The sequence below is a fragment of the Rhipicephalus microplus genome, chromosome 1, assembly GCF_043290135.1.
Source record: "Rhipicephalus microplus isolate Deutch F79 chromosome 1, USDA_Rmic, whole genome shotgun sequence".
Lineage (NCBI taxonomy): Eukaryota > Metazoa > Arthropoda > Arachnida > Ixodida > Ixodidae > Rhipicephalus > Rhipicephalus microplus.
In genome coordinates this window covers 78,193,431-78,265,519 of record NC_134700.1, presented here as the reverse complement: position 1 = coordinate 78,265,519, position 72,089 = coordinate 78,193,431, and positions in this window count along the sequence as shown.

Below are 72,089 nucleotides of genomic sequence, written 5' to 3'. Positions count from 1 at the left end.
TATAGCCGTGCCCCTAGTGAGAGAGGCTGTCTCGGCATACCGGGTTAAGTAGTCTGTCGCCACTAATATCCATCGGTTGCCCACTGATGACGTAGGAAATGGACCAAGTAGATTCATTCCTACTTGTTCAAACGGAGATTCAGGTGGTTCGATTCGTTGGAGAAATCTTGCAGGTTTCAATGGAGCGTTTTGCGTCTCTGGCAATCTCTACATGTCCTTACATAATGCTGTACAGCATTTAGTAACTTTGGCCAGTAGTACTTGGTGCGGATGCGAGCCAATGTTCTACTCACTCCAAGGTGTCCTGCTGCTGGGTCATCGTGGCAGGCTTCCAGGATTTCAATTCGCAAGGCCGAAAGAACGATGAGTAGGAATTTCTCCCTGCTGTGCTCGAAGTTTCTCTTGTATAAAAACGTTGCTTCTCATCAGGTACGAGGACAATCCCCGGACGAAAATTCGAGGAAAACGCACGGGTTGCCCTTCCAGATGCTTGATCAGTTTGAGCAACTCCACGTCAGATCGTTGATATTCAGTCATGTCTGCGGTGCTGACGGCTCCAAGAAACGGAAAGTCATCTCCATCTTCCACAGGTGCAGATTCCATTGGTGCGCTTGACAGGCAATCAGCAACGCTCTGCTTGCGACCTGAGTTGTATACGACTGTTATGTCGTATTCTTGCAACTTGAGGCTCCATCTAGCAAGTCGCCCAGAAGGGTCCTTTAGGCCTGCGAGCCATCACAGCGAGTGATGGTCGCTCACTGCTGGAAATAATCTACCATATAAGTACGGTCGGAATGACGCAAGGTAGACGCAGTATTCCAACTACCCGCGCTAGTTCGTGGGCCCCCCAAGAGACCAGCAGCCCGATAATGAAACAAGAAAAGGCCGTGAAGGCGCGCCTCCTCAGCACGGGATTTCGATAAAAAAGAAGTGGTGCACCACTCGAGGGCTTCTCGGAGATTGATCCCCTCTTGCTGATTGCCTGTTAGAAACGCTGCTACATTTTCCTTTATTTTTCGGGCACAGGTTAGCCCCAATAAACAGTTATTCGTACACCATTTGGATTGTACGTAACGATTCTGGTGGAGGAGCCGGGTAATGATCCCAAACCCCGGAGGAAGCAGCCCGAAACGACGAGCAGTCGAACCAACTGAGCTCACGCCAGTTCATCAGCGTTTCAGCCGTCGTCTACGTGGTGAGCCGCCGGAATTTCCCCTGCCACCAGAGCCTAGAGTGTCTCCGGTGAGAGTACCGAAATGTCGTCTCCAACCGCTGCCGCACACGTCGTTTCATCTCCAGTCGCTGCCACGCACGTCGTTGTCGATGAGCCACGGACGCCCGACCCTTTTCATGGCAATCCTCATAAAGACGCCGAGGATTGGCTGGAGGGTTTTGAGCGCGTCGCCAACTGCAACGAATGGACCGAAGAACGGAAGCTCCGCCGCGCTTATTTCGCGTTGCAGGACAGCCCACGAACGTGGTTCGAAAACCATGAAGGTGTCATTCAGTCGTGGGATGATTTTCGACGGGAGCTACTGGCCACATACCCGAGTACAGACCACAAAGAAAGAGCTGAAGCTGCCTTGCAAGCAAGAAACCAGCGCAACAATGAAAGCGTCGCAATGTATGTAGAAGAAATGTGCTGGTTATTTCGCCGGTCTGATCAAAATATGAGCGAGGACAAGAAACTTCGGCACCTGATGCGTGGGGTGAAGCAGGAGATTTTTGCTGGTTTGCTCCGATGCCCCCCGCGGAACATCGCTGAATTTCGCACCGAGGCGACAGCGGTTGAAAAGACTCTGCAACATCGAGCGAGGCACTACAATCGAGATGTTAACGTTGCATCCGTAGACGCGTTGTCAGCAGTCTTCGGGTATGGCATTGACGTATTTCGAGAGCTCATTCGATTGGTGGTTCGAGAAGAGCTCCAGAAGCTAAACAGCAACCCCACAACGTTCTCATCATTAATGGAAGTTGTTCGGGAGGAGGTGAGACAGGCAGTCCGTAAGCAGCAGCCACAAGCCCAGCCTGTTCAAGCGTCGGTTCCGATGCAGCCCGCAGTCTCGTACGCTGAGGTGCTGAGAGGCACCCCTGTACCTCATTTCGTCACCCCTGGACCTCCTTTCGCCGCCCCAGGACCTTATTTCGCCGCAGCAAGCACGCATCTGCCGAAACCTCGATTCACGCCGTCCACAGCCGAAACGAGGATCCGAAAAGCTGATATATGGCGCACTCCTGATCGAATTCCGCTTTGTTATCACTGCGGCGAAGCTGGCCATCTTTACCGGATGTGTGAATATCGCCGAGCAGGACTTCGGGGTTTTCTCGTAAACGCTGCCTGTCCACGGAACAGGGAGCGACCTTCTGAAATCGAGGAGTACTTATCAACGCGTCAAGGTGCTCACTCCTCGCAGCAGAATCAGTCTCGGTCGACAGCGCCACTGAAGTATCGGTCATCAAGTCCGCGCCCATCTTCAAACTCTCTGAGGCGACTTCCTCAAAGCCCGCTTCGGGAAAACTAGAATCGGCGACCTGAGGAGGCGCGCGCCGTCACGGCCTTTTCTTGTTTCATCATCGGGCTGCTGGTCTCTTGAGGGGCCACGAACTAGCGCGCGTAGTTTGAATACTGCGTCTACCTTGCGTCAATATCGTCAAATTAGACAATGACAAAGGAAGGTCGCTAAGCAAGTTGTTCATTTCCTGCTGGAAGAACGCGGGCGCTGAAACGGCACCAAACGGAAACCTCGTAATTGAAACAAGCCTCTCACTGTGTTGATAGTAACTAGCGACTGCGCATCGAGCTTTATTTCCTGGTAAGCATCCTTCAAATCCAATTTCGTGAACTTATTTCTGCCACACAGTTTGGCGAACAGCTCTTCGATCCTGGGAATCCGATAACATTCAGTCACTGTGACGGGGTTGATAGTGACCTTAAAAATCACCACACACGCGTAGTCTACCATTTTGCTTCACCTCTGGAACTACTGGCGCGGCCCACTTAGACGTCTTCACAGGGCGTAGGATGTCTTTGCCCTGTAACCGCTGCAACTCTTCGACATACCTGTCAACAAGCGCGAACGGCACTGGTCGCGCCTTGAAAAATTTCGATCTGGCTCCTTCTTGCAGTGATATCGTGGCCAAAACTCTCTTCATTATAACAAGGTTGTCTGAAAAGACGTCACTGAATTGTGCGACCAGGCCTTCAACGGTGCTGATTGTTTTCACGTCTAACGGCTTCAAGATGGTAATACCAAACGCTTCCATCCATGTCCGAAAAGTGTCGTGCACGCTCCGCTCACAACTAATAACAGCAAAGTTGCCTCCTGCGTGCCCACATTTACTGTAACTGACATTTTCCCCCAATACTGCCGACAGCTCAAATAACTTTCGAGCCGCACGTCAGTATGCTCCAACGGCTCCCCTGGGAACACAGCGTTAAATTTCGCGTCGCTTATTATCGAAACACTGGCACCGGTGTCAAGTTCCATCACTAGCAGCACGTTATTGACACGAGCTTCAATTTTCACGGGTTCTGGTCCGGTGGCACGAAGAGACCACAATGTGTTTTTCTCACCTTGTCCCGGCTCTGTTTCGGGAAGGTCGTTCATATTCAGTTCAGTTCAGTTCAGTTCAGTTCATTAGCTTAAAGGCCCCCCTTTCTAGGAGGGGCATTACATAAGAGGTGGGGTTTTATTTAGGTTAACAATAAGCAGTAAGAGTTGTTTTAGCATTGAAGATTATCAATAACACGGTCTTGAAAGGCAGATGATGAGGCGATGTTGGCGATGTCCCGGGGGAGGCCGTTCCAGTCCGTGGCTGCTCGAAAAAAGAACGAGGCAGAAAAAGCAGTGGTGCGCGAAGATGGGCAGAAAACCTGAAATGGATGACTGGTTCGATGAGATATGCGTGCTGCGGCTACTATATAAGGTGGCTGATTGAGGGAAGAATGAAATAATTTGTGATAAAGCACGAGAGTTGCAGTGCGGCGGCGCAAAGAAAGGAGTGGCAGTCCAGATTTCGCTTTCAAAGATGAAATACTGATATCGTATGAGTAAGATAAGTGAATGAATCTGGCAGCACGGTTTTGTACCGCTTCTAATGCTTTGATTAAATACGCTTGATGTGGGCTCCATATGGCAGATGCATATTCTAATTTTGGTCTGATTAAAGATTTGTACGCAAGTAATTTTACATGTAGGGGGGCTAGGCGGAGATGGCGTTTGAGAAAACAAAGTGCTTTACTAGATGCTGAAACTACATTAGCGATGTGTGTATGCCATGATAAATCATAAGACAAGGTTATTCCAAGATATTTATAAGACGGTACTGATTCAATTGCGGTGTTAACGATGGAATAGTGGAACCGATATGGGCTATGGAGACGAGAAAAAGACACGAGTTTACATTTAGAAGGATTAAGGGTCATTAACCATGTGTTACACCAATTAAGCACGTTGTTAAGGTTGGTTTGGAGATACAGGTGATCATGCTGGTTACTGATAGTGTGATAAATGGCACAGTCGTCCGCGAACATGCGAATGCGGCAGGATACATGGTCGGGCAAGTCGTTAATATATATTAGGAAAAGAAGGGGACCAAGGACAGATCCTCGGGGAACGCCTGATGTGACTGGGAGAGAGTTAGATAGGTGGCCATTAACAAAGACTGACTGAGAACGGTTAGTGAGAAACTGTTCAATCCAACGAAGAATGTTAGGGTCTAGGTGCAGGGGTGAAAGTTTTAGCAAAAGGCGGCGGTGAGGAACTTTATCGAACGCTTTCGCATAGTCTAGAAAAATTACATCAGTCTGCATGTTACGGTCTAGGTTAGTGTGCAAGTCGTGAAGAAATAGCGCTAATTGTGTTTCGCAGGAGTGACCTTTACGAAATCCATGTTGTGATCGATGAAAAAAATTACATGAGTCCAAGAAACTTGCGATGTGAGAGTAAATGACGTGTGCCATGATTTTACAGGGTACACTAGTTAATGAAATGGAGCGGTAGTTCAAGGGTGAGTCTCTGTTACCTGATTTGTACACTGGAACGACCTTCCCCGTTTTCCAGTCATCTGGAATAATTCCTGAGGCGAGTGACTGTGAAAAAATCAAAGATAAATAGGCGGCACAAATTGATTTACCATTCTTCAGTAGCTTAGAATTATTTGAGTCCATACCGGCTGATGATGAAAGCTTCATGTTATCGATTACGGACGCAATGCCTTCTTCGAAAAATGAGATAGTTGGCATGAATGCTTCGATGTTAACTGATGGTGACTGTGAAGGTGCGTCAAGTTCTTGAGTAAAGACAGATGCGAATGCGGTGTTAAATATTTCCCCACATTCATGGTCTGTCACTGGTTCATGCGCGTCGTTAGTCAGTGTGATGTCGTGAGTCTGCTTTGGATTTAAAAGTTGCCAAAATTTTCTGGGGTTGCTGGTTAGTAGCTTTGGTAAGTCATCGTGATAAAATGTATGCTTGGCGTTCCGGATCTCAACTAGATATGATTTTTCCACTTCGAAGTATTTATCCCAGTCACTCCACGTGTCACGGCGTTTGGCCGAACGGAAGAGCCGTTTCTTTTTATTTTCCAGCCGTTTTAAACGCACAGAAAACCATGGCTTATTGTGATTAGTATGAAAGGTAACCCTCGGAATGAACATATTAGTGAGCACACTTAATTTATTTTTGAATATTGACCAGTTTTCATGTACTGTGCGAGTGGGAAACACTGATTTGTTCTCAGAAAAAAAAGCTGTTAAGGTCTTCAGTTATTGCATCGTATAGTTTCCCCGGTCGTAAAGGCATATTGTTTTTGCGGATGTGTACTTTGGAGCAGAACTGAATGAAAATAGGGCATGTATGATTTTATGGTCGCTGATTTCTGGGAGATAACTGATAGATGAAAGGTTCTCAAAACTGTTAGTTAGTATTAGGTCTAGGATGTTTGCTGTTTCTTGCGTAACACGTGTTGGTTCCGAGACTAACTGACTAAGGTTAAAATTTAAACATACGTCAATGAAGTTTTTAGCCTCTGCATGACATAATAATGAGGACATGCCTAGGTTATGCCATTTGATGTTCGGGTAATTGAAGTCACCAAAGAGAAGGATGCGAGCATTGGGGTAAGTGGCAACAAGTTGCCTTAGGCTATTGTTTAGGTGCCTACAGAAGTCTGGATTAGTATGCGGTGGCCTATAACAAACGCCAAGAAGTACTGTTAGGGGAGGAGCGTGACAAATGAGCCATAATGATTCAATGTCGGACGTTACGTGCACAACGAAACATAATATACCTTGGTGAATTGCGACCAGAACACCACCCCCTCGAGTACACTTTCGGTCGCTACGATACACGTGGAATTCGGGTAAGTCAGTCAGAATTTCAGCGTCCGAAATGTTATCGTTGAGCCAAGTTTCAGTTAGTACCAGTATATTGCTTCCGGATGACAAAAAAATGTTCGATAAGAGTTCGTGCTTTGGAAGGAAACTGCAGATGTTAGTAAATATCACGGAAAATGAGAGTGGTTTGGCAAGTGCCGGGCGCTGTCGGTTTGTAGGTACATGGTGACAGGGCGACTGCTATGTGATTTCTTTAACTGTTCTAGACAATTTATCAAAAATATAACGTTTCGGACCGATGTGCAGGGTTTTATACCGCAAGGAGAACTTAGCAGATTTAGCCTTGGCAAATGCTATTAATAGTTTTCGCGCGTGTCGAACGGAGAGCGAAAAGTCCTCTCCAATGCTAAAGTTAGTATTTCTTAATTTCCGGCCATTTGATAGGATCAAGTCCTTTGTTTTGTAACATGCGAATTTTACGATTATGGGGCGATTTCTACCGAACGAATGGCGACCAAGGCGATGAGCTCTTTCGAAGTCATGAGGTCCTACGGTTATTCCTAGATTATTATGGCAGAAATCGATAATTATTTTTTCGGAATCGTTCCATGTCTCGCTGTCAGTAGGGTCGGAGATGCCATAAAAGATGAGATTATTTCGACATGATCGATTTTCCGCGTCGTCTAGGCGGTCTTCTAACTCCTCGATCTTGCGAGACATGCTGCTTGTGTCTGCCCGCATCTTTTCGATGTCGTTTCGGATAGGAATAAGGGCCTGGTAGTGTGCTTCTAGGTCGGTCATTCGTTTGCATAAATCCGTTAATGTTCTATCAGTAGTGTTTAGCTGACATTTGAGGCTCTGTACTTCAGTAATTACTTTGGATTGGCCTGCAGCTATTTTCTGAAGTTCTGTCAACACGGCATCGTTTCCGCCAGGGCCAGGGTTAGTTTCCACATCTCCTGACAACATCAACAAGGAATGAATAACGGAAACACATTCGGCGGCAATGGCGAGACAGCACCGTGGGCTCGGTAACTGCACCAAGACGTAATTGCTAGTTTTTTTTGCAAACAGCGCGTACGATTTACTAACCTGCATCGCAAAGATTAGCGGGTTAGATGGCTGCGTTGAGGTGCAGTCACAGAGCCCACCTCTGTGCACAGAGCGGGAGCTCGTTCCATTCCTTCCTTTATTCGCAGCTGTCTTGCAAACCTATGCGAGGTGGCCCTTCTGACCGCACTTGAAGCAGGTAGCATTGCGGTGTCGGCAGCGCGTCGTCTGGTGTCTGCCACTGCACTGGCCGCACATTACCTCCGTGATCTTCCTTTTCGGCTGCTCTACGAAGTTTGCTGACATGTACCATATCTGCAGAAACGGATGGGGCGCCAAGCATGTGGGAGTCTCTTCTAGCGGTTTCTGTCGCCATGACAAAATTTTTCGTCGTTTCCAGGTTTAAATCTACACTTTTCAAAAGGCGAGTCTGCATTCCGGCATAGTTGGTTCCGCAGACAACCTGGTCACACATCATTCGCTTGCGCACTGCGCCAAAGTTGCAATCGTCTACTAGCTTGTTAAGTGCAGCTTTGTAGTCACCGACGGCTTCGCCTGCGTGCCTTTTTTTAGAAAAAAACTTGAAACTTGCAACCACTTTGGAAACTTTGGCCTTGAAATGTGCGCCGAGGGCCGCGAAGATAGCTGCAAGTGTCACATCACTTAATTTTGTAGGCGACAGCTGATTCCGTGGCAACGAGTACGTTGATGCTCCACAGCTTGTCAGGAATACCGCATTCTTTTTTCCTCAGCCACATCGTTCGCCGCAAAGTAAGGCAAAACACGCTCGTGATATTCGGGCCATTCACTTGTGCTTACGTTGAACACTTCCAGTCTGCCAACAGACAACATTCTGGTTGATTCCAGGCGCAGGTGTTTTCTGCCGCGTCCAACGTGCAGATTTTATCTCTCGTCACCAGTTGTCATGTTCTCCCGAGGCAGCACACAGACGAGGCTCAGTTCCAATGCTGACTGACTTAAGCGGCCAGCAGCACGTTTATTTCAATGATCATAAAAGCTACAAAAGGCGCCATCCTGTGGCGCTACGTGAAACTGCTTAGGCTGACGGCAGCAACATAACAATGCCCTTGCCACTTCTTTCCAATTTTAAATTGGCCCTACAACAGTTCTTCAAATAATCCTCGAGTGATGTCTCATTGCCTCACAAATCGCTTGCTGCAAAAATTTTCTGAATACAACTGTTAGGGTTTAACGTCCTAAAACCACCGTACCAAAGCGATGACCCAGAACCACAGGCCTCAAGCGTTCTCGCCTTCTGTGAAACTGCAGTCGCCGCAGCTTGGACTTCGTTATGCAACCTGCAGGTCAACAGTCAAGCTCCATAACCACTAAACCACAGCGGCATTGCTCTCACATGCTCACAGACTTTTGTGAAAATACCAGCAGTGAAACCCACCCCAATGCAGCAGTGCATAATGGGAAATCGTTTTGGATGACGCCTGTGATCTGCCAGCAATTTTGTCCAGGATACGGACTCGGTAACTATGGCCGCACAACATATTTGCCTGAGGCCCCACTGAAACATTTAAGAACATTTCGACCCATATACTGTTACTGTGCCCAGTCTAAACTGGGATATCGAGCGGGGGATGTCAGCAGTTTGAGTGTCTGCATATCTCTGCGTTTCTGGTGAAGGAGTCGGTTTGCAAAATGCATGGTTGAACCCACACCAACTTGCTCAACTATCAGTGTTACTGAAGGAGAGCGCAGCGGACAACAGGAAACAGCAGAGGCCATTGAACCTTTCAGGTGGCATGAACGCTCCTTTTCTATGGAGCTGTGAGGAGGTTTATTAGCCGTTAAAGACAGCGACGAGACAGCGTGAAGAACCGTCCAGCGATCGGCACAGCAACGAACCGAAGCACGAGCCGAGAGAGCCGGGCGTTGGCGATGCTGCTCGCTGCAGGCACATCTTCTTGTTCACAATCACCCCCGTTGAAAAAGGAGCCATCCTGGCGACTTAAGGAGTTTCAGGCAAAGGCTCATGGTATGGTTTCAGTCGGGAAACATGGACGATGTCACGTGCACGCCGGCGCATGTCGTCCGATCGGGAAACTGGTTCAATTAGGAAATTAACCGGAGAGGTTTTCTCCAAAACGGTGTAAGGCCCCTCGTACCGGGGGACAAGTTTCGAGGAGAGTCCCGGTGTTTGGTAAGGGATGGCAAGCCACACAAGAGACCCTGGGGCATAGCTGGGTTCCGGAAGAGAGGTGCTATGGGCTTCTTTCTGGCGTTGTTGCTCTTCCGAGGTGAACGCACGGGCGAGCTGGCGGCACTCTTCGGCTTGTCTAGCAGCATCGGAGATAGGTGGACACTCGCAAGCATCAGGATGGTAAGGAAGTAGGGTATCAATTGTATGGGAAGGCTCACGTCCGTAAAGAAGAAAGAAAGGTGAGAATCCCGTGGTGGTTTGTATTGCGGTGTTATATGCGAACGTGACGTATGGGAGAACACGGTCCCAGTCGCTATGATCAGATGCCACGTACATTGAGAGCATATCACCTAGCCTGCGGCTGAACCGTTCTGTAAGTCCGTTAGTCTGCGGGTGGTATGCTGTCGTTTTCCGATGAATGACGTGGCATTCCGAAAGCAGAGTTTCGACGACCTCGGAAAGGAAAGCGCGGCCTCTGTCACTAAGGAGCTCTCGAGGTGCACCATGTCGAAGGATAAAGCGTTGCAAAATGAAAGAGGCGACATCCTGAGCTGTAGCGCTCGGCAAAGCGGCTGTTTCGACGTAGCGTGTCAGGTGGTCAACCGCCACTATAATCCACCGATTACCATCTGGTGTCAATGGAAGGGGACCGTAGAGGTCAACGCCGACGCGATCAAATGGCTTGGCAGGGCATGGAAGTGGCTGCAATGCGCCAGTCGCACGTGGAAGTGTTGATTTACGTCGCTGGCAGTCAGGACAGCACTGCACGAATTTACGTACAAAATTGTACATGCCGCGCCAGTAATAGCGATGGCGAAGGCGTTCATATGTTTTGAACACTCCGGCGTGGCCACATTGCGGATCGTCGTGAAGGGAGGCGCATACTTGCGATCGTAAAGTGCGTGGAATGACCAGCAACCACCGGCGGCCATCGGGAGCGTAGTTGCGTCGATGAAGAAGTTGATCACGGATGGCGAAATGGAAAGCTTGACGTCGGAGGGATCGAGATACTGGAAGGTTGGGCGTGCCAGATAAATATTCAATAAGAGAGGCGATCCACGGGTCACGACGTTGTTCGGTGGAAATCGAGTCGAGATTTAGCGATGACAAGATCTGGAGGCAAGTGTTTCCGCACGTCTGATCTGGTGGTAAAGGTGAGCGGGACAGGGCATCAGCGTCAGAGTGTTTGCGTCCGCAGCGGTATACGACGCGAATGTCATACTCCTGGATGCGGAGTGCCCATCGCGCAAGGCGGCCAAAAGGGTCTTTCAACGTGGAGAGCCAGCAAAGCGCGTGGTGATCAGTTACTAGATCGAACGGGCGCCCGTATAGGTACGGCCGGAACTTTCCAAGCGCCCACACCAGAGCCAAACACTCTTTTTCTGTCACGCTGTAATTAGTTTCGGCTTTCGTCAGAGTGCGGCTAGCGTAGGCTACAACGTATTCTGAATAGCCGGGCTTTCGTTGAGCGAGGACCACGCCTAGCCCGACGCCGCTGGCGTCGGTGTGCACTTCGGTAGGAGCCGTCGGGTCGAAGTGGCGAAGAATAGGTGGGGAAGTGAGCAGACGGCGCAGAGTAGTGAAGGCAACGTCACATGCAGGGGACCAGGAGGTGAGGTTCACGTCACCGCGAAGAAGCTGGGTTAACGGTGACATGATAGATGCAAAATTGCGAACAAAGCGCCGGAAATAGGAGCATAGGCCTATAAAACTGTGAAGTACTTTCATGGTCGTCGGCTTGGGAAATTCTGCGACTGCTCGAAGTTTTGCTGGGTCTGGTAATACGCCGTGCTTGGACACGATGTGGCCTAGGATGAAGAGCTCGCGTGCAGCGAAGCGGCATTTTTTCAGGTTAAGCTGCAGACCAGCGTTGGTCAGACAACTCAAAACGTGCCTGAGGCGAAGGAGGTGCATAGGAAAGTCATGGGAGAAAACCACGACATCGTCGAGGTAACAGAGGCACATATTCTATCTGAGGCCACGTAGCGCATTATCCATAAGACGTTCAAACGTGGCAGGCGCGTTACAAAGCCCAAAGGGCATGACGTTAAATTCATATAGTCCGTCTGGTGTAATAAATGCCGTCTTTTGGCGATCGGCTTTTGCCATTGGGACCTGCCAGTAGCCAGACCGCAAATCTAGCGACGAGAAAAATTCCGCTCCGTGAAGGGTGTCAATGGCGTCATCAATGCGCGGCAAAGGATAGACGTCCTTGCGGGTTATCTTATTCAAACGACGATAGTCCACGCAAAATCGGATAGATACATCTTTCTTACGCACCAGGACGACGGGAGACGCCCAGGGACTGTGAGATGGTCGAATGACGTCTCTACGAAGCATATCTTCGACTTGATCGTTGATGACGCGGCGCTCTTCAGCGGAGACACGGTATGGTCTTTGACGCAGTGGCTGGTGTAGGCCGGTGTCAACATTATGTTTGACTTGTGATGTGTGGCCCAGTTGAGGTTGCGACACATCGAACGAACTCCTGAACTCATGCAGAAGATCCAGCAGGTCGGCATGTTCGGTGGGAGTGAAAGTGTCGGCGATGGCGCTGGAAAACGTATCATTGGACGACTCCCCGAGTGCCGACAGTGCTTTTGGGTGGTCGCAGTAGTTGTCCGGGACATCAAACAAAAACGAAGGGTCGAGATCCTGCACGCGGCCGAGACATTCCCCCGCAAGCAATGTGACAGGTGTGGAAAGCGGATTGCTTACGAACATGTTGCTTCTTCCGGCGGCAAGGTCAATTGTTGCGAAAGGCAGCGACAAAGCTCGACGACATTTGAAGATATCGGAAGGCATAAAAAGAACTGTAGCGTCAGTGTAGGCGTTGCATGAAACGGGAACAAGGGCGAAATTTCCAGGCGGAATATCGGTATCTTCATGAACGAGCAACTTCGGCGGCTGATGAGGAGCGTCCAGTAATGGGACATCACACAAGGGTGAAAACTCAACTTCGGCGCGTGCGCAGTCTATGACGGCATTATGACGGGATAGGAAGTCCCACCCGAGGATGACTTCATGCGAACAGACAGGAAGAACAATAAACTCCACGATGTAAAGAATGCCTTCGATGGAGACTCTTGCAGTGCAGGCTGCGAGAGGCGTTACTTGCTGTGCGCTTGCGGTGTGAAGCGACAGTGCCGAAAGCGGCGTCGTTACTTTGCGTAATAAACGGCAGAGATTAGCGGCAATAACAGAAACAGCGGCGCCAGTGTCCACAAGGGCGAAAGTACTATAACCTTCAACAGTTACTGCGACCACGTTAGCAGGAGAGGAGCGAGGGCTTAGACAGTTCGAAAACGGCGCAGTTCTTGCCTCTTGAACTGCGTTGCTTAGTTTTCCTGGTGGGAGGGTCCGGGCCGGCGACGCATGGGGGAGGGCGATCGCCGACGAGGAGAGGGTGCGCGTTGCGGCTGGAAGTCAAGGTGATCAGTAGGCGCATAGCGAGGTGGCGAGACCGGCCCGTATTGGACGAAGGGTTGGCTGCCGGGATGCGACGACCGGGCATAGTTGCCGAACGTCTGAGGTCGACGGCGGCAGTAGCGAGCAACGTGTCCGGGAGTGAAGCAAGCGTAGCAAATCGGTCGGTTATCGGGCGTCCTCCAGGGATTGGCGACTGGTGCTGCCGCCCAAGGTGCAGTATAAGCAGCCGGGTGTCCGGGCTGTGAGCGCGTGGTGTAGGGTGGTTGCGAGAGCCTACGTACAGCGTCTGCATATGTGAGCGGCGTGGCTACGGGCTGCATCTCTTGTGAAAAGGCTACAGGAGGAGCCACAGGCTGCGTTGCATGGATTAGGGGCGCGGCCACAGGCTGAACGGCTGGCGGATAGGCGACAGGAGCGCCTACCAGCTATGCGACACCCGGGCAGTGACCACGGCTAGATAGAGGTGGCTCGCCTCGTAGTGCGCAAGGGAAACAGCTTGTGCAACCTCTTCCGATATAGCAGTGCGAAGCGGGGTGGGTAGACGGGTGGTGGTCTCGTGAGTAAAGGACACTAGAGAAAGTTGGCGGGCGACTTCCTCACGGACGAAGGCTCGGACTTGCTGAAGCAATGGTGAATTGTCGGGCATGGAGTCGAAACTGGACAGCGACTCACCACCAGGCTGAGGCTGCCTTGTCAGAGTGCGTTGCTTCTTCAACTCGTCGTAGCTCTGACACAAGCTGACGACTTCAGAAACTGTGCTTGGATTCCTTGCCAAGAGGATTTGGAATGCGCCGTCGTCGATGCCCTTCAAGATGTTTTTGACCTTGTCAGATTCGGGCATGGTGTCATTCACACGTCGACAAAGGTCGACGACGTCCTCAATATAGCTGGTAAAGGTCTCGCCAGTCTGCTGAGAGCGGACGCGCAAGCGCTGTTCTGCCCTCTGCTTGCGGACAGCCGGCCGACCGAACACTTCAGCACATGACGTCTTGAAGACGCTCTATGTGGGAATGTTGTGTTTGTGGTTATTGAACCACAATTCGGCGACGCCAGTGAGATAAAATATCACGTGGCCCAGCTTGTCGGCTTCATCCCACTTATTGTTGGCGCTCACCAGTTCGTAGTGCTCGAGCCAGTCTTCGACGTCGGTCCCATCCGCACCGCTGAAGACCTTCGGCTCCCGTAGCGTAGGATGGCCAGGGCAGTTGAACTGGAGCGAAGGCGTCGATGTAGTGGCGTTGGCAGTCATGACAGGTGGTAGCGTGCGGCTTCGCAGCTCCAGGGTGTAGCAACGGGGATTAACAGCACCTCCACCAAATGTGACGAGGTTTATTAGCCGTTAAAGACAGCGACGAGACAGCGTGAAGAACCGTCCAGCGATCGGCACAGCAACGAACCGAAGCACGAGCCGAGAGAGCCGGGCGTTGGCGATGCTGCTCGCTGCAGGCACATCTTCTTCTTCACAGTGCCTCATTGTCACAAGCGACTCCAGTTCTGGCCCCGCACCACTTCGTCCACTGAAGGTCACCCGCGTGTTCGAGAAGACTACTTCAGGCACCTAACCACTCAGCGCTGGCGTGTCTTCCCTGCACCTGTGCTGTAAAGGGGGCTCGTGTGTTTTTTGGAGAAAATAAAAAATGAGCACAAGGGGTGTGCATACGTCCCGAAGAAATTTTGAGTCGGCTGACGTTGAACCATCAAGAAGCGGGGTCGTCGGTGTTACAAGTTTCACTTAAGCGATGAGCATCAACTGCCCTGAGCAACGTATTTAGAAGGCTGCAACATTGGGCACACTCGTCGCCTGCATCAACTCCTTTACGTGAACCACAAGCTGGACTGGTCCGTATGAAACTTTTTCTTGTGATTTTTTCAACTGTTTTTTTATTATACCCAACTTTTCAGTAATTGTAGTTGTGTGCGCTGCGTCGCATGTAACAGTTCAAAAGCACGAGCATTATCTTTTTCTCGTAATTTTTCTTTGTATCTTCTTTAGTTTCATCATGTTACTTTAATAACATTCCGCGTTGTGTTTACTTGTACCTGCTGTAGCATTCTTTTAGAACATAATTTCTTTGTATCTGTGCTTTTTTCATCGTGCTTGTTTGTTTCTCCTTTTGGTTCATTTGTGTTAGTTCTTGCCAGTTGACCTTGCTTCAAGAAAATGTTTGATTTTAATAACATTCCCGTGCCTGCTCTATGAGTGCGTCGGTCGGGTCCACACATCACTACATGTGCAACCGCGCACGGGTCAACCAGCCTGAAAATAAATTTGAAATGTACCACTTGGAGCCCGTCATGTGTCGCAGGCCGAAGTGTAAAGCAGAAGCCTGCAAGTCTGCCGCACTCCGATGTTGAGATCGGTGGGGCCTCACCAGAAGTGTGTAACACTCATAAACAAGTTTGTGTAGTTTAAATCACCTTCTTTGTTTTACTACACTTATTTTGTCCTCAAATTGTGTTGAGGCAATTCTTGGAAGGTTTCTGCCCACAGTCGTACAATAAGAAAGACAGGTTAGTATTTGAAAGTACCCCGGCAAATCATGAAAGTTGGCAGATATGCAATGCAAGTCCAGCAAGCATGTTTGGTATGGACGCTGAACTAAATTCACCGAGAAACCTCTTAGTTCATACTTTACACTTAAAAACACTTTGATATCTGGACTACAACAAATATTCAAAAGCATTAAAGACGTGCAGCAGAAATGCACACAGCTCGTGGAGGTAACCTGCACGGTGTGCATAAGCCATTCTGCACGGTGTGCATATAGCTCATGCTATAAAACGTTTGGAAGCTTGACTTTCAATGGATTTTCTAGGTGTTTTTTTCCTTCACCTCTATGTCCACTTTGAAGGACCAGGACAATGATCTCTCAAAGGGGGAGGGGATAATCTGCGCATGCATTGGACTCTCATGGCAATTGGGTTTCACTGCACAAAATTCCTGCATGCAGCACCGCTTCCCATAGGCACCACCTGAGCCTGCCAGAATCTGGTGAAATACTTCAAATGTACTGTTCAGATTGCATGAGCGCATGTAGTCAAGTACATTCTGGAAGTTTTGCAAGCTCAAGGACCACAAACAGTGCTGCAATGTATTATTGCATATGTATAAAAGCATAACGTGAGAAACACCAAAACTGATGTCAGGCACCATCATATTATGCTCCCCCCCCCCATACAACAATGAGTCTATATCTTGTCCTGGCCCTAGGATAAACAAAAATGCTAGAATAGTTTGTATGTTATAAACGCCAAGGCTTCACGCAGGCCAATGATATATGCCTACCAATCACTTGCATAGCCAGCTGGGAGTTTCAACCCCACCCACTCCCCAAAATTTTCATCGTGTATGTGCATACAGCAAAAGCTCATTGATTCGAACTGATGGCCTGATTCCGGCGCAACCCACTACATTATTATGGGCGCAAAGTGCCAATCGTTCGAATGCATCGGTATCTACAACGGCTTATGCGAACAGCGGGACCCTGGTTATCATAGCTCCACGCAAAAGTCGGCCCGCAGTGATCACAGTGTGTTGTGAAACTAAACGAAGTCAAGTTTACTAGAGATTCAAAACAACGAAACAGCAGCATTTCTCAGCACACTGGAATTCCGACACTGCCCCGAAGCGCTTGGGCAAGCTGCAAACAATGTTCATAGATTTGCAACACAAGAAACACAAGGGAATCCATATCAGTGTTTACATTTATTTTAATGTCTTAGGACTGTTATTAAAAACTGTATTTTGAAAAATAATTAGCGTTATATATTGCAAATGCATGTCACTGCTTGTTACGAAAAAATGTGTTCGCTGATAGGGCTCCATATACTACATTTACGAACCACCCATTACAAACGTGTTTAGTTCTTAGCGAAACACGGGTGAATAATTGACGTGAAAAAACTATTGCTATATACTTTCTTTTCTTCTGGGGGCCCCAACTTTGGAGTTAACGCGACCTCTTGCTGGGTTCACTTTCGAGCACCATGTACAATCGGCGTCAAATGATATGCAAACAGCGGAGCGCGTGGCACAAGCCTTATCAATAGCATAGTGCGCGCCGTCCACTAGTAGTCAATGACACAGACAGGCCCGAACATCCGGTGTGGCAGCACTGCACGATCCCTTTATAGTGCAATATTTCTGCTTGTGTTCCAGGTACGGTATTTGAAAGGAACAAAATTTACAAAATACAGATTAAACTACTGCAGCCGAAAGCGAGTATTGTAGCACAGTTTGTCATCACGCAGTCAATCATCCCGAAATGCCTGCAAAATTCTATTTATAGTAGACAAAGGTCAGTTCATAATGCTGGCAATTTCACGCTATTTCGTTTCGTTCTGGTAAAGCGAAACAATTTGTGCACGCTCTTCCGAAAAAAAAAAAAAAACACTCGGCATTTGCAGTTGAAATGAAGCCTTTTCGGGTCGTTCTCTGAAAGAAGGGTGTAGGTGAAGCAGCGTTGGCGAACGAGATACGACAGTCATTTGAAAATCAACCGCAAACCGATTATATATATCTTTTTTTGTCGTGCCAGGACACCGATTGCACTGTGACGCTGAAGTAAAAGCAAAAAATTTTGAGTGATACGATCAGAAGCCCTTGGCACGCCCATGATTTTCACCATTGTCACTATATGAGAACTAGAGCAGAATTGGAGATAACGCACTCTAGGTGCATCGCACAGTGCTGCCAAACCGGATGTGCATGCCTGTCAATGGTGATCAACGTTTCTAGACTAGGTAAGTTGCAAAACTGAGCGATGTCGCGCGGCGCCGCTGCTGCCAGCGACAAATGTGGCGCTGCTGTCGCATCCGGATTCACTCACTGCATGCTCGCTCACAGAACACCTAGCTCACTCGTGTCACTCCCGTAACCTCCATCGCCTGTGCATGTTGCAGTGCGTCGATATCTGTGGAGGCTTCTTTCAGCGTGAACAGTTTAGTGCTTCAGCGCGCCCTGTTCTGCTTTGTATGTGTTGCGTGTTTTCATCATGCCCGGATGTTGCGGTCTCGCCTGTAGAGTAGCTACAGGAAATAAGAGACACCACGACATTTCTTTTGTGCCCACGTGTACCTGAGCAGCGAGAGGTATGACACCACGCTATTCTTCGTGCGGATAAGAAACTGCCCAGCACCTCACGTGTGTGTGATATGCACTTTCATTAGAAGGACATCCTAAAGACTTTCACTCACGTCATATGGTAAGAAGGTACAAATCGCAAGAGGCAAGTGGGACCTCGTCGAAGGATGCGTTCCACGAATATTCCCGAATTTGCCCACTTACATTTATCGCGGGGCCCGCGACAAAGAAGCGAAAGCTGCCCGATGATGATGATGATATATGGTGTTTTTTGGCGCAAGGGCCATTTGATGGCCAAAGAGCGCCAGTTCATGAGACAGGAATGTGGACAACGGTTGTGATTAGCGGCTGTATAAGGGCCATAAAATTCCTCGCAGTAAAGCGGGTAAAAACATACAAGTAATAAAATCATGACCATGCCGTGAAAGGTGTGTGTGGTGTGAATAGGTGACAAAAGTTGGTGATAATGAAAAACGATGGTGGACATGTATGGCATTAGCACAAGTACCTCACACGTTAGTACCCTTGCGTGCAAGGGCCGTGAGGCAAGTGCTTTCCTGTGTAGCCACCGCAGCAAAAACCTCTCTAGAGAGGTCGTGCTACGGTATGCCCGGGTATATGATATGAAAATTATGAATTTCCTTTAAAAACGCTAATAATGATTTGTGACTAAAAAGCGGTTCCCTACCGACGAACATTGCAGGGTGTAAAGGTATATGTTGTCGGTAGGATAGTGGGAAGTGTTGTCTTCTTAGAGTGTCTAAATGTTTACATTGAATTAAAACGTGAAGAACTGTTAATGCCTCACCACATTTATCACACAATGGTGGATCACCACCGGACAAAAGATGTGTGTGTGTCGTGTATATGTGTCCTATCCTGAGTCTTGTTAGTGTTACCTCTGTTAGACGTGATTTTGATACTGGTGGCCAATGGCCAAGGTGTGGCTTGATAACGTGTAGTTTGTTTTGTGTGTGTGTATCCCACTTGCTCTGCCAGTAGTCCCTGAGTTTTCGTTTGAGAGACGGCTTAAGATCAAGGGCCGGGATTGATGTCGGTGTAATGGCGGTGCTTTCGTGGGCGGATGCAGCAAGCTGATCCGCCATCACGTTGCCTTGAATCTCACGGTGCCCTGGCACCCAGCACACAACATGTCTGTTGAGTGTGCAGAGGGTGCATAAAATGGAGTAAAGTGAAACGAGGACAGGATTTTTTTGTTTTTTAAGACTGTGCAGAGCCGTTACCACACTGAGGGAGTCTGTATAAATTACTGCTTTTTGTATTTGTGATTGTTTGATGTGTTTAGCTGCCACAAGTATCGTGTAAGCTTCCGCTGTGAAGATACTTGTGCCTGGATGTAGAGGGCCAGCATCCGAAAAGGAAGGGCCAACAGCAGCGTAGGACACAGAGGAGTTAGACTTAGAGGCATCTGTAAAAAACTCAGGATGTGTGTATTTGTGTTGAAGTTCCAAGAAGTATGTTCGGATATGGGCAATAGGCGCATGTTTTGTAACTTATAGAAACGACACATCGCAGTCTATAGTCTGCCATTGCCAGGGTGGCGGATATGCTACAGGAGCCATTAAAGTGTGTTCTAGTGAGACTCCAGTTTCCTCAGCTAGACTTTTCAGGCGAACTGAGAAGGGCTGCCTCATCGAAGGCCTGTTTTGAAACAGAATGGAGCTCGACAAATCATTAATAGTGGAGTATGAGGGGTGCTTCTTATCTGCTTTCACCTTAAGGAAATAAACAAAGGACTTATAAGTTCTCTGCAGATGAAGCGACCACTCATTTGACTCAAAATAAAGGCTTTCTACGGGGCTGGTGCGAAAAGCACCCGTAGAAAGGCGGATGCCCAAATGGTGCACGGGGTCCAGCATCTTCAAAGCACTTTGAGTTGCAGACTGATAAACAATGGCCCCATAATCTAAGCGGGTGCGAATAAGGCTTCTATACAGGTTCATGAGGCATTTCCTGTCACTACCCCACGTAGTACGTGACAACACTTTTATAACATTCATGGCTTTTAAACATTTTGTTTTTAAATACTTTATGTGGGGTACGAAGGTCAACTTGTTGTCCAAGATTAAGCCTAAGAATTTATGCTCGGCTTTGACGGACAGTTGTTGCCCGTTCGGTTGAATGTCGGGTTCCGAGTGCATGCCTCTCTTTCGAGAGAACAAGACACACGTGCTTTTTTGTGGGTTAAGTCGAAATCCGTTTTCATCTGCCCATTTGGAGACCTTATTTAAACCAAGCTGAACCTGCCGCTCACACATGGCCAAGTTGCATGACTTGAAGCCAAGCTGAACGTCGTCGACATATGTACAATAGAACATATTGCGAAGAATGGACAAGTGCAAAGAATTCATTTTGATAATAAAAAGTGTGCAACTAAGCACGCCTCCTTGTGGCACGCCTGTTTCCTGGACAAATGTTTGGGAGAGCACACTGCCCAGACGGACACGGAATGTCCGGTTTGACAGGTAACTTTCGATTATATGAAACATTCTTCCGCGCACACCAAGGTGGGAGAGGTCTCGTAGAATTCCGTAACGCCATGTAGTATCATAAGCCTTTTCGATATCGAGGAACACAGAGAGAAAATATTGTTTATGGACGAACGCGTCTCTGATCTGCGCCTCGATACGAACAAGGTGGTCTGTGGTGGATCTACTTTCTCGAAACCCGCACTGAAATGGGTCGAGCAAATTATTTGTTTCAAGAAAATGTACAAGTCGGCAGTTTATCATTTTTTCGAAGACTTTGCACAAGCAGCTTGTAAGTGCTATAGGCCTATAACTCGAGGGTAAAGAAGGGTCCTTGCCCTCTTTCAAAATGGGAATAACAATAGCCTCTTCCAGGAGGTAGGAATAGTGCCAGAAGACCAAATAGCATTGTACAAACAAAGTAAGGTTTTTCGGGCTTCGTTTGGTAGGTTTTTTAACATTTCATACATCACACGGTCAGAACCTGAGCAGAAGTACTGCAGGAGTTTAGAGATGTTCGGAGCTCCACTAGACTGAAAGCTTGGTTATATGTCTCGTATCTAGTGGATTTGTGTTCGAGTTTCTGCTTTTCTAATCTTGTTCTGTATTTTTGGAAAGTGTTAGTATAGTGGGACGAGCTGGATACCCGTTCAAAATGTGCCCCGAGAAAGTTTGCCTGATCTTCCAAGGTATCACCTTGAGTGTTTACGAGTGGAAGTGTGTGTACTTGTTTCCCTGCTATCCTACCGACCATGTTCCAGACTTTGGCCTCTTGTGTGTAAGAATTGATCCCTGACAAAAACTTCTGCCAGCTTTCTCTTCTGGCCTGCCGACGCGTTCTCCTAGCTTGAGACTTTATTTTCTTGAAGGTGTCAAGATTTTCGGCTGTCGGTGAGTTCCGAAGCAGCCTCCAAGCTCTGTTTTGCTGTTTGCGCGCGTTTCGGCATTCAGAGTTCCACCATGGCACACGCCGTTTTCCAGGGTGTCCATTTGTTTGTGGGATGCATTTTGTTGCAGCATCAATTAAAAACGCTGTGAAAAAGTTGACAGCAACATCAATGTTCAAAGTACATATGTCATTCCAACCTAGACGAGCGATGGTATAAAACTGTTCCCAGTCGGCTCTGTTTATGAGCCACTTGGGGACACGTGGTGGAGACTCAGTTACTGTATTTGTGCTCAAAACTACGGGGAAGTGGTCACTTCCGTACAGATTACTGACGACTTTCCACTGGAGTAGAGACACAAGAGATGGAGATACTATGCTTAGGTCTATGGAGGAATAGGTGTTATTGGCGAGATTATAATAGGTTGGTTCTTTTCGATTTAGGAGACACGCGCTCGACGAGAGAAGAAACTGTTCGATCAGTCGACCTCGCGCGTCATACCGAGAGTCACCCCATAGCCTGCTATGTGCATCAAAGTCTCCAAGGAGAACATAAGGTTCCGGAAGTTGATCAATTAAGGAGTGTAAATCACGTTTTTGCAGCTGATAGCTAGGAGGAATGTAAATAGTGCAGATAGTGATCAGTTTATCAAAAAAAAAAAGCGCTCGAACAGCCACTGCCTCAAGGGATGTTTGTATTTGTAAGTGTGTGCATGCAGTTCCTTGTTTCACTGTGATGGCAACACCTCCGGATGATGTCATGGCATCATCACGGTCCTTTCGAAAAATAACGTGTTTACGAAGAAAATTTGTGTGTTTTGAATTAAGGTGTGTTTCTTGTACACACAGCACTTTTGGTGAGTGTTCGTGTAAGAGTTCTTGGATGTCGTCAAGGTTTCTGAGAAGGCCCCTGACGTTCCATTGTATAATTTGAGTGTTCATGGTGAATGTAAAATAATGCTGTGTGTACGAAAAGCGAGTGACTGTTTAGACGGGGGAGTTTGAGTTCACTTAACAGGGCCACCACCAGGCCCTGTTATTTGCTTTTTTGTTTTCTTGGCGCGCTCCAAGGAGCCACGCCGCTCTTTCGGCACCAAGGGTACCGATGTATCCATTGCCTCCTTGGAGGCACTGGATGCCCGCACATGCGGGCTGTTAGTTCGGATTACGGGCCTCGCCTGGTGAGGGGAGGCCTTGAGACCCGAGGACTCTGGAGTCTCCGGTCTCTGTTTGGGAGTAGGCGGTGTAGCCTGGGCTACAGCCGCCTTGGGGGCAGGTGCCACAACCACCGGCTCGGTATGTGCGGGCCGAAGGAGTGGTGAGGGCTGGTGCGGCGGTGCCCCCTGACGCGCCGCATCAGCATATGTTGCGCCGTAAAATGGCGACACTCTTCGTCTTGCTTCTTTGAATGTGATGTTTTCTTTGACTTTAAGAGTGATTATTTCTTTTTCTTTCTTCCAGTTAGGACACGAACGCGAATACGCGGCGTGTTCCCCGTCACAATTCACGCAGTGAGGCGTAGTAACACAGTTATCAGATGGGTGGCCGTGGCTACCACATCTTGCACAAGTTTCCTTACCCCGGCAGTTCTGCGAGCCATGACCAAATCGTTGACATTTGAAACACCGTCTTGGATTGGGAATGTAGGGACAGACAGATAGTTTGATGTAGCCTGTGTGTACAGATGAAGGCAGTGTGCTAGATGCGAAGGTGAGTAATAAATGTTTGGTAGGTATTTCTTTGTTTTCTCGTCTGATGACGATTCGTTTCACATCTGTGACATTTTGCTCTTTCCACCCTTCAAGCAGTTCCTGTTCAGACATTTCAAGAAGGTCTGCTTCTGAAACAACTCCGCGTGAGGTGTTCATTGATCTATGAGGTGAAACAAATACTGGGATATTACCAAATGCTACGAGACTGCCAATTTTTTCATAGTGGTGTTTTTCAGGCAGCTCAAGGAGAAGGTCTCCGCTAGCCATTTTTGTAACCTTGTATCCTGGGCCAAAGACCTCAGTCAGAGATTTAGCAACAAGAAATGGAGATATGGCTCTGGCTTGTTTTGTTGGGTTTTCGCTGTGCACAACATGGAATTTGGGAAAACATTGTCTGGGCTGGCTGAAAATTGAGATGTCATCGGTGCGTCCCCTCTTAGGTGGAGGACTATCTAGTAGACGGGGAAATGCAGGTGTTCCCATAGTAGTGTACTTTTTTTTTCGGCAGCAATGGCGACCACCCACCATGGAGTCCAACCAGGGGACGCTGAAGCACTTAATAGCACAAGGCTGCAGACGCCAGCCGTACATTGCCACTATAACCAAATATAACTACTCAAGGTTGAGTAATTACACAAGGTTAATCTTGCCGCCAGGAAAAATCGGAAGTAAATGGAAGAGAGAAGAAGACAGGATAGATTTAAAGACGAGAAAAGACTAAGATGTAGGAAGAGAGAGATAGGAAAAGGCGACTGCCGATTTCCCCTGGGTGGGTCAGCCCAGTGGTGCCGTCTACGTGAAGCCGGGGCCAAAGGGGTGTGTTGCCTCTGCCGGGGGGCCTTAAAGGTCCAATCACCCAGCATTGGCTCAACCCCCAGGATCCCCTTTTCCCCGGACACGGCAAAGCCACGCACGGCTAGGCGTGGGAGGGAGCCGAAACTCCCTCGTTAGCTCGGGTCCGTGGTGTCGCTACACACCAAACGCCTACTTGCGCAGGCGCCCCTGCGGGGCAAGCTGCCCGATTGGAGTGGGGTATTTTCCAGAATATAATCGACAAAAAAAAAAGACAATCTCCGACTACTGAGCTTGAAGACAGTGAAATAAGTCCCGACATACCGTCAAGTAGTGGCGTCATTTCGCTTCAAGACATAGAAAACGCTTGTTTGCATGCTGGCGGAAAGTTGTTGAGAATGGCGAGAAACACCACAAGACGTCTTGTCTTGTGGTGTTTCTTGGGCTCAAAGAAAAAAAAGAGCGCTATTTGTGGATAAATGCGATGTCGTCGCAGAAGACATGACAGTCACCATTAGCAGCCGTCACCATCTCTTAGCCAAGTCGCCTGGCAATGCAGATACCATCACCCAATGGGCCGAACTTCTGGAGGACATAGAAAAGCTGCAACTGTGTTCATGTTGTCCCAATGCGTCAGCAGGCAGACTCGTGAGTAATGACTACGAAGTGCTCACCGATACGCCAATGTGCGTTCTCTGCTCGAAGCTTTAGCTGCAGCTGTGTTAACAGGTTTCGTTAGAGGAACTCCAGAAGAAGCAGAGGGAAGACATGCTCAAGAAAGTGGCCGCACGCGTTGCTTTTCGACGGTCTAAGTTGCTAAAGAATGTGACGGACATGAAAAAAAAGCTGACTACATAACCAGACAAAAGCCACGAGATTGTGCCACATGATTGTAATTTATTTTCAAGCCTGAAAAACACAGCCACAAAAGAGGATGCCAGACATTGTAATTGGGTTTTTCGCGTCTAAAAATCCATTGCGAACGTACTCCAACTAGCAACTAACCGACAGACTCGTGTGTTATGCTATATATATCAAGCATTGTTTATTGCGGGCAGTTCAGAAAACCATAATTATACTGTATTTGCCCTACACCACTAAATATTACGCAGTATAAAGTTTCTGCAGCAGCACAACAAATCTCGATAATATACTGTTTGAAAAGCTCTTTCAGAATGGTCACCACGGCGTCTTGCTACGACGACTACGCGTTTTCGTCTGCTAGCGGAAGGTTGTTGCGCCGACAGTGCCACCAAACCGGAAGCTGTCCCGGCGCCGTGGGACGAGTAGTGAAACGCGGGGAGTTTTGCAACTTACCTAGTGTAGAAACATTGATGGTGATGACTGAACGGCCAACACTATACTGTTTCTAATGCTTAAAAAACGCGCTCCGCTGTTCGGGCACAGAACACGTACCTGTTTAGAGAACGGAAACTGTACCTTTGAACTGTTGCATCAAAATAACATGCCAATACTTAGCGGTGGCGTACTGTACTGCAATACTGTGAGTCGAGATGGCTCTGGTAGTACTATCATCATCAATAAACAGACGCATTTTTTTCGCTGTAGGGGGGGGGGGGGGGAGAGTCTGCGGCTGGTTCGCGCTGCTCGCTTCCTCTGTTTTTTTTTTCGTTGCTGAATCGCGCTTCGCGTCTGTAATGATCGCCAGGTGACCTAGCTGGCCTGGAATGGCAAAAACAACGTCAATCAATTAAGGTTCGCATCGTTTCTTGCGAGTGTCCAAGCCGGTACAATCAATCTATACGGTCGGGTCCGAACAAAAGAAGTCACTCATACATATCGAAAGCTTTGAACTTATGTGTAAAAACTCTTGAAATCTAACAAGCATATGCGTATAACTGAACATCGAGATCACTGAATGAACGTTGCTCTCATTGTGTTGCGGCGCTCGAGTTTAATAGCGTGGCTTCAGGACAAGGGCCCGATTCTGCCGTCAGATGCGGCGTTTGCCCTGTAGTGCTGATCTTGAAAAAGTGAATGCATGACGTGGAATCGGGAAGGAAACTTGCATATTGCCGATAGATAGCTCGCGCAGTGAGATCAATGTAGATTTGTTAAATAAGCAATCGCGGATGCGTGCATTTCTGAATTTTTTTCGCTCTACAATGCTACATTGAGTACTTCAGCATTTTAACAAGTCAAAATAAACAGAACGAGAAAGAGTGTGTCGGTCAACAGAGGCTCGAAATATTTACAGCGAAACGAAACAGTCCGTGACACATCCGAACGTACCGCGAGCGGTTACCTGCCGTCGCAACCGTTGGCCGCCGCAAACTTTGAAATGAGGATAATGATGTCAATAGGCTGCTGCTGACCTCGTGTCAGCTGGAGCAAAAACAAATACAAAGAATTGATGACGCAGCACTTGTTTAAGAAAAACTACTTGCTAGAAGAACAAGTTGTTTTTTATGTGTAGCGGTACGCAAAGATGTAGTATTTGATCATTTAAATATTAAAACTTGGCCCCCACGAGGGCGCCTCTACATTGATTGATTTGTGAGGTTTAACGTCCCAAAACCACCATTTGATTATGAGAGACGCCGTAGTAGAGGGCTCCGGAAATTTTGACCACCTGGGGTTCTTTAACGTGCACCCAAATCTGAGTACACGGGCCTACAACATTTCCGCCTCCATCGGTAATGCAGCCGCCACAGCCGGGATTTGATCCCGCGACCTGCGGGTCAGCAGCCGAGTACCTTAGCCACTAGACCACCGTGGCGGGGCGAGGGCGCCTCTACAAGAAAGTGCAATAGCGCGAGTGGCGAGAAAAATTAGTAGATCAACTCTGGGTGTTTGAAGCGAAAACGTGCCGCGGTTGATTTTTTCGCCCCCTACAGGTGAGCACTTGAACTTGAGAGTTTCCAGGGCCTGGTTCGGGTTTAATTTGACGCCGATAGTACGCCCAGCATCTTGAAGAAAACCCCTGCAATCACGATGCGAATATAATGCCGGCAGAGAGGCGGAACACAACGACAATTTTAAGTACAGATAATCATGCTTACACTCAGAGAAGGGCAGACGCGTTCAGGCGCACTAATAGCCGCCTTGCGCCATGGTTTCCTGAAGAACTTCGCCATTGTAACCGTGCCCTTCCAGACTGGGGAGATGCCAGATGCAGGGGCAACACTATGGTGGTTAGAAGTAGAGGTGTCAGCATCGTCCCGGCCACGCAATGAAAGGAGGCATGTTGGTATTTCATTTCACCGCGGTGAGGCGCGCAAGTCGCCACCGTGATTGGTCGAGAGCGCTCACCAGCCGTTAGCGCGGCACTTTTAGTCGCTTGCTCGTGTGTTCGCAAGTTGCAACGCCTGCGCTTTGCCTATTTGGACTTGTTCGGGATCAATACGTGCCAATGTGACCATGCCACAGTGATGGGTAAACAGCAAAAACACTGCTTTGCACCTGGATGCAATGCGGGATATGTCTCGGCTCGCAAACAAGGCAAGAAAGCGTCTCTCTTTTCTGCTCCCGCCGACGATGAACGGCGCAATGCTTGAGAGCGTGCGATTCCTCGCGCTGACAAACCACTGGAAAAGAACTGCGTTGTGTGCGAAGCTCATTTCAACTGAAGATTCATCATCCGTAGCTAAAAGCACATTATCAACGGGTTCTTAGCAACTTGGGAAAAAGCTGTACCTAAGGAGGGTGGGTTCCGGAGTTGATCAACTGCCAAACGACTCCGCATCACTCTAGCCAGCACCCTTTTCATCCGGCACTATGTCACGAAAACCTTGGGCTATAAATGCTTGATTTATCTGCCAAGACGCGCTTGAAATCTTTTTTGGAATTCTGAAGCATATGTCTGGCTCGAATGATCACCCTTCGTCGACACAATTATCGATCTCTGTGAATTGTCCCAGTTTTTACAGTTTGGAACAGTCACCCTCCAGTGGAAACATACCTTCTGGAGTTCTGAGTAGTCTTCTATGTCCGGGCATTCACAGTAATTCAATAAAATTGTAGAATAAGCTGAATGAGCTGCTAGCTGTGGAGCACCTCAATGAGGTTCATGAAATTATTGTTGCTTCTGAAGCCCTTCCTGACTACACAAATCTCATTGGACGCAAAAGTGACTCCCGGATCACGTATTACGTCAGCGGCTATGTGGCCCGGAAGATGGTGAAAAAGACGAAGTGCAACGAATGTAGCAGGTAGCTGCTTCACTCAGAATTCCAGCGTGCTTCCAGCAGAATCATGCTTTCTGTACCCTTCCGAGTCCTTAGCAGACCTGGTGAAAGCTATGGAAGATGCACTCACTTATTGCTTCAGTTTCAACAAATTGAAAAGTGACAGCATAACAGACCTTATCTCTTGCCTGTTTGTGAAGAGGTGAAATATGGTCGGCTGTGAACTTCACAAACAGGAAGTGACAAATCAGATAATTACGTTCTTTACACTGACCAGAATGCATTTTCACGTTGCTGGGGATGATGATGATGATGATGATGATGTGTGGTGTTTTATGGCGCAAGGGCCAATTGATGGCCAAAGAGCGCCATTTCAATGAGTATAGAGATGCGGACAATGATATGTTGCGTGGCTGTATAGGGGCCTTAAAATTCCTCGCGATAATGCGGGTAAAAACATAAGTATTAAAGACATGACAGTGGCGTGATATGCATATTAAAAAGGGTGACAAAGGTTTTGATAATAAAAACATGTAAAAATATTTGGCACTAGCACACTTGTCTCATCAGTGCCCTTGTGTCCAAGGGCTGCGAGGCAAGTGCTTTTAAATGTAATCACAGCAGCAGCGACCTCTCTCGAGAGGTCACGCTACGCAATGCCTGGGTATAATACATGGTAAAAATTAACATCTCTTAAAAAAGCTAACAATGATTTATGGGTGAAAAGTGGTTCCCTACCGACAAACATTGCAGGGTGTAAAGGTATATGTTGTCGGTAGGGTAATGGGAAGTGTTGTCTTCTTAGAGTGTCTAAATCTTTACATTGGATTAAAACGTGAAGAACTGTTAAAACCTCACCACATTTATCACACAATGGTGGATCACCACCGGATAAAAGATGTGTGTGTGTCGTGTATGTGTGCCCTATCCTGAGTCTTGTTAGTGTTACCTCTGTTAGACGTGATTTTGATACTGGTGGCCAATGGCCAAGGTGTGGCTTGATAACGTGTAGTTTGTTTTGTGTGCGTGTATCCCACTTGCTCTGCCAGTAGTCCCTGAGGTTTAGTTTGAGAGACGGCTTAAGATCAAGGGCCGGGATTGATATGGATGTAATGGCGGTGCTCTTATGGACGGATGCAGCGAGCTGATCCGCCCTCACGTTGCCTTGGATCTCACGGTGCCCTGGCACCCAGCACACTACAACATGTTGTTTGTGTGTGTAGAGTGTGCACAAATTGGAGTAAAGTGAGACAAGGACTGGGTTTTTTGTTTTTGAAGACTGTGCAGAGCCGTTACCACACTGAGGGAGTCTGTATAAATTACTGCTTTTTGTATTTGTAATTGTTTGATGTGTTTAGCTGCCACCAGTATCGCGTAAGCTTCCGCTGTGAATATACTTGTGCGTGGATGTAGAGGGCCAGCATCCAAAAAGGATGGGCCGACAGCAGCGTAGGACACAGAGGAGTTAGTCTTGGAGGCATCTGTGAAGAACTCAGGACATGTGTATTTGTGTTGAAGTTCGAGAAAGTATGTTCGGATATGGGCAATAGGTGCATGCTTTGTAACCTCTAGGAAAGACACATCGCAGTCTATAGTCTGCCACTGCCACGGTGGCGGGTATGCTACAGGAGCCATTAAACTATGTTCAAGTGACACTTCAGTTTCTTCAGCTAGACACTTAAGGCGAATTGAGAAGGGCTGCCTCATCGAAGGCCTGTTTTGAAACAGTGTTGAGCTCGACAAATCATTAATTGTAGAGTATGAGGGGTGCTTCTTGTCTGCTTTCACCTTAAGGAAATAAACAAAGGACATGTAAGTTCTCTGCAGATGAAGCGACCACTCATTAGACTCAACGTAAAGGCTTTCTACGGGGCTGGTGCGAAAAGCACCCGTAGAAAGGCGGATGCCCAAATGGTGCACGGGGTCAAGCATCTTCAAGGCACTTTGAGTGGCAGACTGATAGACAACGGCCCCATAATCTAAGCGGGTACGAATAAGGCTTCTATAGAGGTTCATGAGGCATTGCCTATCACTACCCCACGTAGTACGTGACAACACTTTTATAACATTCATGGCTTTTAAACATTTTGTTTTTAAATACTTGATGTGCGATACGAAGGTCAACTTGTTGTCCAAGATTAAGCCTAAGAATTTATGCTCGGCTTTGACGGACAGACGTTGCCCGTTCAGTCGAATGTCAGGTTCAGAGTGCATGCCTCTCTTTCGAGAGAACAAGACACACGTGCTTTTTTGTGGGTTAAGTCGAAATCCGTTTTCGTCTGCCCATTTGGAGACCTTATTTAAACCCATCTGAACCTGCCGCTCACACATGGCTAAGTTGCATGACTTGAAGCCAAGCTGAACGTCGTCGACATATGTACAATAGAACATCATGCGGGGAATGGACAAGTGCAAAGAATTCATTTTGATGATAAAAAGTGTGCAACTAAGCACACCACCTTGTGGCACGCCTGTTTCCTGGACAAATGTTTGGGAGAGCACACTGCCTAGACGGACACGGAATGTCCGGTTTGACAGGTAACTTTCAATTATATGAAACATTCTTCCGCGCACACCAAGGTGGGACAGGTCTCTTAGAATTCCGAAACGCCATGTTGTATCATACGCCTTTTCGATATCGAGGAACACAGAGAGAAAATATTGTCTATGGACGAAGGCGTCTCTTATCTGTGCCTCGATACGAACGAGGTGGTCTGTGGTGGATCTACTTTCTCGAAACCCGCACTGAAATGGGTCGAGCAAATTGTTTGTTTCAAGAATATGTAGAAGTCGGCAGTTTATCATTTTTTCGAATACTTTGGACAAGGAGCTTGTAAGTGCAATAGGCCTATAACTTGAAGCTAAAGAAGGGTCCTTGCCCTCTTTCAAAATGGGAATAATAATCGCCTCTTTCCAGGAGGTAGGGATAGTGCCAGAAAACCAGATAGCATTGTATAAACAAAGTAAGGTTTTTCGTGTTTCGGCTGGTAGGTTTTTTAACATTTCATACACCACACGGTCAGAACCTGGGGCAGAAGTACTGCAGGAGTTTAGAGATGTTCGGAGCTCAGCTAGGCTGAAAGCTTGGTTATATGCCTCGTATCTAGTGGATTTGTGTTCTAGTTTCTGCTTTTCTATTCTTGTTCTGTATTTTTGGAAAGTGTCAGTATAGTGGGACGAGCTGGATACCCGTTCAAAGTGTGCACCGAGGAAATTTGCCTGATCTTCCAAGGTATCACCCTGAGTGTTTACGAGTGGAAGTGTGTGTACTTGTTTTCCTGCTATCCTACCGACCATGTTCCAGACTTTAGCCTCCTGTGTGTATGAAGTGATCCCTGACAAAAACTTCTGCCAGCTTTCTCTTCTGGCCTGCCGACGCGTTCTCCTGCCTTGAGACTTTATTTTATTAAAGCTCTCAAGGTTTTCCGCTGTCGGCGAGTTGCGCAGCAACCTCCATGCCCTGTTCTGTTCCTTTCGCGCATTACGACACTCTGTGTTCCACCATGGGACGTGTCGCTTGCCGGGCTGTCCAGATGTTTGTGGGATGCATTTGGCTGCTGTGTTAATAAGGAGAGCTGTGAAGTACTGCACAGCTTCATCTATGCTTAGCGTACATATGTCAGTCCAAGATAAGTGAGCTTTGTTATGAAACTGTTCCCAGTCGGCTTTGTGTATAAGCCATTTGGGAACTCGTGGAGGATATTCGTATGATGTTTGTGTACTCAAAACGACAGGAAAATGGTCGCTTCCGTAGGGATTATTTAGAACTTTCCATTGGAGTAATGGCACAAGTGATGGAGATGCGATGCTGATATCTATGGAAGAGTAGGTTTTGTTGGCAAGGTTATAATATGTTGCCTGTTTCCTATTCAACAGACAGGCGCCGGAGGAAAAAAGGAACTGTTCAATGAGACGACCTCGTGCGTCGCAGCGAGAATCACCCCATAGACTGCTATGAGCATTCAGGTCACCAAGGACCAGATAAGGTTCGGGTAGTTGGTCTATTAAGGACTCGAATTCTCGTTTTCCAAGACGGTGTTGTGGGGGTATGTACAGAGAGCAGATGGTGACGAGCTTGTTGAAAAGAACTGCCCGAACAGCCACTGCCTCTAGTGTTGTTTGCAGTGGTAAATGTGTGCATGCTACTTTTTGATTAACAATAATGGCTACACCGCCGGATGATGCCGCAGCATCATCTCTGTCCTTTCGGAAGAGAACATACCGACGCAAAAAATTCGTGTTTTTAGATTTTAAATGAGTTTCCTGTACACACAGCACTTTCGGCGAATGTTTGCAAAAGAGCTCTTGAACATCATCGAGGTTTCTGAGGAGTCCTCTGACGTTCCAATGTATTATTTGTGTTGCCATATTGGAGGTAACGTAGTGCTGTGTGTAAGGAGCAATGGGTGTGTCTGCTTCTTAAGCTAAGCGTTAAGACTCAAAGAACAGGGCCGTCGCCGGGCCCCGTTATTGGCTTTTTATTTCGTTTGGCGCGCTCCAGGGAGCTACGCCGATCTTTCTGCACCAGGGGTGCCGTGGTGTCCATTGCCTCCTCAGAGGCACTGGATGCCCGCATTTGCGAGCTGATGTTTTGGGCTTGGGACCTCGCCTGGTGAGACGAGGCCTTCATATCGGCCGACCCTGGGGTCTCCTTCACCTCGGGGGGCGAAACCTTCGGTCCTCTCGGGCTAGAGGTCGAAGGAACCTCCTTTGGTGCTGGGATACCCTGGCCGCTGCAAGAGCTTGCAGCGGCCTTGGTTGTCGCCGTGGGGAGGAGTGGCAGGGCAGCCTTGGCTGTTCCCGCCGTGGGTGGGGGCATTGGCGACCGCCTGGGCACACTGTGCCTGGCATGGGCAGTTGCCGCAGGCCGTTGTAGTGCTGCCCCCTGTTGCACTACATCGGAAAACGATGGTTTGTTTGTGAAAAGCCCAGATACTTGTTGACGGGCTTCTCGGAAAGTAATGTTTTGAGTGATTTTGATTGTAACAATTTCTTTTTCCTTTTTCCATGTTGGACAGGTTCGAGAGTATGCGGGATGGGCACCATCGCAGTTTGCGCAGTGGGCCCCATCCTCCACCTTACACTCGTCCGTAGCGTGTCCTGTGGTGGCACACTTTCCGCAGGTGAGTTGGCCGCGGCAACTCTGAGAGCCGTGACCAAAACGCTGGCATTTGAAGCAACGTCGTGGGTTGGGAATGTAAGGTCTCACATTCAACTTCAAGTATCCTGTTTCGAGATGTTCAGGCAGGGTCCTGGTGCAAAATGTCACAATTATGTGTTTTGTTGGGATTTCCTTCTTATCACGCCTAATTTTGATTCTTTGCACTTGTGTCACCTGCTGGTCCTTCCAGCCCTCGAGGAGCTCACCTTCAGTCAGGTCAAGCAAGTCTTGGTAAGATGCAACGCCTCGGGAAGTGTTGAGTGAGCGGTGTGGTGTAATTGAGATAGGTATGTTTCCAAACGATTCTAGTTTTGAGAGGTTTTCGTACTGGCTCTGACTTTTTACCTCGAGGAGGAGATCCCCACTGGCCATTCTTGTAGCCTGGTAACCTGGTCCAAGTGTAGTGGTGAGGCATTTGGAAACAACGAAAGGCGAAATAGTTCTGGCGTTCTTTTCAGCGGTTTCACAATGGATTACATGGTAGCGGGGAAAGGTTTCTTTCGGTTTGCTGAAATACTTGCAAAAGTCTTCGGTGCGCCCTCTCTTCGGGAGAGGACGATCATGCAATGGAGGGAGAGAAGAGAAAGCCATAAACTAAATGTGAGTTCGGCAGCCATGCCAGCCGCCCACCATGGAGCCCAACACGGGGACGTGACAAGTCCTAAATATATATGAGGCATGTCAACGTCAGCTGTACACAGCCGCTATAACCAAATGTATTGTGCCCAAGACAGAGCACATACACAAGGTTAACCCTTGCCGCCAGGAAAAATCGGAAGTAAATAGAAGAGAGAAGAAGACAGGATAGATTTAAAGACGAGAAAAGACTAAGATGTAGAGAGAGAGAGAAATAGGAAAAGGCGACTACCGATTTCCCCTGGGTGGGTCAGCCCAGGGGTGCCGTCTACGTGAAGCCGGGGCCAAAGGGGTGTGTTGCCTCTGCCGGGGGGCCTTAAAGGTCCAATCACCCAGCGTCAGCTCAACCCCCAGGATCCCCTTTTCCCCGGACACGGCAAAGCCACGCACGGCTAGGCGTGGGAGGGAGTAGAAACTCCCCCGTTAGCTCGGGTCCGTGGTGTCGCTACACACCAAACGCCTGCTTTAACAGGCGCCCCTGCGGGGCACGTTGCTGGGGAAAATGCATCCAATCAAAAAAAAGAGAGAAATGAGATTCTTGAAGTTGAGACGTATGACTTAACTGTCATAGTGCTAACTCAGCAAACAAGGTTTTATTTTATATTATTGTGCATTACTCCCACTGTGTTGTTTCTTTATATTTTACTATTTTCTTGTTCACATTCTTACCAATCTCCCAATAACAACTGTGATGTCACTGTCTCACTGTGTTTCAAGTATGCAGAAATCATTTTTTCGTGAACTGGTTTGTGACTGTATCTATGTTTGAAGATGAGTGGTTTTCAATGGTGCAAGGTCCAATCGACGGCCAAAGAGCGCCATTTCGATAGACGAGGCACATGAACAATGTTATGATCCGTGGCTGTAAAAGGGCCTTAAAATTCCTCGTGGTAACGCGGGTAAAACATAGAAGCATTAAACCATGACACTGACGTGAACTATGTGCAATAATACTAAGTGACGAGACGTCGTGATAGTGAGACAGTGACAGAGTAGCAGCCACCTCGGCAGCGACCTCTTTTCTGAGATCGTGCTACGAAGCGCCTGAATATATGACATTAAAAGTATGTACATCTGTTAAAAACACCAGCAGTGATTTATGAGGAAAAAGGGGTTCTCTACCGATGAAAATTGATGGGTGCAAGGGTATGTGTTGTCGGAAGGGATATAAAAAGTGCTTTTTTCTGAGAGAATCTAAATCACTGCACTGGACAAGGATGTGGAGAACGGTCAGCGGTTCTCCACATTTCTCACACAATGGTGTGTCGCCACCTGGCAAAACGTATGAATGCGTCGGGTGTGTATGTCCTATCTGTAGTCTTGTAAGTGCGACTTGTGTGTAGCGAGATCTGTATACTGTTGGACAATTTCCAAGTCTCGGTTTGACAACATGCAGTTTGTTTTCTGTCTGCCGATCCCATAGGCGCTGCCAGCACGCCCTGAGCTCCCGTCTTAGAAATGGTTTTAGATCAAGCGCAGGGACAGCTACAGATGTATTGGTGCCAGTGTTGTCTTGCACAGATGCGGTCAGCTGATCCACCAACGCGTTTTCAGTGATTTCACGGTGCCCCGGCACCCAGCAGACTACAACATGCCGTTTAAGAGCGTATATCGTGCATAACAGAGAGTACAAGGACACAAGGACAGGATTTTTATGTTTTCGCAGAGTTTTCAGAGCCACAACTATGCTCAGCGAATCTGTGTATATTACCGCGCGTTGTAGTTGCAGGTTCTTAATATGCTTGACAGCCACAAATAGCGCGTGAGCCTCCACTGATGATGATGATATTTGATGTTTAGTGGCGCAAGGGCCATTTCAGGGCCAAAGAGCGCCAGTTGATCTTACTAAAAAGATGAACGATGATTGTGATAAGCGGCTGTATAAGGGCCATAAAATTCCTCGGGGTAAGGTGGGTAAAAACATACAAGTAATAAAATCATGACCATGCCGTGAAAGGTTACGTTAGGTTAATTTGGTTTTTATGGCGCAAAAGCAGCTAAGGCTATGCTGCGCCAGACACAAGACTTTCAAGAATGGACACTGAAAAGATGAGATTTTAAAGCTTATATAACAGATTACATTCTTTCAGAAAGTTAAGCAAGTCAGGCAGAGGTACTAGAGGGTCATCTCCTAGGAAAAAAGCAGGGTGTAAAGGTATGTGTTGTTTGTATAGCTTGCTGAAATGTTTTTGTCTCTGTGTTTCAATGGTAGGACATGTGATTAGGATGTGTATAAGTGTTAACGCTTCTTGGCATTTTTCACACGTTGGTTGTTCTTCCTTTGCGAGTAAGAAGTTGTGTGTCAGGTGTGTGTGTCCAATGCGAAGTCGGCATAATACAACTTCAATAAACCGTTGCTGGTGACGGCAGGTCTTCCATACCCCGAGTGTGGGTTTCACCAGGCGGAGCTTATTGTTCGTGCAGGCGTCCCATTGCTTTTGCCATTTTGCTAGTAGAGCCAGGCGAATTGTTCTTTGAATATCTTTAAGGGAAATTTTCACTTTTGTTACTGTTTTATGGGCTGCCTGGGAAGCATACTTATCTGCTTTTTCGTTTCCGAGTGTCCCAACATGACTTGGGACCCAGCAGAAACGAATGGAGGCTGCCTGGCTGTTTAAGTATACCATGTTTAAAATGTCGCCCACTATTGGCTCACATTCGGATTTTATATGTAGTGCTTTTAGAGTGCTTAGTGAGTCAGTGTATATGATTGCTTTATTGTATTTTTCCGCGATGATTTTCCGAACTGCTACACTCAAGGCATAAGCTTCGGCTGAAAAAAAAATGGAAAAACTACGAGGTACTTTCATAGAGATTACGCTTTTCGTCGTCGCAATCCCAATATCCACGTGGTTTTCCGTTTTTGAGAGATCTGTGTAAACTTCTTCGTAGTTCCTATATTCGTGCTGAAGTGCATAAAATTCTTGGATTATGTGTTCTGGTGGAACGCTTTTTTTGTTAAAACGGCTTAGTGAAAATTCGCATAGCTGCGACAGGTCGAACTATGGCGGCAGTCTTGGTGGTTTAATAGCGACATCTAGTGATCCATTAGGGATGGTATAAAAGCGGTAGTATTCCTCGAAACGTAGGACAAGTGGTTTGATTAGGTTCGGTTTGTTGAGGTAGTGTAAGTGTGAGTCACATTTTGCGGCAATTTCGTAGCAGATGTGTTCAGGTGGCGACCTTATTCTTAAAACATATGACAAGGTTAGTAATGCTCTTTGATCACATAGAGGGGGCTCATTGCATTCTACGTATAGACTTTGCACAGGTGATGTTCTGTAAGCACCACTGGGCAGCGGAGACCGAGGTTGTGTATAGGGTCAGGACGGCGGATGTATGTTTCGCGCCGAGTCGTAGACTACGCATCTGTAGTCTAAAATGCTGCGTACAAGAGATCGGTAAATACATACAAGGCAGAGTTGATCGGAACCCCAATGCTTATGGGAGAGTACTTTGAGCACGCTGAGTGCTCTGTTTGCCTTAGTTTTCAGTGCGTTTATGTGTGGCAGAAAGTTTAGTTTTCGGTCGAATGTGATTCCTAGAAATTTGTGTTCTTGTTTTACCGGCATGTTGATGTTGTATAGCTTGAGTGCGGGTTCAGGGAACAATCCTCTTTTTTTGCGTAAAGAGAACAGCCGTGGTTTTTTTTGGGCTGAAAAGCGGAAATTATTTTGGTCAGCACATTTCATAAGCCAATTTATTGTAATTTGGAGTTGCCTTTCGCAGGATGATAGGCTGGAGGCTCGGCATGCAATTTGGAGATCGTCAACATAAATGGAGTGCATGACTGTACAGGGTATAGCCCTGTTTATGGAGTTCATTTTCACTATAAACAGGGTGGTGCTCAAAACGCAGCCCTGTGGTACACCATTTTCTTGGACAAATATTCGTGATAGTATCATACCCAAACGTACTTGAAAAGTTCTATTCGATAAAAAATCGTGTAAGCAGTTCAGCATTCCTACGTGAATCCCTAAGTTAGCTAGATCTCTGAGAATTTCGTATCTCCAAGTTGTGTCATATGCTTTCTCTAAGTCAAAGAAGACCGAGAGACAGAACTGTTTGTGTAGAAATGCTTGTCGTATTTCTTGTTCCAGCCTAACAATAAGATCAGTGGTGGAACAGCCCTTTTTGTATCCGCACTGGTGTGGGTCTATTAGGTGCTCCGATTCGAGAGTGAAGGTAAGTCTAATATTTACGATGCTTTCGTATTTTTTTCTAGGAAGATTGTTAATGCAACGGGCCTGTAGTTACTTGGGGATGTTTGGGGTTCACCCGGTTTGAGAAACGGTATAACTATTGAAATTTTCCAATCTTCAGGCATTATGCCAGAGTCCCATATTTCGTTAAAGAATTGGAGAAGTGTCTCCGCGGATGCTTGGGATAGGTGTGCCAACATTGCGTAGTGTACCTGGTCAGACCCTGTTGCCGTTTTTTTTTACCGGCGGAAAGTACCCTGTTTAATTCGTGCAGCTTAAGCGGAAGGTTATAACTTTCATTTGAGGTACTGGTAGTAGGCAATCTTTGTCTTTCTGCATTTTCTTTATATTTCAGGAATGTATTGGTGTAATTTGCTGAGCATGATACCTTATAAAAGTGTTCTCCTAACAGGTTGGCCTGGTCTTCTAGTGTTGATTGTGTGTTTGTACTTGTAAGCAGTGGTATTGTGTAGGAGGAGTACTCTCCCTTGAACTTCCTCACGTGGTCCCAGATGTGTTTAGATGTGACTAAACTGTTAATTGATGATATGTATTTTTGCCATGAATCCTTTTCTGTCTGTCTTCGAATAAATCGGGCTCTGGCTTTTGCCTGTTTGAAGTTGAAGAGGTTGGTGTAGGTGGTTTATCTTCGTAGAATTCCCCAGGCCTTATTTTGTTGTTTTTTGGCATTGGTACACTCGTTTGTCCACCAAGGGTTGAGTTTCTTGCGTACGATGCCGGATGACTGCGGTATTGCCTTTTCTGCTGCTAAGAATAAAACTTTAATAAACTCTTCGTTTAGTTCCTCAACAGAAAGCTCCGATGAGAAAACTTCATCGAGCTTAGCGTTTTTTTGTGAAAACTGGCCAGTTCGCGAGCTGCAGTTTCCACCGGCGTGGCCTGCTTGTTAAAGTTGGGTAGGATGGTATGAGTTTTATGATGCCGGGTTGATGATCACCACCATAAGACGTGTTGACGACGTCTCATTTAAAATAGTTAAAAATACACGGTGAACACTTGGCAAGATCTAAGCAACTAAAAGTGCGTGAGGTTGGTGAAATGTAGGTAAAAGCCCCAGAATTAAGAAGGCAGATGTCATTTGATATGAAATCTTCCACGGCTTGCCCTCTTACATCAGTTTTGTCGCTACCCCAAAGGGTTGAATGAGCATTAAAATCCCCAACTAAAATGAATGGTTTTGGCAACTGTTCCACTAGATTTTCTAGGTTTTTGGTGGTGAAAAGGGTGTGAGGTGGGATATACAGTGAGCAGATGGTGATGGTTTTGTATGATAGGATGGCTATGGCCTCGAAAGATGTGTTTATTTGGACATCTCGCGTAGGAGTGCTGCCCTGCACAATTACGGCTACTCCTTCTGAAAGACGGTTGCAATGTTCGCGGTCCTTTCGGGCAACTTTGAAGCCTTTTAGGAAATGGCCGTGTTTTGCACAAGATTTGTCACTTGGAGGCAAAAGGCTACTGGTGATAATTTGTTAATGATGTCCTTTATGTCACCTAAGTTATGAATTCAGCCTCTACAGTTCCAATGTACGATAAAAGCCATGGCGGAATAAAGTTAAGTAATTATACTTCTGGGGATTGATCGGTATGAGTAAAAGATGATAGGTGACAATACTAAGAAAAAGAAGTAGAGAGAAATACGATAACCATTACGGTTATCGCTTACTTATTGTGGTTACTGGGACTTTGTCCTTGTCCTGTTTGGTATGCTCGAGAGAGCGCTTGTCCTTCGGTGTCGATGACACAGGAGTTTTGTGGTCGATCTCCATTGCCTTGTCTGAGGCGCTGGCAGATCGAGAGTGAGGCGCTGAGAAACGGATCTCAGGCCTTGGCACTCGATTGAGTTTAGGGCAAAGGGAGACCGGAGTCTGCGGACCCTTTGATGTGGATGGAGCAGCTGGCGCTGCTTCTTTTAAGGAGGTGGTTTGAGTCACCACGGGACCACTGCGTGTGGTAGCGGTCGACTCCTGAGGCCTTTGTGACGCTTGTTGCGACCGGGGTTTCCAGACACCGGAGGTCCGGGATGAAGTTGTCGAGGCAGGAGGAAGAGAGACTTGAAGAGGGTTTATTTACAATAGGTACATATTCCCGAAGTGCTCGATTTCCTCATTGTCACTATTGCTTTCGAGAATCACTTCGCGGAGTTTAGAAGCAGGCATATCATCATTAAAATCTAGCTCCAGATCCCAACACGCTGCCCCCGACTGCGTCACATCGGTGTAACTTCTGTGGAAAAGGTATGATAGCAGTTTTCGCGCTTCACTGAATGACATTTTTCTTTAACGGTCAGAGCGATCACTTCTTTTTCTTTTTTCCAACATGGGCATGACCGGGAATACGCTGGGTGTTCCCCGTCACAGTTAACACAGTGGGGTGAGGATGAGCAGTTATCTGATTTGTGGTCGTTTGCGCTGCATTTTGCGCATGTTTCTTTGCCTCTGCATGAGTGCGAGGCGTGTCCGAATCTTTGGCATTTGAAACAGCGCCTGGGGTTGGGAATGTAGGGTCTGACGTTTATTTTTATGTACCCAGCCTTAAGAGAGGTGGGCATTTCACTTGTTCCAAAGGTTAGTATTACGTGTTTAGTGGGCACTTCCTGATTATTGCGACGCATTAATATTCTTTGGACTTTTATGACATTTTGGTCTTGGAATCCTTCGAGGCGCTCTTCGTCACTAAGGCCTAAGAAGTCTTCCTCAGAGATTACTCCCCTGCTGGTGTTTAGAGAGCGATGGACCGAAACGGTGACAGCTGTTTCTCCAATGTTGGTTAGTTGGGATAGCTTAGGCACTTGCTCTTTTTCGGTTAGCTCCAAAAGGAGGTCACCGCTTGAGATTTTGGATGCTTTGTATGTGGGTCCTATTTTTTTGAGGCACTTGGCCACCAAAAATGGGGATAGTTTTCCCAGAGGTGTGCTGCCACTGTGGATAATGTGATACTTCGCGAAAGTAACTTTAGTTTCTGTCGAGAAGTGATAACTTGCTTCGGTGCGGCCTCTCGTAGTAGACCGATCAAGGTCGGCGGATGCTTGTAAAGCCATAAAAGTATGAATGTGTTCGGTAACAGCGGCGACCACCCACCATGGAGCCCAACAAGGGGACGCAGTTGGACTTGTTGAACAAGTCCTCCCGACGCCAGCCGTACGCTGTCACTATAACCGAATGTAATTATCCAAGGTGGGATACCTACACAAGGTTAACCCTTGCCGCCATGAATATCGGAAGTCAACAGAAGTGAGGAGAGGACAGGAAAGATAAAAGTGTGAGAAAAAGACGAAGATGTGGGAGGAGAGAGACAGGAAAAGGCGACTGCCAATTTCCCCTGGGTGGGTCAGCCCAGGGGTGCAGTCTACGTGAAGCCGGGGCCAAAGGGGTGTGTTGCCTCCGCCGGGGGGCCTTAAAGGTCCAATCACCCGGCGTCGGCTCAACCCCCAGGATCCCCTTTTCCCCGGACACGGCAAAGCTACGCACGGCTAGGCGTTGGAGGGAGCCAAAACCCCCCCGTTAGCTCGCGTCCGTGGTGTCGCTACACACCAAACGCCTGCTTTCACAGGCGCCCCTGCGGGAGCCGTGAAAGGTGTGTGTGGTGTGAATAGATGACAAAAGTTGGTGATAATAAAAAACGATGGTGGAAATGAATGGCATTAGCACAAGTGCATCACTCGTTCAAACCCTTGCGTCCAAGGGCCGTGAGGCAAGTGCTTTCTTGTGTAGCCACCGCAGCCAAAACCTCTCTGCAAAGGTCATGCTACGGAATGCCCGGGTATATGATATGAAAACTACGAATTTCTTTTAAAAACGCTAACAATGATTTATGACTAAAAAGCGGTTCCCTACCGACGAACATTGCAGGGTGTAAATTTATATGTGGTCGGTAGGGTAATGGAAAATGTAGTTTTCTTAGAGTTTCTAACTCTTTGTACTGGATTAACATGTCTAGGACCGTTAATGCTTCACCACATCTGTCACACAATGGTGGATCGCCACCAGACAAAAGATATGTGTGTGTCGTGTATGTATGTCCTATCCTGAGCCTCGTTAGTATTACCTCTGTATGACGCGATTTTGATACTGGCAGCCAATGACCAATGTGTGGCTTAATAATGTGTAGTTTGTTTTGTGTGTGTCTATCCCACTTGCTCTGCCAGTAGACCCTGTGGTTTTGTTTGAGAGACAGCTTAAGATCAAGGGCCGGGATTGATATGGGTGTAGCGGCAGTGCTTTTGTGGATGGATGCAGCGAGCTGATCCGCCCTCACGTTGCCTTGGATCTCACGGTGCCCTGGCACCCAGCACACTACAACATGTTGTTTGAGTGTGTAGGGCTTGCATAAAATGGAATAAAGTGAGACAAGGACCGGGTTTTTTTGTTTTTTAAGACTGTGCAGAGCCGTTACCACACTGAGGGAGTCCGTATAAATTACTGCTTTTTTGTATTTGTAATTGTTTGATGTGTTTAGCTGCCACAAGTATCGCGTAAGCTTCCACTGTGAAGATACTTGTGCCTGTATGTTGAGGGCCAGCATCCGAAAAGGAAGGGCCAACAGCAGCGTAGGACACAGAGGAGTTAGAGGCATCCGTAAAGAACTCAGGACGTGTATATTTGTGTTGAAGTTCCAGGAAGTATGTTCGGATATGTGCAATAGGCGCATGTTTTGTAACTTCTAGGAAAGACACATCGCAGTCTATAGTCTGCCACTGCCACGGTGGCGGGTAGGCTACACGAGCCATTAAAATGTGTTAAAGTGACACTCCAGTTTCCTCAGCTAGAACCTTGAGGCGAACTGAGAAGGGCTGCCTCATCGAAGGCCTGTTTTGAAACAGAATGGAGCTCGACAAATCATTAATAGTCGAGTATGAGGGGTGCTTCTTGTCTGCTTTCACCTTAAGAAAATAAACAAAGGACATGTAAGTTCTCTGCAGATGAAGCGACCACTCATTTGACTCAACGTAAAGGCTTTCTACGGGGCTGGTGCGAAAAGCACCCGCAGAAAGGCGGATGCCCAAATAATGCACGGGGTCCAGCATCTTCAAAGCACTTTGAGTCGCAGACTGATAAACAACGGCCCCATAATCTAAGCGGGTGTGAATCAGGCTTCTATACAGATTCATGAGACATTGCCTGTCACTACCGCACGTAGTACGTGACAACACTTTTAAAACATTCATGGCTTTTAAACATTTTGTTTTTAAATACTTGATGTGCGGTACGAAGGTCAACTTGTTGTACAAGATTAGGCCTAAGTATTTGTGCTCCGCATTAACAAACAGACGTTGACCGTTCAGTTCAATGTCGGGTTCTGAGTGCATGCCTCTCTTTCGGGAGAACAAGACACACGTGATTTTTTGTGGGTTCAGTCGGAATCCGTTTTCCTCTACCCATTTGGAGACCTTGTTTATACCTAACTGAACCTGACGCTCACACATTGCCAAGTTGCATGACTTGAAGCCAAGCTGAACGTCGTCGACATATGTACAATAGAACATATTTCGGGGGATGGACAGGTGCAAGGAATTCATTTTGATAATAAAAAGTGTACAACTGAGTACACCACCTTGCGGCACGCCTGTTTCCTGGAAAAATGTTTGGGAAAGAACACTACCCACACGGACACAGAATGTCCGATTGGACAAGTAACTCTCGATTATGGAAAACATTCTACCGAGCACGCCAAGGTGGGACAGGTCTCTTAGAATTCCAAAGCGCCATGTTGTATCATAAGCCTTTTCGGTATCGTGGAACACAGAGAGAAATTATTGTTTATGGACGAAGGCGTCTCTTATCTGTGCCTCGACACGAACAAGGTGGTCTGTGGTGGATCTACTTTCTCGAAACCCGCACTGAAATGGGTCTAGCAAATTGTTTGTTTCAAGGAAATGTACAAGTCGGCGGTTTATCATTTTTTGAAGACTTTGCAGAAGTAGCTTGTAAGTGCAATAGGCCTATAACTCGAAGCTAAAGAAGGGTCCTTGCCCTCTCTCAAAATGGGAATAATGATAGCCTCTTTCCAGGAGCTAGGGATAGTGCCAGAAAACCAAACATCATTGTACAAAGTAAGGTTTTTCGCGTTTCGATTGGTAGGTTTTTTAACATTTCATACACCACACGGTCAGAACCTGGGGCAGAAGTACTGCAGGAGTTTAGAGATATTCGGAGCTCAGCTAGATTGAAAGCTTGGTTATATTCCTCGTTTCTAGTGCAGTTGTGTTCGAGTTTCTGCTTTTCTATTCTTGTTCTGTACTTTTGGAAAGTGTCAGTATAGTGGGACGAGCTGGACACCCGCTCGATGTGTGCACCGAGAAAGTTTGCCTGATCTTCCAAGGTATCACCCTGAGTGTTTACGAGTGGAAGTGTGTGTACTTGTTTTCCTGCTATCCTACCAACCATGTTCCAGACTTTAGCCTCCTGTGTGTATGAATTGATCCCTGACAAAATCTTCTGCCAGCTTTCTCTTCTGGCTTGCCGACGCGTTCTCCTGCCTTGAGACTTTATTTTTTTTGAAGATGTCAAGATTTTCGGCTGTCGGCGAGTTCCGAAGCAACCTCCATGCTCTGTTTTGCTGTTTGCACGCGTTTCGGCATTTAGAGTTCCACCATGGGACACGCCGTCTTCCAGGATGTCCATGTGTTTGTGGGATGCATTTTGTTGCAGCATCAATCAAAAACGCTGTGAAGTAGTCAACAGCAACATCAATGCTTTAAGTACATATGTCACTCCACTCTAGACGAGCGATGGCATAAAACTGTTCCCAGTCGGCTTTGTTTATGAGCCATTTGGAAACACGTGGTGGACACTCAGTTACTGTAGTTGTGCTCAAAACTACGGGGAAGTGGTCACTTCCGTACAAATTACTGATGACTTTCCACTGGAGTAGAGGCACAAGAGACTTAGATACTATGCTTAGGTTTATGGAGGAGTAGCTAGTATTAGCGAGATAATAATAGGTCGGTTCTTTTCGATTCAGAAGACACGGGCTCGAAAAGGGAAGGAACTGTTCAATCAGTCGACCTCGCGCGTCACAACGAGAGTCACCCCATAGCCTGCTATGCGCATTCAAGTCTCCAAGGAGAACATAAGGCTCCAGAAGCTCATCAATTAAAGGTTGTAAATCATATTCTTGCAACTGATCGCTTGAAGGAATGTAAATAGTGCAAATTGGGATCAGTTTATCAAAAAGAACAGTTCGAACAGCTGCTGCCTCAAGGGACGTTTGGAGTTGTAAGTGTGTACATGTAATACCTTGATTCACGGTAATGACAACACCTCCGTATGATGTCATGGCATAATTACGGTCATTTCGGAAACGTTTCGAAATACGTTATTGTATTTACGAAGAAAACTTGTGTGTTTTGAATTAAGGTGTGTTTCTTGTACGCACAGCACTTTCGGTGAGTGTTTGTGTAAAAGTTATTGGATGTCGTCAAGGTTTCTGAGTAGGCCCCTGACGTTCCATTGTATAATTTGAGTGTTCATGGTGAATGTAAAATAGTGCTGTGTGTACGAAAAGCGAGCGGCTGTTTAGACGGGAAGTTTGAGGTCACGTAACAGGACCGTCACCAGGCCCTGTTATGTGCTTTTTTGTTTTCTTGGCGCGCTCCAAGGAGCCACGCCGCTCTTTCGGCACCAAGGACACCCACAAAACACATAATCATCACCTTTGATACTAGTGACTTACCTGATTCAATTGAAACTAGCTTGCAGTAGCCAGTTTCAATTGAATCAGGTAAGTCGCTGGTATCAAAGGTGATGATTATGTGTTTTGTGGGTGTTTCTTTTCTGTCTCTTTGTATAATTATTTTTTAAACCTTGACTACATTCTGGTCTTGCCAGCCTTTTAATAATTCCCTTTCGGACAGTCCAAGCAGGTCGTCATCAGAGACGACGCCGCGCACTGTATTCATTGACCTGTGTGAGCCCACTGAGTCTGGGACAGCCCCAAACGCTACCAGTTTAGGTAAGTTGTCGTATTGGAGATTGTCACGAGCCTCCAATAGGAGGTCACTGCTTCCCAGCTTCGTTACACGATATCTTGGGCCGATTGCTTCAGTGAGTGTTTTCGAAACAAGAAAAGGTGAGATCGCTCGGACTGTTTTGTTCTTTTTTTGGCTATGCACGACATGAAACTTGGGGAAGGACTGCTTTGGTTTAGAAAAAAGAAACGGTTCTTCGGTGCGCCACCTTTTCGGGCGGCGATCAGGAAGAGGGGCAAAAAAGTTGGCCATACAGATAGTGTACAGTTCGGCGGCGATGGTGGCGACGCACCACCGAGCCCAACAAGGGGACGCTACAAGGTTGAATAGTGAGCACTTGGAGACACCAGCCATGCATCGCCGCTATAACCGAATATAACCACCCAAGGTTGGGTAACTACACAGGGTTAACCCTCGCCGCCAGGAAGTTTGGAAGTAAATAGAAGAGAGAAGATGACAGGACAGATAAAAAGTGAGCTAGAGATAAAGACAAAGATTAGGGGGAGAGAGATAGGAAAAGGCGACTGCCGATTTCGTCTGGGTGGGTCAGCCCAGGGGTGCCTTCTATGTGAAGCCGGGGCCAAAGGGGTGTGTTGCCTCTGCCGAGGGGCTTAAAGGTCCAAGCACACAGCGTCAGCTCACCCCCCAGGATCCCCTTTTCCCCGGACGCGGCAAAGCCACGCACGGCTAGGCGTGAGAAAAAGTCGAACCCCCCCCCCCTCCCCATTAGCTCGGGTCCGTGGTGTCGCTACACACCAAACGCCTGCTTGCACAGACGCCCCTGCGGGGGCTGTACGTATGTTTGCCAGTCCAATCTCAATGTCATGTGTGCATGTATGCCCATTGTATCATCGCATATTTACTGTCCTTTTTAGTTGCCTTATTCACTTGCTTCAGCTGAGTTTCGTATAACTTGCAGTTCTCTCCAACCTTAATGCATAGGTTGTGTTTATTTTTCATGTTGTTTTTCGCTTTCGTGAAAATAAATCTCTCGCTTGTAAAATTAGACCTTGCTTGCGCAAGTCATAAAATTATGGTTGCCGATACCTTTACGTGCATTGAGACTTCACGGAGAACACTGCGGCATCAAAGTGAGAACTGCACGGGCTTCTACGTAGCTGATATATTACAAAGTGAACTGAAAAAACTAGTTTTCAGTGCTAATACACGATGCAGCGCGCTGCCAGAATTGCGACAGGTAGACTTTGTTATAATCTGCAGTGTAGCGTGAAATACTTGCAACAAAAAATGACTGATATGCGCGTGGGCGTGAGGAGGGGCATCTACAAAGCGTCCGCAGTGCCGCCGCATCCGCATGAATTCTCGCTCGCTCTCCGGCGCGCCGATGCTGACACCTCTCCTTCTAGCCACCATAGCAACGCGTCTTCGAGCGCACCGCTATAGAGGCTGGACAGGTTTTCCTAGTGTCGGGAACGGGCGCCCTTTTTCTAAGTGCCAGTGAAACCAGTCTGCGTGCTCGGCGAGCGGGTAGATGAGAGCGCTGCTGCTCTAAAGCGAGTTGTAAGCCGGGGCAGCCGAAGCAAAAAAATGCAGACCAAAACTGCCAAAGACGTGTGTCGACATAGTTTGCCTTGTTCCTGCCGTATTTTTACGTTAACACCGCACTGATATTATGACATGATGAGATGCAACGTGCCGTAATTCTTTGACAATGCCTTCAAAAAAAGAGAGGACATGTTTTGTTCCCCGTTGTAAACGCGGTTACAAGCCGTCCTCCGAAAAAGTTTCGTTGTTCCGCGCTCCGTTTGACCCTGTTCGCTTGAAGGAATGGACCCGAGGCATCAAGAGGGACGGCAAAGTGCTCACTGAGACCTGTGTTGTGTGTTCTCGCCACTTCGACGAGCAATTCATCCAGAGAACGTTCAGGCACGTAATCAACGGCGAGGTTTTTTTTTCAATCAATCAATGAAACTTTATTTTCATGAATAGATATATGCAATTACAGGGATTATTTGGACCGATAGCCTAAAGTGGCTAGTGGACGGTCCAATACAATGTGCAACATAAAAAAGTGTACAGGTCAGCTCTGAGGTAACAACATAAAAAAAACAATCATATGATACAGATAACTCAGTAATACATTTTTTCCTGCGCATACTTATTAGCTTGCAGCTAGTTTCTATACATAAGCACTTATTAAAAAAATACAATGAAAATCGAATCAAACACACACATGCTTACATGTCTTGACTCCACAGAAAAAATGATTTACATGCCATGCTGAAATTACGTGCCGTTTTATTCTCTAGGGGGACCATGTTCCATATTTTTGTCCCATTAAACTGTATCAGTCATTCTCCGTAAACATTAAAACATTTGGGCAGATTGAAATTACCATTCAAAGCATGTCGCGTATTGCGTTTAGGAATTGAAAAAAGATCAGCAGGCAAAGGTCAATTTCTATTAATTATGTTATTTACTGAAACGGCAATTTTGTAGCCACGCAACATCGGAACCGAGAGAATGCGTTGTGATTGGAAAATATTACTTACTGATTCACCTTGGCTTATGATTTTCAGTGTACGCTTTTGAAGTCGTTCAAGAGTTTTTAGATAACTGTTGTACGTCACACCCCACGATTCCAGACAGTAACCTATGTGACAATGACACAATGAAAAGTAGAGTGTGCGAAGTATAGCTTGTAGAAAATATTGGCGAGCTTTTATTAGAGAATAGCAGCCATAGGCTACCTTTGCGCACACACTCTGTACTTGCTCATGCCAGTGTAAATGTTCATCAAAAGTGACGCCTAAATATTTAAAACAAGGAACTTGTTGAATAGGAGCGTTGTTTATTGTTAGGTTAAGAGATTCAGCGTCAATATGTTTCCTACGAGAGTGAAACACCATGTACTTTGTTTTAGTACAGTTAACAGTCAGCTGATTTCTGGCAAACCATTCCGAAATGTTCGATAAATCGGTCATCGCGTCATTTTGTAAATCTGCTAAGGAGTGTCCTGTGAAAAGTAAAACAGTGTCGTCCACGTACATCAGTGCCCTTGACCTCTGTAGGGATCGCAGGACATCATTAATATAAAGAGAGAACAATATAGGGCCCAAAACTGAACCCTGTGGCACCCCGCATTTAATATAACCGTAAGATGACTTGATGTCCCCAATGACTACCTTTTGTTTGCGTGCCGATAAATAACTAGAAAAAAAATCAAGCGAGTTACCTTTTATCTCATAGGAATGCATTTTTTCCAGTAAAATGGAATGACTAATGGCATCAAATGCCTTTCGTATGTCTAAAAATACTGCTATTGCTATGTTGTTTTCATGTAGCGCGGAATCATTATATTGCGTAAGCATCGAAACAGCAGTTGAAGTGGACCTGTTTGCAACAAAGCCGTGTTGCTGGGGACAAAGTACATTCTGTTCACCCAGGAAGCGTCTTAATTGCGACGAAATTAGTTTTTCAAGCGTAGTGTTAATACTACTCAGGACAGATATTGGTCTGTAGCTGTCCGGAAGATTCCGATCACCAGATTTGTACACTGGTATAACTTTGGCGGTCTTAAGTATACTAGGATAAGTTTTAGAGGAAAATGCATAATTAAATATATGGCATAAGGGACCACACAAAACATCAATATTCTCTTTTAAAATCCTTGATGATATGGCTTCATGGCCAGCTGCCTTGTTCCCTGGTAACTTATTAATTACTTGTCGGATGTCATCCTCAGTTACATCAAATAGATCGAAATTATTGGTAACAGTACAGGGTGCGTTTTAATTATGCAGTACAGGGTGCATAAGCGCCGGACGTTCTCGGTCGAGCATAAGCTCGACCGAGAACGTCCGGCGCTTAAAAGGACGCTGTTCCCACAATTTTTCCTGATGCACCATTTTATTTCATGAATCAGCTACCGAAAAAAAGAGCAGGAAGAAACCTGGGCAACAGCTATTTTTCACCGGCAAAACGCAGAGCTCTGAACAACGACCCAGCTGAAGACGCCGAAACACAGACCTGCACCGATGAAACGCCGCAAGGACTGCGCCCGTTGGGAGAAATCGATTTACCGTCGGCATTCTACAGCAAGATTCAGCTGCCATGTGATGCCAATGCCTTGTGATTTGCATGGTACACCTGCACGGAGCTATGTGATGTCCGTGACTCAAAGCACGTTACGTTTTCGACGTCCATAAAAGCTACTGCGACGCAGGAAAACTTCTGTACTTGCAGTGCGTTTTGCCGTGGCATTAAGACGGAAGAGCTTTGTGTAAACAGGAGGCGGAGAGGGCGCCGCATGCAGGCCAGACACGGCTCCGCACAGGCTCCGTGAAATGACCACTTTTTCAAACAGAAAGGACAACAGCCAGCAGATAAAGTGCTGTGTGTGGTTACGGACGTGCTCAGGATCCTGTGGCTACCATTCCGGAGACTGTAAGTGGATTTTAAAGGATTTTATTGCGCCTTTGGTGTTCGGCCACGTTGTGCATCTCGCCAACTCCACCGTTCGGCCTAGCGCCGAGGCGGTCGGATCAGCATTCGAGGCTCCAGGCGTTGGCTCATAGAGCGTCCGTTGAGGCACTATGACGATGGAAGTGACTGTTAATGGTAGAGATGCCGATCAAGAAGAATTAGAAAGCTTGTACTGGGTGACGTAAGTGTCGAAACGTGTGGCAGAGCTCCAGGAGAGTCAACAATGAGAACGCGATGGCGCCTCCAAAGCGGCGTCTACCAGCACTGGATGCGGAAAAAAAAGCAGGACAGTGTCGGCCGGCTTCAATGGCGACAAGCATGGTGTAAGCGGGAGACCCTCATATAAAGCGGCAGGAAAAAAGCTTGCGGAGCGGTCAGTAGCATCGCATTTACCGCGTCTTCCGAACGCGGATCACAAGGTTATTATCAGGCCCAAAGAAGGACAGACGCTCGCCAGATGCTCGGCACCTGTGATTGGTGGAGCAGTAAGGATGGCAGCAGGCATTCCATGGCAGAAAGGTCGGGAGGAGAACAGAATCGTTGTCAACGACAAGCAAGGAACATTGATATACAGCACGCCCAGGGAGGATGATGCCAAGAAAATGTTGGGCATGAAAGTCATAAAGCTCGACAGCAAGGAGTACGAGGTGAAGACACATATGGCTGCGCCTGAAAGCTGTGGCAAAGGAGTGGTACGTGGACTTGATAACAGACTCTCTGAGAGGGGATTGGAACTGGCTTTCTCACACGAAGAGAATCGTCGTATTTTTGGTGTGCGAAGGATGGGCAACTCCCTTTCGGTAATCATCACCTTTGTTGACGATTACATGCCGAGATGGATGATCTGCTTTGGGACGCCAATGAAATGTTTTCTGATGATTTTTGATGTTTTGTGGCGCAAGGGCCATTTCACTGCCAAAGAGCGCCAGTTCATCTTACTAAAAATATAGACAATGATTGTGATAAGCGGCTGTGTAAGGGTCATAAAATTCCTCGCAGTAAGGCGGGTAAAAACATACAAGTGATAAAATCATGACCATGCCGTGAAAGGTGTGTGTGGTGTGAATAGGCGACAAAAGTTGGCGATAATTAAAAATGATGGTGGACATGTATGGCATTAGCACAAGTACCTCACTCGTTCATACCCTTGCGTCCAAGGGCCGTGAGGCAAGTGCTTTCCTGTGTAGACACCGCAGCAAACAGCTCTCTGGAGAGGTTGTGCTACGGAATGCCTGGGTATATGATATAAAAACTATGAATTTCTTTTAAAAACGCTAACAATGATTTATGACTAAAAAGCGGTTCCCTACCGACGAACATTGCAGGGTGTAAAGGTATATGTTGTCGGTAGGGTAATGAAAAATGTTTTTTCTTACTGTTTCTAGCTGTTTGCATTGTATTAACATGTGAAGGACTGTTAGTGATTCACCACATCTGTCACACTATGGTGGATCGCCACTGGACAAAAGATATGTGTGTGTCGTGTTCCTATCCTGAGCCTCGTTATATTACCTCTGTATGACGCGATTTTCATACTGGCAGCAAATGACCAAGGTGTGGCTTAATAATGTGTAGTTTGTTTTGTGTGTGTGTATCCCACTTGCTCTGCCAGTAGTCCCTGAGGTTTCTTTTAAGAGACGGCTTAAGATCAAGGGCCGGGATTGATATGGGTGTAGGGGCAGTGCTTTTGCGGACGGATGCAGCGAGCTGATTCGCCCTCACGTTGCCTTGGATATCACGGTGCCCTGGTACCCAGCACACTACAACATGTTGTTTGAGTGTGTAGAGTGTGCACAAAATGGAGTAAAGTGAGACAAGGACTGTTTTTTTTTGTTTTTTGAGAGTGTGCAGAGCCGTTACCACACTGAGGGAGTCCGTATAAATTACTGCTTTTTGTATTTGTAATTGCTTGATGTGTTTAGCCGCCACAAGTATCGCATAAGCTTCCGCTGTGAAGATACTTGTGCCTGGATATAGAGGGCCAGCATCCGAAAAAGATGGGCTGACAGCAGTGTAGGACACAGAGGAGTTAGACATGGAGGCATCTGTACAGAACTCAGGACGTGTGTATTTGTGTTGAAGTTGCAGGAAGTATGTTCGGATATGGGCAATACGCCCATGTTTTGTAACTTCTAGGAAAGACACATCGTAGTCTATAGTCTGCCACTGCCACGGTGGCGGGTATGCTACAGGAGCCATTAAACTGTGTTCAAGTGACACTCTAGTTTTCTCAGCTAGATCCTTCAGGCGAACTGAGAAGGGCTGCCTCATCGAAGGCCTGTTTTGAAACAGAATGGAGCTCGACAAATCATTAATAGTAGAGTATGAGGGGTGCTTCGTGTCTGCTTTCACCTTAAGGAAATAAACAAAGGACGTGTAAGTTCTCTGCAGATGAAGCGACCACTCATTTGACTCAACGTAAAGGCTTTCTACGGGGCTGGTGCGAAAAGCACCCGTAGAAAGGCGGATGCCCAAATGGTGCACGGGGTCCAGCATCTTCAAAGCACTTTGAGTCGCAGACTGATAAACAACGGTCCCATAATCTAAGCGGGTGCGAATGAGGCTTCTATACAGATTCATGAGACATTGCCTGTCACTACCCCACGTAGTACGTGACATCACTTTTAAAACATTCATGGCTTTTAAACATTTTGTTTTTAAATACTTGATGTGCGGTACGAAGGTCAACTTGTGTTACAAGATTAGGCCTAAGAATTTGTGCTCCGCATTAACAAACAGACGTTGACCGTTCAGTTCAATGTCGGGTTCTGAGTGCATGCCTCTCTTTCGGGAGAACAAGACACACGTGATTTTTTGTGGGTTCAGTCGGAATCCGTTTTCCTCTGCCCATTTGGAGACTTTGTTTAAACCTAACTGAACCTGACGCTCACACATTGCCAAGTTGCATGACTTGAAGCCAAGTTGAACGTCGTCGACATGTGTACAATAGAACATATTTCGGGGGATGGACAGGTGCAAGGAATTCATTTTGATAATAAAAAGTGTACAACTAAGTACACCACCTTGCGGCACGCCTGTTTCCTGGACAAATGTTTGGGAAAGAACACTGCCCACAGGGACACGGAATGTCGGATTGGACAAGTAACTCTCGATTATGGAAAACATTATACCGCGCACGCCAAGGTGGGACAGGTCTCTTAGAATTCCAAAGCGCCATGTTGTATCATAAGCCTTTTCGATATCGAGGAGCACAGAGAGAAAATATTGTTTATGGACGAAGGCGTCTCTGATTTGTGCCTCAATACGAACAAGGTGGTCTGTGGTGGATCTACTCTCTCGAAACCCGCACTGAAATGGGTTGAGCAAATTGTTTGTTTCAAGGAAATGTACAAGTCGGCAGTTTATCATTTTTTCGAAGACTTTGCACAAGCAGCTCGTAAGTGCAATAGGCCTATAACTCGAAGCTAAAGAAGGGTCCTTGCCCTCTTTCAAAATGGGAATAATAATAGCCTCTTTCCAGCAGGTAGATATAGTGCCAGAAAATTCACAAGGCACCCCATGATGGTGGTAATTGTGCCCAGGAGAAGTCAAAATCCACAGGACCACAGGTGGGTTGGGTAACTAAGGTCTTCCAGAATGCTAATACAGAGATGAATAATGCTCTTAAAGAGCAAAGCAGGATATTACAGGAGCAAAATGTGGAATTACGCAAACAGCTTGATGAGATTAAGACTCATCTGACCAGTAAACCAGGGCAGGCGCTGGAAACACCTCAGGTAGCAAACCAACCGCCTTTAAAGAAGAGGAGGGCTAAAGAAACCAAAATTGAAGAAAATCACGGAGCGAGAATTGAAGCGCTTAAGGTGGAAACAAAGTCATTACAAGGTATGCTCCAAGCAGTACTAGGACAGATGAAACAAGTAGGCAACGCTATTGAGCAAATTCATGCTGAATTTGCTAGCAGGGACCGACAGATAGAATGGCTATGCCAAGCGCTCAAGCTAAACCATGATGGCTCTGCACCATTGCAGTAATACGATTTGGAAGTGGAACTGTAGGGGCTTCTCGTGCAAACGTGCGGTTTTACAATCTTTTCTTACCAACGCCAATTGACCGGAGGTTATTGGGATCCAGGAGTGTGGGAAAAACGCAAAATTAGCAGGTTACAAATCTTTTGTTGGGTCGGGTGATAATACCCAAGTTACGACCTTTGTAAAAAGAAACATTACGACATTGCAGCACGAGACGGGGAATTCGCAGATCGATCATGTTTTAGTCAAACTCGTGCCTCGCAAGCGCAAAGACAAGAGTCTTTTTATCCTGAATGTGTATAGTTCCCCCAGGCAGCACAAAATCAACTTTGGTGATCTTCTCAGGAAAACAAAGGTTATTTCAGCAAACGGTCTACTATTCATTCGGGGCGACTTTAATGCGCATCATACGGCATGGTGTTATAAATTCACCAAGGTTAAGGGGAGAAATTTGTGGAACGAAATTCAACAACATGAGCTGATACTTATAACGGACACAATGCAGCCAACGAGGAAAGGAAATAGCGTATCTCAAGACACGACGTCAGGTCATACCCTGGTCAGTAGTGCCACCGCCGCCACATGGTGCAATACCGGGGAAGACCTAGGTAGTGATCATAGAATTTTAGAGATTATCGTTGCCATTGGCCCACTGGTGATCAATAAGAAAAAAAGTTAAAACTACAGATTGGGTGACCTTTAGAAACATCATGTCGAAACAGGACCCCATAAATGATATTAACGATTGGAGTAAAGGGGTGATTCAGTCGGTTCAGGACGCTACCGAAAAGATTGACACTGGCGATGAGGAAGTTGCTGAGATAGACATCTTGTAAGCATGTGGAAGAAAAAAAAACTTAGACCGAAAAATCAGTCAGAAAAGAGGAGACAGGAATCTCCGAAAGGAAGTTGCTGTACTGAATAGAGAGATCAAAGATTATGCATTAGAACTTACCCAGCAAAAGTTGGGTAGTATCTGTGATCAGATGGATAGAGAGATTGGCAGTGCTAAAACATGGCAGCTACTGCGGTATCTAGTAGACCCAGTGAAAACCAAGTCGGAGGCCCGACAGCAACTTCAAAATCTTGTGTATGAATATGAAGGTCAGACGATAGAATTATTAGCCGAGGTTAGGGATCGATACCTCAGCTGCGCAGAATCTCAAAAGCTCCCTGACTACGCTAGTTCAGAAAACCCAGACCTAGACAGCCCGATCACGGTTGGAGAAGTCAGGGCTAAAATTATGACGAAGATGGTAGATTTTAGTGGCGCAAGGGCCATTCAGGCCAAAGAGCGCCAAACACACGGTTTTTGGTCGATTTGATTATAAAAAGTCTACTCAGGGTGGCAAGAATAAAAGAGTAGTGTATAGGACTTAAACTTAGGTGTAGTGACCATGTATGATGGGTTTAAAACGGGTTATGCTTATGGGTTTTACAAAGTCATGCCGTGTCGTCAACAGTCCTCGTCAAGACAAGGAGTGCGTGCTGCATGACATTTGATAAAAAAGTCTCAGCAGTACCCTCAGGATTGAGAGGAGGCTGAGGTTAGTGAGAATATGTTATGGAATGTAGGAAGCCTACACTAGCTAAATACTTCGACTACTTTTGGGGGAAACAAGGGATCGTCTCCAAAAAAAATTGTGGATGAGGCGGAATGTGACATTTCTACAGCTTTGGAAAGTGACACAGTCTTTCTGGTTCGAGGTACGGACAGGTAATTAGAACGTGAACGACAGACAGCTCATCACCACATTTTGCACAATGTGGTGCTAGAGAGTTGTTTAAAAGGTGCGAGTGTGTTGCATGTGTATGGCCGATTCTTAGTCTGCACAGTGCAATCTCTTGGTCCCTGTTACGTTTTCCAGTCACATATCTTCCTATTCTTGGCTTTACTAAGTGCAGTTTGTTTGCTATTGCTGCACTCCATTCTTCTTGCCATTGTCTACGCATTTGGGATCTGATGAGTGGCCTCAGGTCCTCATACGAGATGGTGTCTACGTCAACTGATAGGCGGAGTGCTGCTGACTTCGCAAGTTTGTCCGCTATCTCATTGTCAGCAATGTTGCAGTGTCCCGGAATCCAGCATAGCGTGATTTTGAGCTTAGATTTGCGGGCTGACATGATGCATTTTAGAAGTGTATTAGTAACTGGGTTTTTGAGTATCTTAGTGGAGGACAGCGCAGACACAGCACTGAGAGAATCTGTGTATATGATTGAGGCTGGTTCTTTCTCCTTTAAAATGTGCGTTACAGCTAAAAGTATGCCATAGCATTCTGCAGTAAATATACTGGTATGTTCGTTCATTGTTCTAGATTCAGAGAAAGCGGGACCATGTGCCGCACATGCGACTGCGGAGGACTTGGAGGCATCAGTGTAATATTCAGCACACCTTTATTAGGCCTGCACGTACTTGAAGTGCTGATCGATTGCAACTGGGTGGCCGTTTTTTCCTACCTCTAGGAATGACAAGTCACAATCGATAGCCTGCATTTCCCATGGCACAACAGTGTCCTTGTGAGAGGTTAGTTGAAGATTGGAGACCAGTATGTGCATATTTCCAAGGTGTGAGGCCACTCTGAGGGGATACGGTGGCGTAGCTGATGGTCGCCTCAAAAACAGGAGGGCGTTTGATGTATCCTGCAATAGCGTACGAGCTGGGTGGTCAACATGCGAAAGCACCTTGGTGGCATACGTGACACTTGTAAACATACGTTGCCGTTCTAGTGACCACCGGTCTGTCTCAACATACAGGCTGGCTGTCGGGCTGGTTCGGAAAGCACCGCTGGCCAGCCAAAGCCCAAGGTGGTGCACTGAGTGAAGCATCTTCAATGCAGATCTTGAAGCTGACTCGTAAACCACAGAGCCATAATACATACGTGATAGCACTACACTGTTGAGAAGGTTCAGTAGACAGTCAAGGTCTGTGCCCCATGACTGATGTGAGAGAATCTTGAACAGGTTTAAGGCTTTCAAGCATTTGAGTCGTAGCTGTTTGATATGTGTAACAAAGCTGAGCTTTTCATCAATCACAACACCTAAAAATTTGTCATCTTTTTTGGTAGTTATGGTTTGCTGTTAATTGAAATGTTGGGGGTGGCCTTATGCCACGTAGTTTTGAGAAGAGTACACGAACAGTCTTGTCACAGTTAAACTCAAACCCATTTTTGTCTGCCCAGCTTGACAGCTTGTTTACTGCCAACTGAATCTGACGTTCACAAGTGGCTAGGTTGCATGATTTGAAGCTGATCTGAATGTCATCCACATATACAGAGTAGGAGATTGTTTTCGGCAATATTGTCACGTCGCTCCAGGGAGTGTCGACAAGGTTTAATGACGTCCGAGCAACAGGGCTCTAAACAAGCGCGTCGGTTGGGCTTGTTTGCCAGAGCGGGGGGGGGGGGGGCACACGCACTTCTTTCTTCTCTGTGGTGTGTGCCTTCACCTTGGCATACGATCCACTTCTAGAAGTAGGCGGCATTATTCCTCCTCAACAAACAAAAAAAGAAAGACATCGTCCCGATGCTGTATAGTTATTGCAAACAAAAACCAAAACTATGTAGCTTAAACAATGAAAAAGGGCACCAATAATCAAATGTTAGATGCGATAAGTTTACCAATGATGAGGCAATTGTCGGAGCACAAATAAAAAAAACACAGGAAAAGTCGTCTTTTAGGAACGCGTAAAATAAGGCTTCATGCGCACCACGTGAACTATGTCAGAGGTCGGTTGTTTTCGTTGTGCCCATCGTGACGACGTAGCGTCCGGAACCACTTCGTAGTTTACGTCGCTCACGCGGCGTATTACTTTATACGGACCGAAGTATCTGCTGAGCAACTTTTCGGAGAGGCCACGGCGTCGAACAGGGGTCCAAACCCAAACTTGGTCTCCCGGACTGTAAGATACGTCATTGTGACGCATATTGTAGCGTCGTGCATCGACCTGTTGCTGCTGACCAATGTGTAGCCGGGCGAGCTGGCGAGTTTCCTGGGCACGCTCTGCAAATTCTTCTGCGTCAGTTGTTAATTGGTCGGCGTCTTCACAAGGAAGCACCGCATCCAGCATCGTCCGAACTTCGCGGCCGTAGAGAAGACGAAACGGTGTAAATCGGGTTGTTTCTTGAACGGCGGGGTTATAACCGAACGTCACATAAGGCAAAAAGCGATCCCATGTTTTGTGTTGGACATCGATGTACATGAAGATCATGTTTGTGACTGTCTTATTTAGTCGCTCGGTTAAGCCGTTGCTCTGCGGATGGTAAGCATCGTCTGAACTTCGCGGCCGTAGAGAAGGCGAAACGGTGTAAATTGGGTTGTTTCTTGAACGGCGGCGTTATAAGCGAACGTCACATAAGGCAAAAACCGATCCCATGTTTTGTGTTGGACGTCAATGTACATGGAGATCATGTTTGTGACTGTCTTATTTAGTCGCTCGGTTAAGCCGTTGCTCTGCGGATGGTAAGCAGTCGTCGTTCGATGCCTCGTATTTCTTAGTCAAAACACTTCATAAATAAGCTGTGCAGTGAACGCTGTTCTTCTGTCGGTTGTCACTGTAGATGGAGCACCATGGCGCAGAACAATGTGGCACATGAAGAACTCTGCTACCGCAGAAGCCGTGGCTCGTGGTATCACCTGTGCCTCAGCATAGCGGGTCAAATAGTCAGTTGCAACAATGACCATTGTTGCAACAATGACCAACAATGACAACAATGACGATAACGGATATGGGCCGAGATTTTCCATGCCGACTTGGTCAAATGGCTTGTGGGGTGGATCAATTGGCTGAAGTAATCCAGCTGGCTTGCTTGGTGGCGGCTTTCGACGCTGGCATTCACGACAGCTTTTAACGTACTGCTTCACGCTTGCCGAAAGTCCGGACGAGTAGTACGCCTCACTTACTCTGGCGAGCGTTCGCGAGTAACCTAGATGACCAGATGTGGGCTCGTCATGACACGCGGAGAGGACTTCGTCCCGCATGTCCTTCGGAACGACAAGGAGGTAAGCGCGGCTCGTAGAACGGGCGTTTTTTTTGTACAGGACATTATCTCGGAGGCAGACAGATGTCACGACGCGAGATAGATGGCGAGGTGTAACGGCGCTATGACCCTCAAGATAGTCGATGAGCGGTCAAATCTCTTCATCTTCTCGCTGGCGTCTGCTCAAGTCAGATGAGTTAAGGGAACCCAGGAAACCGTCATCGTCATCTTCTTCTTGATTGACTAAAGGTATGGGTGCACGCGACAGCGTATCAGCGTCTTCATGCTTTCGTCCAGACTTATATACGATGGTCACATCAAATTCCTGTAGATGCAAGCTCCATCGGGCCAGTCATCCAGAGGGATCACGTATGTTTACCAACCAGCAGAGGGCATGGTGGTCCGTCACCACTTTAAATGGACGACCATAGAGGTACGGGCGAAACTTGGTGATCGCCTACACTACTGCGAGACACTCTTTCTCTGTGGTCGTGTAATTCACCTCAGTACGGGACAGTGAGCGGCTGGCATAGGCTACGGCTCGTTCTTTGCCGTGTTGATGCTGGACGAGCACTGCGCCGAGGCCGATGTTAATGGCGTCAGTGTGCACCTCTGTGTCAGCATCATCGTCGAAATGCGCAAGAACAGGGGCTGACTGCATCCGCTGTCGTAGCTCGGCAAAAGCAGCCTGTTGCTCGGTAGCCCATACAAACGGTGTGTCGTCGCGTGTAAAGCGAGTCAAGGGTTCCGCTATCTTCGAAAACCCTCTAATAAATCGTCGATAGTAGGCGCACAAGCCCAGGAAGTGCCGAACAGTCTTTTTGTCTGTAGGATGCGGAAACGCGGCTACAGCGGCAAGTTTCGGGGTCGGGCCGGACTCTTTTCGCGTTGACTATATGGCCAAGAAATTTGAGCTCTTCATAACCAAAGTGACACTTCTGCGGTTTGAGTGTAAGATCTGCTGATTGAATAGCCTGTAGCACACTCCTGAGGCGGTGAAGATGTTGCTGGAAGGTTTCAGAAAAAACGACAACATCATCAAGGTATACGAGACAACTTTGCCACTTCAGACCAGTAAGCACAGTGTCCACCATTCACTGGAAGGTTGCGGGCGCTGAGCACAAACCAAAAGGAAGGACTCGAAATTCATACAGGCCATCAGGGGTCACAAAGGCTGTTTTCTCGCGGTCTCGCTCGTCAACCTCAATCTGCCAGTACCCGCTTTTTAAATCCAAAGAGGAAAAATAGCGAGCGCGGCGTAATCTGTCTAACGAGTCGTCGATGCGTGGCAGCGGGTACACGTCCTTTTTAGTCACGCTGTTCAGTTTCCGGTAATCGACGCAAAAACGTAGCGTTCCGTCTTTCTTCTTGACTAGGACGACCGGAGAGGACCACACACTGTTGGAAGGTTCGATGATGCCGTCGTCAAGCATTTCTCGAACTTGCGTACGAATGGCTTCTTGTTCCTTCGCTGACACGCGGTAAGGCTGCTGGTGCACTGGGCGGGCTTCGTCGTAAGTGATAATTCTGTGCCTAGTGATCGAAGTCTGGCGCACCTTAGAGGAAGCAGCGAAGCATGACTTGAATTCAAGCAAGAGTTTTCGCAGTGCTGTCTGGTTTTCTGGTGTGAGGTTAGAATATCGATATTGTTTAGAGACGTATCGGCGGCCTCCACTGCGTCTGACGAGAAGCAGATGGGAACGGTTCCTAATTCATCTGCAAACGCTAACGAAGTGCCACGGAAAAGGTGTCGGTGTTCGTTGCTGAAATTTGTAACGAGCAGTTGAGATCGGCAATCACGTAGCTGTATGATACTCCTAGCCACACAAACACCTTCAGTCAGCAGGCGTTCAAAATTACTTTCAGCAATCGCTTCACCATTTCGCAATCCACAGCATGTGACGTCGACTATAACACTGGCTCTTGGAGGAAGCGTTATACTTTCAACAGCAACACGAAGAACGTCGGTACGTTGTTGGTCGTCCTGCTTGTCGATTGCTCGGTCGGCTGAGAAGGTGATGCGATTCTCTTGAAGATCAATGACAGCTCCATACTCCTGCAGGAAGTCAACACCAAGAATAACGTCGCGTGAACATTCACGGAGCACAAGGAAACTTGCAACAAAAGTATAACCGCAGACCCGAACTCTGCTCGTGCAGGTTCCAAGCGGAGAGACGGCGTGGCCACCAGCCGTTCGAATCACGGAGCCCTGCCAGGACGTGATTACCTTCTATAGCAGTCTGGTCATTTTCCCGCTTAGCATCGAATAGTCAGCCCCGGTATCAACTAAAGCACCTACTGCATAGCCGTCCATCAGCACCGGTATATCCAGAGAAAGCCGCACATATCAATCAGTCGAATCTACACCCTTTACTGTTTGCGTCGATCGGAGGTCTTCAGCACGTCGACTGCCAGCGACCTCGCCTCCAAGGGTCGCTTGCGTTAGTTTTCCCGGCGGGGACTGGGGGACCGCGCGCCAGCATGGCGCTGTGGCGAAGATGAAAAGCACCTCGGCGACGGTGAGCGTGACTGCCATCCAAAAGGCGGTGGCATGTGCTCTTGAGCCAGGTAGTCCTGAATGTCCCGGGGTCGCTGGCCATACCGAGGAGGCGCTGAATATACTGAAAAGCCACGCAGCCCGAGGCGCCGGTATGGACACTGGCGGTACAAATGGTCCGCTTCACCGCAGTGGAAGCACAGAGGTCGGCGATCAGGAGTGCGCCAAACATCAGATTTCCAAGGCGAAGCGCGTCTGTCGTCAAGGTAGTGTGCTGGTTGTTCCGCAAGATGCACAGGGCTGGCGTAAACAAGGGGTGGGGGCGTGCGTGTGTTCTCGTAGTACCGTAGAGGCTGCGCCGACTGAAGTGAAACCGTAGGAGGTGCCTGAACAAACAGCGGGGAAGAGGAAGCTGGGCGCTTCAAGGCTTCCGCGTAGGTCGCACGGTGGTAGTCAGCCGGGGCGGGTGTGGCGTTATCCAGACTCACAGGGTCACGAAGGGCATGATGCAGCTCGTCCTTGACAACGCTTGCAATGGAACTCACCGTAGGTAGTGGTGGTATGGCAGCCTTTTGCAGCTCCTCGCGTACTATAGAGCGGATAAGGTCGCGCAGACACTCGGTGTTGCTCCCAATAGTCGTGAGAACTTGAGCAGTGGACGTGTTCACTTGCCGCTCATACAGGGTGGATCAATGCTGCAGCATCGTTTGCATTGTGGCGGCTTCGGACAAAAACTCGGCGACCGTGTTCGGAGGGCTCCGTACAAGGCCAGCGAAATGCTGCTCCTTAACTCCCCGCATCAGGTGACGCAACTTCTTATACTCGGATCAGCCCGTGGGAACAGGCACGTCATATCTTTCACATAGATCATGACAGTTTCATTTGGCATCTGGATGCGGGCCTGGATCGCTCACTCCGCTCGTCCGTGGCGATCAGCACTTCTGTAAGTATCCAACAGCCGGCGGCGGAATTCGGGCCACGATGTCATCTGTTCCTCGTGATTCATGTACCAGGTACGTGCTCCATTCTCCGAATAGAAGTACACACGCCGTAGTTTGGCCGCGTCGTTCCAGTCGTTCAAAGCAGCTACGCGCTCGAAGTCGACCAACCAGTCCTCGACGTCTTCGAGCTCGGTGCCATGAAACGGTGTCGGAACCTGTGGACTTTCGAGGGTGTACTGAGTCACCGGGGGGTTTTCCGTACCTGTTAAAGTGGTTTGAGTGAACGTGCTCATCATACTGGTGTGAACTGTAGGGTCAGCTTTGGGTGGCACTCCCCTGATCCTGCGGCTTGTCCGATGAACGGGAGTGTTCACTCGCACTGGGCTTGTGGTGCAGCTACCAGGAGAGGTCTGAAACATCCGTGAGGGGCTACCCAGCACCTCCACCAATTGTCACGTAGCTTTTGGGGGTGTGGACAAGGTTTAATGACGTCTGAGCAACAGGGCTCTAACCAAGCGCGTCGGTTGGGCTTGTTTGCCAGAGCGGGGTGATGATGATGATGATGATGATGATGATGATGATGATGATGAATCCACAGACATGGCTCGTACCCACTCCGGGGGATTGGCCAAGAATCAATGACTTAATTAAGTAAGTTTTTTTTAATATCGAAACCACCCACCAGAAAAAAGAAAGAAAAAAGAAAAGACATCCTAGTCAGAATGAAAGGAGTGCAATAGTTGCTTGTCACTCGTGCAGATAAGACAATTATTCATTACCTTGAATAAGAATCAGCATGATTAAACAACGGTCTTGTGTTCGTTGGAATTATTTTTTTTTGCATGATTAAAAATCACGCAATTTAAAGCTTAATTCTTTTACTTTCATTCAGGTACTTGCAAACTGCGTAGAAAACGTTCTCGTGGCAGAAGCCCAGATCGTAAGCACCAAAGGAAAGTATGTTTTCTATAGTGAAATTCAACCCCAGGCTAGCGAATGGTAGGGCTAAGAATGTTTTCCTGAGCAATTTGTATCGGCGACATGATAAAAAATAGTGCTCTATTGTTTCCAATTCTGAACAAAAGTTGCATAGTGGTGATATCGCCAGACCAGCCCTATGTGAATAGGAATTTAACGGGGGGACACGACATCGAAATCTGGTTATTATGGTTTCCAACTGTTTTGTAGGACACCAATGACTTTTCCATGGAAATCTTAAGTGAGTAAATTCTGGTGTTGACAATATTGCTTCCATAGCGCCTGCACTGAGCGCAAGCTTTCTGTATCTTGTCGCCGTTATAGTGGCCACTTCGGGAAGGACTGATAGTACTGGCCCTTCCAATGCTGCTCGTGCTAGAGAGTCGGCGATTTCATTTACTTCTAAGCCGCGCTGACCGGGTACCCATACTAATTTCAGTAGCTGCAGCTGAGGAGGAACTAGCATAAGGAGCGTCTTTAAGGCCATCGATTTTGTTGACACCGTAATCGACGTACATACTGACAGGGAATCCGTTATTATGATCGTATTAGCGGCATTCAAAGGTAGCTTTTGCAGCGCTAGAACTATTGCCAACAGCTCAGCTTCAAAAACTGGGGTGAAATCCGGTAATCTTAATGAAAAAGACCAGTCAAGCGAATGTGAGTATATACCTACACCTGTCTTTTCATCCAATACTGAAGCATCTGTGGCTATAATATTATTCGTTTCCGCGTGTGCAAGATAATCCTGCAGTCGGCTATTTAAGACCCTATAGGATTGTAATTTGGGCTTAGAGGGAAAAATCTCATCGAATTCAATCTTAAGAATTTGATTTGTATCCTGCGCAGCAATCACATCTCGAATTTTTACATTTAACCTATCTAGTTGTTTCTGGACAAAAGCAATTTGAGGTGTTCGAAAGCGTGGCCAATGGGCAAGAAAAAAGCTGTCTGGGTCATTTATAAAATCATACTCAGATCGTCTTGGCGCATAGCTATAAAATTTCAGAAACGTCTGAACCGTTAGGATACGAAAACGGCAAGGTAATGTAGGTAATCGTGCTTCCTGATACAAAACATTGTTTCTTACAAACCTCGGAAGTCCTAGACACAATCTCAAGGCTTCTCGTTCCAGCATAACCAGAGGCTTTATTTTATAGGCAGGGCCACCTGAGAACAATACGCACCCGAATTCTAGGATTGGTCGCATATACATTTTATAGATCATCACCATTGTGCTTCTGCGTAGACCATATCGGCGGCTGCTCAGTCTACGAAGAATTCCTAAGGCGCGTTGTGCTTTAGATGCCATGCTTTCTATGTGAGGAGTCCAGTTTAGGTTGGCATGATAAGTTACTCCCAAATATTTAAGAGATTCCACCTGTGGAATGGGCTCTTGTTTATAACATATTGAAATTGAGATGGGATTGGATAACGGGAATATCAATACTGCACTCTTATTTACATTTAAGGTCATGCAGACTGCATCTAGCCATCTCTCCAGCATATTGACATATCTCTGTAGCGTTTGATACAAAGAATATATGTCACTATGTGCCGTGAAAAATGTAATATCATCAGCATATACAAACACCTTCACGTCCAGGCAATGCGGTATAGTGCTCATTAAGATGTTAAATAGAACTGGCGATAATACAGCGCCTTGGGGGACACCACGTGTTTGTTTGCACTTTGACGATGCGCAACCATCCTTAAAGCAATAGAACTCTCTTCCTCTCAAAAATTCCCTCACCCACGCCAATATATATTTTGGGAGATTGTGGCTCTCTAATATGTCTAATAATACTGAATGTTCTACACTATCGTATGCCTTAGCTATATCCAATGTCACTAGTGCCGCATGTTGTCTTTTTTTGCGAGCAAGCCGAATGTGGCTTTCTAAATCTGCATGTGCACACCAGATTGAACAATCTGTTCTGAAGCCAATTTGATTTGGATTTAATATCGAATTTTCCTCCATCCATGTTAGAATTCTTTTATTGAGCACTCTTTCGATGAGCTTCACCATACTAGATGTAAGAAAAATGGGTCGAATGTTTTCTATGACATATCCGAATCCTTGTCTTTTTTGTATCGGCACTATTTTAGCTAATTTCCACTCATACGGAATCGAAGCATATTTTAACGAATAATTTACAGTGTTTAGTAGGTCACATGGTGATAATTTGAATAATATTTTTATCATAGCAGTTGTGATTCCATCCGTACCAGGAGCTGACGAGGGCAAACCTTGTATCACTTGTGCTAACTCTTCCTCTGTAACTTCAGTAACTTCAATCGTTGACGCTGGTTTTTGTGGATCGTAAGGCTTAGTTGATGTAAATCTACACTCCAGGCCTTTAGCCATGGTTTCTAAGGATTTCTTTGTTTCTTCCAAGGACATAATCTCAAACCCTATATTATTTTGAGATGGTATCATTTTACGTGATCTCATGAACCTGAACAGCGCCTTTTTGTTACAAGCTTTTGAAAGGTAATCATAATGTTTTCTGTCATATCGTTCCTTAGCTAAAGAGACCGTGCGTTTGAAAATTGCAGCTTGATACTTGTGATCAGACCAGTTTTGAGGGCACTGGTTATACATAAGTTTTTTCCAAGCTGCCTTTCTTCGTCGGAAATCCCGGGCACAGTCTGAGTTCCACCACGGACTGTGGGTTGTGCTCTTTGTGGATTCCACAACGAATTCTGCATTTTTATATGTTCTTTTGATCAGTGCACTTAGACTCATGGCTTTTGTATCTTCTTGCTCTTTAGAATGAGTTGCCAAAGCAGATTCTAAATCTTTCCTAAATTTGGTGTAATTAATAAACACTCGAGTCTGAGAGCCTGACATTATAACTTGGCAAGCAATCTCGAATAATATTGGCAAATGATCGCTGTTAGTTGCACAATCACACGCACTCCACGACAAACTAGTGAGTGATGAACTCACAAAGCTTAAATCTAAGGCTGAACGAGACCTATCACTAATGTAAGTGGGTGTTCTTGAATTCAGGCAACACAAGTTATTATCCGCTGTCCACTCCCACAATCTCTTACCGCATTGATCAGTTCGGAAACCCCAGCACGTATGATGAGAATTGAAATCGCCGATTAGAATTTTATTTTGATAACTAGAAGTCACTGCAGCGTCTAAACATCGAGTATCTATTACACCTTTAGGAAAGTATGCATTCACCACCAAAAAAGGCATGCAGCCTGGTAAGGTTATTTCTAAGGCGAGAATTTCACTGTCAGGTGACATGAGCTTATACGCAATTTTTGCTTTGAGACTTACTCTATTATTAATAAAAAATGCCAAACCTCCACCTTTCGATGGACGGTCTAGACGGAAAGATCTGAATCTATTTAATTGAAAAGAATGATGCATTAAAAGCCAAGTTTCTTGCAGTGCCATATTATCTGGAGAAAATTTCGATGCCAAGTTTATTAGATCAGTTGCTGCAGAGTGAATTGATCGGCAATTCCAATGAAGAATTTTAAGTGACCCTATTTTTGCTCTAAAATAGCCTCAGCGATGGCCTTGTTTAAAATATTTTCTTTAAGAAAATCAGCTTTAGACAGGGTGTTCTTCTGGTACTTTTTGGTTTTTGAATTGACAGGTGCGATGCCTTTTTTGTGTAAAGGGGATCTCGAGCGCTTTAGCGATCGGGGATCCATCTCCATTTCGTCTGAGTCCTCCACTTTCCTGGTAAGCTCGCATTGAGATACGCTACCTTCCTGTACTGAATCTGCAGCTACCATAGGTTGCTGTGGCGTATCGGAGCCATACTTCTTTGAAATTTCAGGGGAGTCACGAATGTGAAGGGCTTCCGTAGCCTGATGTGGCGTAGCAGAGTCATACTCCTTTGCAAACTCCGAGGAGTCACTAATGTTACGTGGTGCACTGAGGTTGTTTTCCGCTGTACCCAACATTTGAGCCATCTGGTTCGATAGAATCTGGGCCAAGGACTCACAAATATTCCCAGCGATGCGCTCCATTGCCTTCTCCACTGCCTTCTCAATCGCTTCCGCAATAGGGACAGAGAGAGCTTCCATTGTTGGCATATTACGAGCTGTAACACCGGCGTAGCCTTGTGTTCGTGCTTGTATTTCAAGTGCTGCTTCCTTCCGTGAACACCGTCTTCGTTCTACTATCTCTAGAATTTGCAGTTCACGTACCTTTGCCGAACAACTAGAGCTATCGGCCGCATGAGCTTCGCTACATAGGCAACACTTTTCTTTATCACTCAGACAGTCGCTAGAATTGTGACCTTCCCCACATACCTTACACCTGACCGCTGACCTACAACCTTTCATTGTGTGACCATATCGCCAGCACTTTATGCATTGGAGCGGACGAGGAGAGAGCGGCTCTACCCTGTAAATTAAAGGCCAAGCCTTAATTTCTGATGGTCGGACTGATCCCGCAAAGGTAACAATTACAGACTCAGTTGGTATTTTGTTGTTATCAACCACTCGTCCACACCGATAGACTGAAATAGCACCTGCTGGCGAAAACAGCTCTAGTACTTCGGAGGGTGGCATGTTGGCATCGACGCCACGCACTAGACCTCGGGTACATGCTAAATGAGAAGGTATGAACGCGCTCACCGGCTGGGATGCAAACGTTGAGCACTTTAGCAGATCTAGGACACAGGACTGGTCTGGCGAAAAGCACAGTATGCCTCCTCTGCCGAACTGGCGGACCTCCGTTATGGACTGGTATTGGGCCGTCACTGACTGTAATTCCGCCTGAATGATCTTCGGGTTTTTCATCCGAATGATGCCGTCATTGGTCGGGACTAGAGCCACTGGAACCGATGATATTCCGTTGCTCAAAAAAGATCCACTGGCACCTCCTTTGGATCCGTAGAAGCAGACCAAAGAAAAGTCCCTGGCCCTGGCGAAGATAAGGGCATCTTGTCTTGTCTGAACTGCACAAAAACACTGATCAAACAACTATTGCAGTATAAGAAACGATGGTAGATCAATTAACCAACAACAGCTACTTAATTCTTGGCCACACCCCGAGAGCAAGCTTCGTTGCAGCGAAGAACGCTTCTTCCTGGGCACCAACCGAACGTCCTCTTCTTCTCCTAGAGCTCCGTTCTTCTTCCTCCCTAGAGCGGGGCCCACGCGCACTTCTTTCTTCTCTGTGGTGTGTGACTTCACCTTGGCATACGACGCACTACTAGAAGTAGGTGGCAATATGGTGCTTATGGAGTTCATTTTTACGATGAATAGTGTGCAGCTAAGAATACCGCCCTGGGAGACGCCATTTTCTTGCGTAAACCACTTTGATAAGGCATTACCAACACGAACCACAAATGTACGGTCAAAAAGATAGCTTTCAATAGTATTCAGCATATTTCCTGACAATCCAAAAGATCGCAGGTCGCGGAGAATGCCATAACGCCATGTCGTGTCGTAAGCTTTCTCCAAGTCAAAAAATACAGATAGGCAGTGCTGTTTATGAATGAAGACATCCCTGACATAAGATTCAAATGCTACCAGTTGGTCAGCTGTCGACCGGCCAGACCTGAATCCAGCTTGATGACGATCAAGGAGGCCATTGTATTCAAGGTATTACATAAGGCGGCGATTGACCATTCTTTCAAACAGCTTGCCCAAACAGCTGGTCAGCGCTATAGGCCTGTAACTAGCAGCAAGTGTGGCTTTGTTTCCTTGTTTAAGGATGGGTATGATAACTGCCTTTTTCTAAGTCATGGGCATACGCCCAGAGTACCATACATTGTTGAAAAGAATGAGGACGACGTCAAGCGTTTCTTCGTGCAGGTGTTTGAGCATGCCATAAGTAATCCTGTCCGAGCCTGCTGCTGAGCTGCCGCACTTTGCCAGTGCTGCCTTTAGTTCACCTATAGTAAAGGGTGCATTGTACCCTCCTGCCGATGGCCTGTTATCACGAATAGGTTTACGTTCCTCAGCAAGTTTGTATCGCCTAAAGGAGTCTGTATAATGTGCTGAGCTGAAAATATACTCGAAGTGTTGGCCTAAGGCATCTACCTGCTGTTCCAGTGTATCACCAGCAGTACTAACAAGGGGCATCGGATGAGCGCTGTGTCCTTGGAGTGCTCTTACTGTGTTATACACCTTATGTGTGTCAGTGTAAGAGTTCACCGATGAGAGGAAGGATTGCCAGCTCTGTCGTTTAGACTCTAGTCGGACACGTCTACCGTTGGCTTCTGCACGCTTAAAATTCACCAAGTTTTCAACTGTAGGAGACCTGCGGAATTTCGACCATGCTTTGTTTTGATTGTCACGAGCATTTTTGCACTCAGAGTTCCACCAAGGTCGTCTTTTGTTCCATGTATTGTTAGATGTATATGGGATGGATTGCTCTGCGGCTTGTATAATGAGCAGTGTGACCAACGCTTCACATTCATCGATGCCTAGGTTTTCAATTGATGAGCGCGATAATTTTGGAGTTTTCGGAATTTCTTCCAGTTCGCATCCTGTTCTCGGAACATGGTTACATTCGCAGTCATTGTACTCATATTTACTTTGTATTTTAGACAAACAGGAAAATGATCATTTCCATAGAGGTTATGAATTACAGCCCACTCAGTGGTTGCCAAGAGTGAAGGAGATCCGATAGCAAGATCTATTGCTGTGTATGAGGTGTGCCCTGCGTTAAACTATGTTGGCTCTTTTTTTATTAAATATACAGGAGCCGGAAGACAACAGAAAGTTTTCAATTAAGGAGCCTCGAGAATCCGTTCTTCTACATCCCCATAAATTGTGGTGCACGTTGAAATCTCCGACCAACAGAAATTGATGCGGAAGCTGGTCGATGAGTGTTTCAAATTCTTTAGTAGAGAGTTGGTAGTCTGGAGGGATGTATAGTGAACACACGGTTGTTACTCGTCCAAAAATTAGGGTTCGTATTGCCACTGCTTCTAAGTCAGTAACCAGAGTGAGGTTTTGAGACGGAACTGCTTTCTGCACCACGATAGCGACACCACCAGTTGAATGGGCAGTGCCTTGTCTGTCCTTTCGGTATACCCCATATCTTTTCAAAAGGCTAGTGTGTGTAGGTTTTAGGTGTGTTTCCTGTAAGCAAAGTATGTTGGGTTGGTGTTGTACAAATATTTCATAGATGTAGTCTAAGGTGATCTATGGAGCCCTGCCTCACTTGGGGGGATTCCGTCAGCATCTTAGATGCTGAGGATCCTGGTGTCACTTCCATTGCCTCCGGTGGACCCTCAGAAGCTAATGGAGGTTTGTCAGAAGAGACAGGTGTCTCAGTTGTATGTGTGGTCCCTGGGGTCTAATGAAGTTCGACCTCCGGGACGTGAAAGGTTGGTGCAGCTGGTAACTGCTTGGGGGGGGGGGGGCAGAGATGTGCACGCATCAGCAAAGCTGTATTGCGTGCCCACCGTCACTAGACGCCGCCCGGCCTCCCGGCGCGCTGCGTCAGCGCACGTTCTTCCGGAGAAGAGTGACATATTCTTCCGGGCTTCAGAGAATGTGATGTTTTCCATTACTTTTATCGGGATGATTTCCTTTTCCCTTTTGAAAATTTCACATGTCCGCGAGTACGCTGCGTGCAGCCCGTGACAGTTGGGGCACTCTGTTTGCGTGGAACTACAGCTCTTGGTTGGGTGCTCATGATCACCACATTTTGCACATGTTTATTTTCCGCGACAGGTGTTCGACCCATGTCCGTATTTCTGGCGTTTGTAGCACCTTCTAGGGCTGGGTATGTAGGGGCGGACTTTGCAGTGAAGGAACGCAGCTTTCACGGATTCTGGCAGGATGGAGCGGTTAAATGTTAGTACTATATGAGGCATCACCACTTCTTCATTGTTTCGCCTGATGGTTATCCGACGGATGGCAACTACGCCTTGCTCTCGAAAGCCTTAAAGGAGGTCAGCTTCAGTTTCTCGCATCAGATCACGTTGCGAAATGACGCCTTGAACAGTGTTAAGACTGCGATGGGGGGTGATAGCCACGTCCAGGTGGGCGAACTGCTTCTGTTTAAGGAGAGTGTTTGCATGCTGTTTCTGGCTTACTTCAACAAGAAGATCACCGGATGACAGTTTTTTTGCGTTGTACCTTTTGCCTATTAGGTTAGCAAGGGTTTTAGCTATCGGGAAAACCGACAGTCCTGCAACAGAGACAATATCTGCCAGAGAGTGTATGACTAG